Source organism: Nomascus leucogenys, chromosome 5, assembly GCF_006542625.1.
Source record: "Nomascus leucogenys isolate Asia chromosome 5, Asia_NLE_v1, whole genome shotgun sequence".
NCBI lineage: Eukaryota > Metazoa > Chordata > Mammalia > Primates > Hylobatidae > Nomascus > Nomascus leucogenys.
In genome coordinates, this window is record NC_044385.1 from 115,541,825 (window position 1) to 115,613,913 (window position 72,089).

Genomic DNA, 72,089 nt, shown 5'->3' on the forward strand with positions numbered 1-72,089 from the left:
GAGCTCTCACACAAAATAATCCAATATGTCTACTGCTTAGAAAGTCAGAAATTACTGCCAAAAATTCCGTACTTTACAAATGTCCTACTCATTCCCCTTCACACAAAAATAAATAAAGCAAATTACCAGTAAGTTAAATATATCACCTAAGAACATGAGTGTTTCTTTCATTTTAATTTGTTCTAGTTTTATATTTGCAAGCCTTTGCCTCCCAAAAAGCCCAGGAGCCCAAGACTTTCAAATATGTAAGACCTTTGTTAAATGTTACGATTTTCGTTTCTATTTGTCTAACTAATGAATCACCACCTATGTGGGTAGCATTGTTTGTAAACATGCTGTATAATTTGTTAAGATACAAAATAAGAAAACAAAGTAACAAACTATTCTAATAACTGGGTAGATTGTTAAAGGGTATTCAATTATTTAAAATAATTTAAGAATATATAAATAGTGTATCACTAAATATATATTAGGATATTAAAGTTCTTCTAGCTTCCAGACTGAAAACTTCATAGAAATGTAGTTAGAAAATGCAGTAATATTAGTTTAAAATGTGCTATATAAACAATTTTGTCATGCTAGCCTACAAAACTTTCCAATATGTTGATTATCATGATTCTTATTTTACATTGTGAAAATAAATACACATATATACAAATTCCAAAGTTTCAAATAGAAATTAGTAGCACAGCAAACATTTGGATCCAACTCTTTCTAGGTTTAAATTATATGTTCTTTTTATCACACACTCTACCGAAAATGCATATTGAATGCAATTTCAGCTTTGAGTATGTTTGCAGATAAAGTAAAAAAAAGATTAAATTTGTTGCAATTGTGAAATAAAATATTTTACAGCATTCATGAGTAGAAAGTTACTCTAACCAGAATTTGTGAAAACCAACTGTTCTTCAATGTTGAATATATATGAATAACTAATTTATTATTTGTTATACAATATTTTATGAAAAAAGTTTACTATTAACAAATATTATAGAAATGATACTAGGTGGGTATATAAGTAGAAACATTTTATCTACAAGAACTTCAAAAAAATAAACTTAAGACAGGGATTGTATTTACCTATGAGTTACTGAACTTGGCTCTTAACTTGGTGAACCATAAAATAAGCTACTTTGATATTAAAATATAATTACTATTAATAACTCTCAGGAAATCAGCCAGGTGTACCTTCCTTTTCAGGAAGGTATGTAATAAATTAAATACATTTAAGTAATGTCAAGTTTGCAGTAATTTTATCCCAATGAGGAAAATGAACAGTGGACTCTGCTTAAATTTAGAATGTAGAAACATGATTACTCTTGCTAAACTGCTGGTAAATAGCAAATTGAAAGATAATACTTTCCTTGAGTTCTTACTGGTAAGTTTTATATTTTCGTTTATTCCATTTGGCAACCCTTATGTATTGAGATGTATTTTTCATCCATCTCTAGCTACCTGTTGAGGATACAAAAAAATGTTATGATACTCTTTTTTTTCTAGAAACTTAAAGTAACAGAACAGAGAAGGAAAAAAAAGTATTTAAGACTGAATAGTGGGCTGGGTGCCGTGGCTCAAGCCGGTAATCCTAGCACTTTGAGAGGCCGAGGCAGACGGATCACCTGAGGTCAGGAGTTCGAGACCAGCCTGGCCAAGATGCTGAAACACCATCTCTACTTAAAAAATACAAAAATTAGCTGGGCATGGCAGCACATGCCTGTAATCCCAGCTACTTGGGAGGCTCTAGAAGAAGAATTGCTTGAACCCAGGAGGTGGAGGTTGCAGTGAGCCAAAATTGCACCACTGCACTCCAGCCTGGACAACAGAGAGAGACTCCAGCTAAAAAACAAAACAATACAAACAAACGAAAAGCCTGAATAGCCTGTAGGTCCAAAAATAATATCCTCCATAAGGAAAACTGAAAATGATATAAGTATATCTTAAAACTTGTATTTTTCAATGGCCTGAATGGACATGCATCCGAAATTAACATGTTGAAATCCCACTCTCTGTTACGATGGCATCTGGGGCTTTGTGAAGTAATTAGGTCATGAGGTTGGAGCCCTCATGAATGGGATTCGTGCCCGTATACAAAGGACCTTTGCAAAGGCCTCTCTCACTTTCTTTGCACGAGGAGGTGCAGTCATTCTCCCATCCACGTACTAACCAGATCCGACCCTGCTTAGCTTCTGAGATCAGACAAGATCAAGCACATTAGGGTGGTATGGCCATAGATGAGATGTCAGCATTCTGCAACCTGGAAAAGGATCTTTACCAGAATTTGACCATGCTGGCACCCTGATTTCAGCTTTCAGAAATGTGAACAATAAATTTCTGTTGCTTAAGCCTCCCAGTCTATGGTACTTTTGTAAAGCAGCTCACACGACTAAGACATAACAGAAACCATCTCTTAACAATTCTGTTTTAGCTCCAGCTACATTGACCTCTTGCTCTTTCTCAGATACAACTAACAAGATCCTGTCTTTGCCTTGGCTATTCTCTGGAATCTCTTCCTTCAGATATTTAATGACATCTGCAATTTTATTCAAATATCACCTTCTCAGTGAAGTCTACCCTCTCCAAACTGTTTAAAATTTCAACACAATAGTTATATTTCTGATCCCTTTTCTCATTCTTTACTCCACTCTCTTTCACAGCAATTATTTTGCTAATGTATGTAATTTACTTTGCTTATTTCCCTTTGCCTCAGTAGAGTATAAGTTACAAAAATAATGGGATCTTCACCTATTATTTTCACTTTTGTAACAAGTTGTTAGAACAATTATGACCAAATACATGAAGCCATACAATTTTATTCCCACTTGTCAATCCTGTTATGTAAGACACAGAAAGGTAATTTTGCTTAAATATTGATTTAATGACTAGTGTTCTACATAATCTTTGTTGAATCAAACTCACCTATGTTGTGTCATCTAAAATTTGGGGTTGTAATTTTATTGAAGAGAAGCAAAAATGAAAATATTAATATCATCTATAGATAGACATGCACAAAACATACGTGCATATATGGAAAATATATCTCAATAAAGTGTCTGAAATAGTGGGTCTATTATATTGATATCCTAAATGTTTCCTTAGGAAAAGACCTTAACCTCAGAGTATGTTGCTTCCAAGACATGGTTACATATCAAGCACAGGAGAATATGATTTATACAAAGTCAAAATATTCCACTTAAAATGAAAACAGAACAATACATAAATAGTTCTCATATTTTTAGGATTTGGAAATTTGGAAATTATATTCTGTTTATGCAGTGTTATAATAAATATGCTCATGTTCCTTTCATTCCTGAGTGAGAATGTCAATTATATTTATAATAAAACTAAGTATAATTAAATAATATTTAGCTGAACATTCATTCCAATGTTAAAAGCATGTGGCCATCACCTTAGAAAGAACACCTCTAGTTCTTCTCCAACTTAATTATTAACTTAATTTATTAAATTTATGTTTTGGAAGAATCCTTACCAAACTTTCTCTTACTTAAGCCAAACTAATATATTTTATATATATATATATATATGCACTGACAGAAACCTTTAAAATGAATTTTTAAAACCTGCATTGTTCTTTGACATTCCACAATCATTGTATCACAAGGTAAACTTTATAAAAGAGGTTAATTAAATTTTTTGGTTTTTACTTTGTGGATACTTTCCAAGTTAAAGATCTTATATTTTTTATCATGTGTTCATTGTGTGGGATAACAGAAATGTTCTCCTTAGTTTCAACACAAGAATCTGTTTTTCTCTTAAATAAATGATTTTGTCTTGGAATTGTGATGGGTTGAATAATAGCTCCCCAAAATATCTGGATCCTAATCCCCAGAACCTGTAAATGTGTCTTTATATGGCATAGGAAATTTTGCATATGTGATTAAATTCTTTCGAGGTGAGGAGACTTTCCTGTGTTGTCCCAGTGGGCTCTAAATGTAATCATATCTGTCCTTATAAAAGGAAAACAGAACGAAATTTGACCACAGAAGAGAGAAAGTGAGGGTACCACAGAAACAGAGCGATAGAAAAAGAGAGAGATTTGAGGATGCTATGCTGCTGTCTTTGAGGATGAAGAAAGGTGCCATGAGCCTAGGAATGTAACAGCTGTAACTCTAAAAGCTGAAAAGTCAAGGAAATTGATTTTTCCTTACAGCCCTCCAAAGAAAATGCAGTCCTGCTAACACTTTGTTTTTGGACATGTCAAATCCATTTTAAACTTCTGACTTTCAGAACCGTTAGTCAATAGATTTCTGTTATTTTAAACCATTATATTTGTGGTAATTTGTTACAGCAGCAATAGGAAACTAATGGAAATGCTGAATCATTTAACTATTCATGCTAGCTTTTTTTTTTTTTACCTCTATCTTTAACACTGCAGGACCAAATTGCTCCCATAATTTATGTTATTTTATTTTTCAGAAAGGGATCTTGCTCCATTGCTCAGGCTGGAGTACAGTGGTATGATTATGGCTCACTGCAGCCTCAAACTCTTGGGTAGAAGTGATCCTCCTGCCTCAGCCTCTCAAGGAGCTTTAACTACAGGTGCATGCCACCATGCCCAACTTATCACAATTTTAATCAGCACACTTGTTGTTGGTCTGAATAGCAAGCATTTTACCCTAGACACAATTCTCAGTTTCATCTAAGTTTTCCTCCATCATTTATCACTTCTGCTGATTTTCAATCCTATCTGATAGTATTTTGATGTATTGTTTCATTATTGTTAGATCAGCTAAAGGCATCTAACAATTTCATTTGTTATCTTTGATTTCCCATCTTATCATTTTAATCTCAAGCATTTGGAACTTCGTAATGTATTTACTAAAATATGATGGTTCATAGTAAACTTTGTAGTATCACACCATGGGGAGTTTTATCTACAGGTGGCCTAAGGCACTATCTGGTAGTAAGTTAAGGACTTAAGAAGATATTATAAGTCTTACACACTCTACAGTACCATTAATAATAGTGAAGCCATGGTGCACTAAATATACTGTTATATATTCCGGTCAAAACAAGCTTCTCAGCAGGTTTCAGGACCTATGTATTTTATTTTTCTTGCAAAATAGTAATGAAGGAAATGATATGAAAGCAAACACCCACTGATCATGCAGTCCATGTATATTATTATTTTGCTAAAGGAAAAAAAAATTATGCCAAGAATATCTGAAATCATTCATCATTCACAGATTTAAAAACACCTCTGCACTAAATTCCACCAATATGCAAAAGATTTTAATCTCTATTTTTAATTTAACATTAAAGAATTGAAACTTAAATACTAAACGAAACTACTTTCATGCCCATTTGGACGTTTCACCATATTTTTTTCTAATATCTTTATTGTTTTGACTTTCATTTTAGGTTTGTATACACTGTGGGTCCACACTTTTATGTAGGGTAGAGATAAAATAACGACAGTTTTTCTAAAGAGATGCTTTATGAATAGAATCTGAATGAAAATGGAAACAGTCTAATATTAAACAGATCTTGATATTATTATTAATTATGAACCATATTTCAGTCTATATTGATCTGTTAACATTTCTATTGTCTTCTTGATGTGTACCTAGTTATTAGAATTCTCCTTCCCCATCTTTTGAAATGCCTTTGAAGTACCCAAAGGTTTCTGAAAAAGTATTCAATTTTTCAAACTGCTTTCTTGAGACATAACAAAGGCATGCTAATTCAATTTCACTGCAAAAACTATCACACAGGTAAATAACCATTTCTCTTTCTTAAAAAATGAAGTGTTGTTTATCTTCATTACTTCAAGTAAAAAAATGATGTGGATAATTTTACTAGGAAAATAACATGAAATTATTTTGAATGTTTCAGTCTACTATTATCCATTTGGTAAATTTTCTTTTAAAAACATGAATTGCCAATGTGCTCTGTTTTCTCACACTGAGACATCACAATAGAGAAATTAAGTAATTAAAATGAAGAGAAATTTAAGTTAAAATTAAAATATAACTCATGATACGTTAGAAAATTAAATAAATCTTTTGATGGAACTTTAGGAATACCTTTTATGTAGTAGAAATTAAAGTTTATGCTTCATTGACAAGATGAAAAGTATATACTTCCCAAGGTGCAAGAATTTCTGTCTATGTTGTTTTCATTGTATTCTCAGCACCTGGACCATGATGGGCACATTATATGTGCTTGATACACCTGTTAACTAGCGAAGTAAATAAATAAATACAATGATGAATAGACATCTGGCTAAGTGGTTGGATTAATAGACTACACTTTTAACTCTGTAATTTTATTTATTTCCATGTAATTTCTATGCAATTTTCAAAGAGAGGACAGTTTGGAGCAGTCAGTGGATACTTGAGAACAGAATATAATAAAATACTAAGGATCTTAATAAAAGTAAATGGTATTGGCTCTTTGATCAGCAAATAATATGTTATTAATGTAAAAATAAATATATTGACAGTGAAAAATAGAAAACAACAGGAAATATTGTAGAAGGAAAATACATTGCTTTTTAAAAAAACTTATAAGACACACTAATGGTTGCATGACTAGGTTTTGTTGCTAACAAAACATTTTATTATATCACTTACTATCTTGATAAACCTCAGTGATAAGCATACAAACATTTATTGTATTTATATATACTAAAATGAACACAGATATTAAAATTTAAAAAACAATAAAATTAACAATCACTAAAAATATAATAAAATGCTTAGCTGTACATTTAACCAAACCATGGAGGACTTTTGCATGAAAAATACACAACAGTGATGAAAAATATTAGAAAATATTTAATCAATGGAGTGACATAAGGCCTCATAGATTGAAAGATTTAACATAAAATAAAGATGGCAATTTCCCAAAGTTGTATATGGGTTTAACACAATCACAATCAACATCCCAGCAAGATTTACATTAGATATTGATATGATTATTTAAAAATTTGTATAGTAAGACAAAGAAAGTAGACTAGCCTAAATAATTTTTTAAAATAAGGATAATGGGAAGGAGTCACAATACTGAATTTCAAGACTTACTATTCAGCTACAGACTAAGAATGTATGGTATAATTAGGGGAATAGACACATAGATCAATGAAACATAGCAGAGATCCCATAAATAGACCCACGCAAATATGCCCAACCAATTATGATAAATAAACAAAAGCAATTTTGTGCATAAAGGCAGACTTTTTAATGAGTGGTGGCAGAGTAATTGGACATCCGCAGGACAGAATTATAAAACAAAACAAAATTTTTTAAAACTTGACCTACATTTTACATATTTTACAAAAATTAATTCAAAATTATCATGAACTTATACAACAAAGTAAAACTATGAAACCTTTAGAAAAAAGATGAAAACACTTTCAGTATTCAGAAACAGGCAAATATAGCTTAGAGTTTACACCAAAAACATGATGCTTAAAAGGATACATTGATAAATTGGGCTTCATCAAAATGAAAAACTTTGACTTTGTGAAAGACTCTGTTAAGAGAAGCAACTGACAAACAACAGACTAGAAAAAAATAAACATTTTCTTAATTCACATCCCACAAAGAACTGCTGTCTAAAATATATTTTAAAATTCTCAAATCTCAACACTAAAAAGTCAAATAATACAGTTAGAAAATAGGGGAAAAAACATAATGAGACATTTCGATGAAGAGGATCTAAAGATGGCAAGTAAGCATATTAGATGTTCAACATATTAGCCACTAGAGCAATACAAATTAAAACCTCAGAAGATAGCCCTACACACATCAGAATGGATGAAGTAAAAAATATTGACAACACCAAATGCTAGCAAGGACATGCAGAAATGATATTACTCCCACCTTGCTAATTGTAATGTTAAATAGCAAAAATGCTCTGAAAATATTTTGGCAGTTTTTTAAAAAAATAAACATGCAACTACTGTACAAACCAGCATTATACTCCTTGGCATACATCTGAGAGAAATAAATGCATTTTTACACAAAGTCTACACATGAATGCATACAGCATCTTTATTATCAATAGCCCACATCTGGCAACAACCTGGAGGCTCTTCAATGGGTCAATGGTTTAACAATATTTAGTACATTCATTCATCCCGTGGAAGAGTTCTCAGCAGCAATAAGGAAAATCACTGGGACAGATAACACATTCCCAAAGTCCGTGACATGCTTCCGGATATAGCTGATGGTTAAATATTTGTTTAACAAGGCATAAAAGACATTTTACAAAACTCAATCTCCAACATACTGTGTTTCATTCTTCTGCTAACATTTAACATTTTGTATCTGTTTCCTAGGACCGTCATATTAAGGTACCATGAGGTTGATGCCTTAAAACAACAGAAATTTGTTCTCTCACAGTTCTGGAGATCAGAAGTCTGAAATGAAGGTGTTAGTAGGGCCATAGTACCTTCTAAGACTCTAAGGGAGAATCCTTTTTTTCCCCATCTACTTCTGGTGGCCGCTAGTGTTCTGTGGTTTGTGGTAGCACGGCTCCAATCTCTGCCTCCATCTTCACTTGGTCTTGCTTTCTCTTTAAGTCTCATTATATACTCATCTATTCTTACAAGGATACCCTCACTGGATTTAGGATCAAACCCAAATCCAGGATGATTTCGTCATGAGGCCGTTAACTAATTACCTCTTCAAAGACTCTATGTTCCAATAAGGTCGCATTCTGAAGTTTCAGGAGAACATGAATTTTGAAAAGACATTATTCGGCCTACTACAATGTTTTACATTGATATGAATTTAGTTACTATGTAAAAATATTACCTGATCATTAAAAAGACAGAATTTTATTTGGTTTAATACATTCTTTATCATAGCAAAACTAAAAAATCTCAAAGGATGAAATACAAAAGATGACAGTACGATGGATCATCTATTTTCTCTCAAGTTTAAGATGTCAAATATCCTGGATCATTAAAATTACAGGGGCTGGGCATGGTGGCTCACGCTTGTAATCCCAGCAATTTGGGAGGCCAAGGCGGGTGGATCTCTTGAGGTCAGGAGTTCAAGACCAGCCTGGCCAACATGGTGAAACCCCATCTCTACTAAAAATACAAAATAACCAGGCATGGTGGTGCATGCCTGTAATCCCAGCTATTCTGAAGGCTGAGGCAGGAGAATTGCTTCAACCCAGGAGGCGGAGGTTGCAGTGAGCAGAGATGGTGCCACTGCACTCTAGCCTTGGCAACAGATCAAGACTCTGTCTCAAAAAGATATATATTATATAAAGGTATAAAAGTTTTGCAAAATTTTTCTTTTAGATCTTGTAGGTAGACAGAAAAGGAGGTATGTACAGAATATTGGATATACCTTAGAGGTATTTTGAGTTTGTCCCCAGACCACCTCAATATTGTAATAAAGCAAATCACATAAAATTTTTGATTTCCCAGTTCATATAAAAGGGATGTTTACACTATTCTGTGATCTATTCACTGCACAATAGCATTATATTTTGTCTAAACAAAATCATATATGTATCTTGATTAAAAATACTTTATTGCTAAAAAAAATGCTAAAAATCATCTGAGCCTTTAGTAAGTAATAATCTTTTTGTTGATGCTGATGGCTGCTGACTGCTGACTGACCAGAGTGGTGGTGGCTGAAGGTTGAGGTGGCTGTGACAATTTCTTAAAATAAGATGATAATGAAGTTTGCCTCCTTACTTGGTTATTTCTTTCACTAAAGAATTATCTGTAGCATGTGATGCTTTTACCACAGCGATTTACTTGCAATAGAACTTTCAAAATTGGAGTCAATCCTCCCAGACTCTACTACTGATTTATTAACTAAGTTTATGTAATTTTATAAGTTATTTGTTGTCATTTCAACAATGTTCACAGCATTTTTACTGGAAGGTTTCATCTCAAGAAACATTTTCTTTCCTCATCTATAAGAAGCAACTCCCCATTCCACTCAAGTTTGATCATGAGATTGCAGCAATTCAGTCACATCTTCAGGATCCCCTTCTAACTCTAGTTCTCTTGCTGTTTCCACCCCATCTGCAGTTACTTCCTCCACTGAAATCTTGAACTTATCAAAGTCATCAATGAGGGTTTTAATCATCTTCTTCCAAATTCCCGTTAATGTTGATATTTTGACCTCCTCCAATGTATCATGAATGTTCTTAATGGCACCTAGAATGGTGAATCCTTTTCAGAAGGTTTTTAATTTACTTTTCTCATATCAACCAGGGGAATCACTATCTGTGCCAGCTATAACCTTAAGGTATTTATTTATCAAATAAGACTTGAAAGTTAAAATTACTCCCTGATTCATGGGATGCAGAATGTGTATGGTGTTAGCAGTTATGAAAATAATATTAATCTCCATGTACATCTACAACAGAGCTCTTGGGTGAACAGATTCGTTGTCAATGAGCAGTCATATTTTGGAATTAATATTTTTTTATGAGCATTAGGCCTCAACATTGGGCTTAAAATATTTAGTAAACCATGCTGAAAACAGATGTGCTTTAATTCAGGCTTTGTTTCATTTCTAGAGCACAGGCAGATTAGATTTGGCATAATTCTTAAGGACCCTAGGATTTTCAGAATGGTAAATGACTACTGGCTTCAACTTCAGATCACCAGCTGCATGAGCCCCTAACAAGAGAATCAGCCTGTTCTCTGAAGCTTTGAAGCCAGGCATTGCCTTCTTTCCAGCTGTGAAAGTTCTAGATGACACCTATTTCCAATAGAAGGCTGTTTTATCTATATTAAAAATCTATACTTTAGTATAGCCATATTTATCAATTGTCTTATTTAGAGCTTCTGAATAACTTGTTGCATCTTCTCCATCTCCAAAGTGAGCACTTGCTGCCTCACTTTGCACTTTGAAGTTACAGAGGCAGCTTCTTTATTTAAACCTCATGAATCAATCTCTGTTAGTTTCCAACTTTTTTTTCTGCAGCTTCTCCAGCTTTCTCAGCTTTCATAGAATTCAAGAGTTACAGTCCTGCTCTTCGTTAGGCTTTGGCTTAAGGGAATGTTATCCCTGGTTCGATCTATCTAGAGTACTCAAACTTTCTTCATGTCACCAATAAGGCTGTTTTGCTTTCTTGTAATGCATACGTGGAATAACACTTTTAATTTCATTTTATAACTGATTTACATTCAAAGCTTGGTTATCTGATGCAAGAATCCTAGCTTTTGGCCCATCTCATGCCTTCCTCATTAAGCTCAATAATTTCTAGCTTTTGATTTAATGGGAGAGACAGACTGATCTTCCTGTTACTTGAACACTTAGAGGCCATTATAGGGTTATCAATTGGCCTAAGTTCAATATTGTCTCTTAGGGAATAGGGTGGATTGAGCAGAGGGAGGAGAAAAGGAATGGCCTATCAGTGGGACAGTAAGAATGCACACTATGTTACCCTTCCTGTGTCCAAGTGTTCTCATTGTTCAATTCCCCCCTATGAGTGAGAACATGTGGTGTTTGGTTTTTTGTCCTTGCGATAGTTTGCTGAGAATGATGGTTTCCAGCTTCACACTGGGGCCTGTCTTGGAGTGGGGGAAGGGGGGAGGGATAGCATTAGGAGATATACCTAATGTAAATGATGAGTTAATGGGTGCAGCACACCAGCATGGCACATGTATACATATGTAACAAACCTGCACGTTGTGCACATGTACCCTAGAACTTAAAGTATAATAAAAAAAAAAAAAGAATGCACACTATATTTACTGATAAAGTTTGTCATCATATAGTGGCACAGTTTGTGGTTCCTTAAAACAATCACAATGGTAACATCAAAGATCCCTAATCAAATATCACCAACACAGATACAATAATAATGAAAATGTCTGAAATATTAGGAGACTACCAAAATGTGATACCAAGACATGGGTGAGCTTATGCTGTTGGAAAAATGGTGCCGATAGATTTGATAGACATAGGGTCACCATAAAAATTGGTACAACAGACTCTTATGTGTGAAGTATGATAAAGCAAACCACAATCAAACAAGGTATGTCTGTGTCTTCTTTGTCTGCATCAATGACCAGTAATCTTCTTAGAAAACTGATTTATTTCTTTATGTTAAGATGGCCTGTCACACTCAATAAAGTTAAATATTCAATTACGTGTTGTATTAGTCAAGGTTCCCTAGAGGGACAGAACTAATAAGATACACATATATGGGAGTTTATTAAGTAGTATTAACTCACGTGATCACAAGTTCCCACAGTAGGCCATCTGCAAGCTGAGGAGTAAGGAAGCCTGTCTGATTCCCAAAGCTGAAGAAATTGGAGTCTGATGTTCAAGGGCAGGAAACATTCAGCATGGGAGAAAGATGTAGACAAGAAGGCTAAGCCAGTCTAGCAATTTCATGTTGTTCTGTCTGCTTTATATCCTGGCCACACTGGCAGCCGATAAGATGGTGCCCCCCCAGATTAAGCGGGGGGGGGTCTGCCTTTCCCAACCCACTGACTAAAATGTTAATCTCCTTTGGCAACATTCTTACAGATACACCCAGGGTCAATGCTTTGCATCCCTCAATCCAATCAAGTTGACAATATTAACCGCCACAAGTCCACCTGTTGTCTACCTGAACCTATAGACATCTCCTGAGATCATACATAATCTTCAAGTAAAAACAATAATAAGGTCATAATTATGCCTAACATAATACAATTATCCTTTGTACAACGGGAAGTGCACCAATCCCCAACCCAAATGCTATTACATAAAGTTAACAATATTTAAATGCTGATATGAAGTCAATAAATCTTACATCACCATGCTAAAAGAAAAAAATTAAATGAAGATATTCTCATAGTACAACTGTGTACATGCACAAACATGTTTTTAACAAAAGGAGGAAATACTCATGACAATTACCATCCTCATTTCTGTAGCCAGTCACATGGTCACAGCTGATATTGATAACCACTTACTTCTACTACCCATTCTGTATTCCCTTTGTCTTCAGCAAGGACCTTAGCAGGTCATAGTTTTTTTTTTCCTGGTGGAATGACCCAAACCTTCATTCCTGAAGGGTCTGGGCCATTTGTAGTCCTGCCCAGATTGGGCTACTGTAGTTTCCCATTGACCTTAATCACAGGGCATAGTAATACTAAGAGACACCATAATTGATCTCCTGTATTCCATGCATATTCTTCCTTGCCTCCATTCTGGAGTAGTTGAATGATTTCATCTTGATAGTCTGGGTCAATCACCCCAGCCAACACTGTAACTCCTTTCTTAGCCTGTTGACTTAGAGGTAGGAGGAGTCCAAAGTGTCCAGGCAACAATCTTACCTTCCAGTTTAATGGAATCATTGTTGTGAGTCCTGGTGGCAGCGTTCCTCCCTCTGGAACTAACACCTCAAGGCCAGCAGAACATAATGTCATGGGGATAGGAAGCAAAAATTTTGCTAGTGGATCGCTAGGGGTGATGGTGAGTGGTGCCATTTCCACCTCCACCCCTTGATTCCTGGACCCGTGAATCCTGGCTATGGGAGAAAAAGTACCATATGTTGGACGCTGATTCAGAGCATACATGGCCTTCTGGAGGACTTTGCGCCAGCCCTGCTAAATATTGTCACCTAGTAGCTGTGTAATTGTGACTTCAAAAGGCCATTCGACCATTCTATCAATCCAGCTGCTTCAGGATGATAGGGAACATGCTAAGATCAGTGAATTCCATGAGCATGAGCCCACCGCCCCACTTCTTCAGCCATAAAGTGGGCGCCTTGGTGAGAGGCAATGCTCTGTGGAATTCGATGATGGTGGATTAGGCATTCTGTGAGTCCACGGATGTCAGTCTTGGCAGAAGGAATGTGTGGAAGATAGGCAAGCCCATATCTAGAGCAAGTGTTTATTCCAGTGAGGATAAACCTCTGCCCTTTCCATGATAGAAGAGTTCCAATATAATCAACCTGCTACCAGGTAGCTGGCAGATCACCCCGAGGAATGGTGCCTTATTGAGGGCTCAGTGCTGGCAAATTAGGCACTCAGCAGTGGTTGTAGCCAGGTCAGCCTTGGTGAGTGGACATCCATGTTGCTGAGTCCATGTGTAACCTCCATCCCTGCCACCATGGCCACTTTGTTCATGGGCCCATTGGTTGATGACAGGGGTAGCTGAGTAGTGTCTACAGAAAGGGTCATTCTAGCCACTTGATAATTAAAATCCTCCTCTGGTGAGGTCACCTGTTGGTGAGCACTCACATGGGATACAAATATATTCACAGTTTTTGACCACTCAGAGAGGTCCAGCCATATATCTCTTCCCCAAATGTATTTGCCACCAATTTTTCAATCATGCTTCTTCCAAGTCCTTGACCATCCAGCCAAACTATTGGTTACAGCCCATGAATCAGTATTTAATCGCACATCCAGCCATTTCTCCTCCCATGCAAAGTGCACAACCAGGTGCACTGCTCAAAATTCTGCCCACTGGGAAGATTTCTCTTCACCACTGTCCTTCAAGGATGTCCTAGAAAGGGGATGCAGTGCTGTAGCTCTCCACTTTCAGGTGGTGCCTGCATGTCATGCAGAACCATCTGTGAACCAGTCCCTAGTCTCCTCTTCCTCTGTCAACTGATCATAGGAAAGTCCCCATGAGGCCATCGGTGCAGGCTAGGGGAGAGAAGGCAGGGTGGCATGAGTGGAGACCGTGGGCATTTGAAACACTTTCTCATGTAACTTACTTGTGCCTTCAGGACATGCTCAAGCCCGATCACGTATATACCACTTCCATTTTATGATGGAATGCTGCTGTGCACGACCAACTTTATGGCTAGATGGGTCATAAAGCACCCAGTTCATGAGAGGCAGTTCAGGTCACATGGCGACTTGATGACCCGTAGTTGAACTTCCAGGTTCCACCAAAGCCCAGTAACAGGCCAAGAGCTGTCTCTGAAAAGGAGAGTAGTTATCTGCAGAAGATGGCTGGGTCTTTCTCCTAAATCCTAAAGGTCCCCCCTGTTATTCACCCATGGAGACTTGTCAAGGGCTCCAAACAGCATCCCTATCTGTCACTGACACCTCAAGCACCATCAGATCTGCTGGGTCATATGGCCCAAGTGGCAAAGCAGCTTGCACAGCAGCCTGGACCTGTTGCAGAGCCTTTTCCTGTTCTGGACATCATTCACAACTTGCAGCCTTTCAGGTCACTCAATAAATGGGCCACAGTAACACACTCAAATGAGGAATGTGTTGCCTCTAAAATACAAATAGGCCCACTAAGCATTGTGCCTCTTTCTTGGTTGTAGGAGGGTCCAAATGCAGAAACTTATCCTTAACCTTAGAAGGAATATCTTGACAGGCCCCATACCACTGGACCCCTAGAAATTTTACTCTACAAGTTAGAAGGTCCCTGAATTTTAGTCGGATTTATTTCTCATCCTCTGGCACACAAATATCTCACCAACAAACCCAGGGTGTTTGTTATCTCTTGCTCATTGGATCCAATCAGCATAATGTCATCAATGTATTAGACCAGTGTGATATCTTGTGGAAGTGAAAAGTGATCAAAGTCTCTCCTTATAAGATTGTGACACAAGGCCAGAGATATACCCCTGAGGTAGGACAGTAAAGGTATATTGCTGCCGTTGCCTGCTGAAGGTAAATTGCTTCTGGTGGGCCTTATAGACAGAAATGGAAAAAAGGGCATTTGCCAAGTCAATGGCTGCATACCAGGTACCAGGAGATACATTAATTTGTTCAAGCAATGAAACCACATGTGGCACAACAGCTGCAATTGGAGTCAATGTTTGGTTAAGCTTGTGATAATCCACTGTCATCGTTCATGATCCAACTGTCTTCTGCACAAGCCAAATGGGAGAGTTGAAATGGGATGTGGTGGAAATCATCACCCCTGTGTGTTTCAAGTCCTTGATGGTGGCACTAATATCTGTAATTTCTGCAGGGATGAGATATTGTTTTTGATTTACAATTTTTCTAGGTAGAAGCATCTCTGATGGCTTCTATTTGGCCTTTCTAACCATAATAACCTTCACCCTACCAGTCAGGGAACCAATGTGGGGGTTCTGCCAGCTGCTAAGTATGCCTATGCCAATCATGCATTCTGGCACTGGGGAAATGACCAGAGGAGAAGTCTGGGGACCCACTGGACCCACCGTAAGTCGGACCTAAGCTAAAACTCCATTAATTACGTGACCTTCATAAGCCCCTGCCTTAACTGGAGGACCACAATGACGTTTTGGTTCCTCCAGAATCAATGTCAGCTCTAGCCAGTGTCCAGTAGTCCCAAAAATGTCTGATCATTTCCCTTTCTCCAATGCCCAGTTACCCTGGTAAAAGGCCAGAAGTCTTCTTGGGGAAGGATGGGAGAACGATTAACAGCATACATTGTCAGTAGTATGATGGGGTCCTTCCTCAAGGGGATGAGGCCTCCCCTTCATTCAAGAGGTTCTGGTTCTATAAACTGGATCAAGTCTGGAAACTGATTGAGGGGGCATGATTTTCTGTTTTTATAATTCAAATTAGTCTTTTTTCCATTTGACCTGGATGTTTTCTGCTTATATAAATTAAGTAGGAAAGCTTTAGACTTCCTATCAATTTCACTTCTAGGAACACTGTGATTAATTAGCCAATGCCAGAGCTCTGCGTGACTCAGACTACTCTGATCGCTGCCTTGCCTCTGCTATCCATTAAGGTAGCCACACCCACATTGCCGTTGACAGTTGTCTTTGACAGTCACCACTTGGCCCCTGCCACCTCGGGATCCAATTATTCCCATTGTATTTAAATTTTGTAGTTGAGTGACTACAGTTCCACTGTTATATCTGATATACAGAAAAAGGCTATTACAGGGCTCTTCAAAGATGCAGGTGCTACATTCACAAATCTGTTTTGCAAAGCATTAGTCAAGGGTACAGCTTCTGGACCCTCCCAGCTGAAATGACTAAAGTGACTAATCCACTCCACTCTCCCAATATCCCTAAGCCATTGGATCCCTTCTACATTAAACCAAAGGAGATCAGGCATTTCCAGCTTGCTCACACTGGGTCATCTTTTAATCCATATTTCAGCTAACCAAGCAAATAAACTATTAGAATTTTTTTTAACTTCCCAAGCTGCAACATTAAATGCACAGTCCCTACTTAGTGGGCCTAAATCAATCAACTCAGCCTGATCCAACTCGATATTCCTTCCACCATTATTCCACACCCTTAATATCCATTCCCATGCTTGTTCTCCAGATTTCTGTTTACATAAATTAGAAAACTCAAGCAGTTCTTTTTGAGTGTAGCACATCTCCTCACAGGTCACACTCTCAACCTCACCTCTAGGGGCCCCCCGGGACTTTAGTTATAGGTCTAGGAGCCAACAGGGCTACTGGGGGTGGCTCCTGAGCAGAATCAACGTTATCTTCGTTATCTTTCCTGGCAACTGCCTCAAGGGACACCATCACTGTTGCCTCAGGCAGCGCAGGGTTTATCTTCTCAGACAAAGGTGGAAAGGCTGAGGGCAGCATGGATTGGGGAGGGGATATTGCCACTCCTGGGGATGCAGAAGCTGTTTCTTCTGATCAAAAAGTTCATCAGAGTTTATAAGCTCAGTGTCCCCAGCTTCATCAGGGCCCTCCCACACGTCCCCATTCCAAGTAGCAGGGTCCCAATTTTTTTTTCAATCAATGCCCTCACTTTAACAGTAGACACCTAGTGAGGCTGTGCATGCACCTTTCATTGCAGGTCAGCCACTCACATGAGAAGAGCTTGTGTCTGATTTTCCACAATTTCAGCTCTTTCTCTACAGGAGATAAAACTCTCACTCATGGCAATCTTAGCAGATTTGAAGCTCAGTATCTGCTTCTGAAACTGGAGTTATAATTCCTGAGTTCATCATTTTTCTTCATCACTTTCCCCAGTGAACTTAGGAGCAACCAACCAACTTCATTATGTTCATTTGTTCTCCACCTATAGTCAAAGGTATTATGTATAGAGTTACTAAACTCCTTGCTGCTCACAAGCAGTGAGTTGGGAGCGTCAAATGCATTTATTTTGCATAACTCTAAACAGTTGACACCAAGGACAATCAGTGTTCTCCATACTATTAGAAGTATAGTCGTTAGCATTTTGGGGTCTAATCATGTTAAGCAGCCAACTCCAGAAACCCAAAACCAACAAAAAACTTCATCCTTCATATTCTGTTCCTCTAGAACCACTCCTTTTACCAAAATCTGTATTTGTCAGGGTTCTCTAGAGGGACAGAACTAATAGGATATATAAACATCCTGGAGTTTATTAAGTGGTATTAACTTACACATTCACAAATCCCACAATAGGCTGTCTGCAAGCTGAGGAGCAAGGAAGCTAGTCTGAGTCCCAAAGCTGAAGAACCTGAAGTCCAGTGTTTGAGGGCAGGAAGCATCCAGCACAGGAGAAAGATGTAAGCTGGAAGGCTAAGCCAGTCTAGCCTTTTCACGTTTTTTTTCTGCCTGCTTTATATTTTGGCTGTGCTGGCAGCTGATTGGATGGTGTCCACCCAGATTAAGTGCCTTTCCCAGCCCACTGACTCAAATGTTAATCTCCTTTGTCAACACCCTTACAGACACACTCATGATCAATACTTTGCATTCTTCAATCCAGTCAATTGACGCTCAGTATTAACCATCACGTGCTTTGAAGAAACAAAATATAACACTGTAATAAGTTATTAATAATGAGTTGTTGACATTTGAAAACAGAAGAGAGTGTTTACTTTGTGGACACTGAATGTACAGATAAGAATTAGCAGCAGCCTGAATGAACAATGGTGTCTAAATGGAGAATAAAGACAAAACAAAATCAAATCAAACAAAACAAATGAAGAAAACAAACATGCAACAATAACAGAAACAAAACTTGTTTTCCTGACCATAATTAGCCTCTAAGAGTAATAATGCTACTAGAACATGACTCAAATTTTTATATTTTTAGGACATTACAGATGCATGGTTGATCAACTCCTTCAAATAAAAAAAGTATAGAGAATCATTTAAACAGTAAACCGAATATAATATATCTCTACTCCCTTCAAAAACTCAACTGAATTTGTCAGAACAGCACAAACATGAGACAAAACTGTGACGCACTTAGCGAAAGTAAAAAGCATATGAATAACGTTAATCAATCTAACGCAGAAATATCAAGAAGTGAACTGATTGGCAGAACACCATTATCAGAAATTGGGGTAATATCTTGAATGTAAAAGAAAAACTAAGTTGTTTTGTTTGTTTGTTTGTTTTTCCCAAAGAGTTAGGTGAAATTTTAAGAAGCAGTCATTTCTCCAGATCTCATTCCCAATCCTCATAACTGAGTAACTGAGTCTATCTTAACCAGGCAGACGATTAGAGATTAATTGTTCAAAAAGAGTGAATCAGAAGGACTCTGAAAAGGTAGAATCAAACAAAGCCCAGAAAACTTTCTTTCTTTTTTATTTTTTATTATACTGTAAGTTTTAGGGTACATGTGCGCAACGTGCAGTTTAGTTACGTATGTATACATGTGCCATGTTGGTGTGCTGCACCCATTAACTCATCATTTAACATTAGGTATATCTCCATATGCTATCCCTCCCCACCTGCCCCACCCCACAACAGGCCCCAGTGTGTGATGTCCCCCTTCCTGTGTCCAAGTGTTCTGATTGTTCAGTTCCCACCTATGAGTGAGAACATGCGGTGTTTGGTTTTTTTGTCCTTGTGATAGTTTGCTGAGAATGATGGTTTCCAGCGTCATCCATGTCCCTACAAAGGACATGAACTCACCCTTTTTTATGTCTGCATAGTATTCCATGGTGTATATGTGTGACATTTTCTTAATCCAGTCTATCATTGTTGGACATTTGGGTTGGTTCCAAGTCTTTGCTATTTTCTGACGAGGTGAACTGAGTGAAATTCTGGGACTCAAAGTGAAACTCTTTCAGTCCTCTTTGCTGACTCAACTGCTAGAATTCTGAAAACTGTGACTATAATCTTATAACCTTCAATTCATGAAGTCTAAACTCCAAATAATAGGAAACAAAAAAATAAAGATAAGAAAATAATTAAAAAATAATTTTTTAAAAATCTTCAAACTGAAGAATATGAAAAGTAGAAAGGGCATTATTAGAAACATACACAATGAATGAAAACGGTCTTGAACTAGGATACACCATCATGAAATTGATGATTTGGGACACTGACAAATTTCCCAAAATTTGCAGAGAAAGGATTTAAAAAAATTGATACATGCAATACATATAAAGCATTTAAATAGTGCTTGGAAGATGGTAAATACTAAACATATATATGTGTGTTTTTTTGTTTGTTTGTTTTGTTTTTTTAAGACGGAGTCTCACTCTGTTGCCCAGGCTGAAGTGCAGTGGTGCGATTTGAGCTCACTGCAAGCTCCGCCTCCCGAGTTCAGGCCATTCTCCCACCTCAGCCTCCAGAGTAGCTAGGACTACAGGTGCCCGCCACCACGCCCAGCTAATTTTATTTTTATATTTTTAGTAGAGACAATGTGTGTGTTTTTAAAATCGTAGCAATAATATTAGTAATAGTAGTTATTGTAATGTATTTACAATGAAATATTTCTCAATGGACAGCTGAGAAGTTACTTGTTTAGAATATCTGATATTATTTTGAATTGCCTAATACATAAAGGATTACTTGTGTTAAAATATATTTGCAATCATGTTTACTTTATCCATTAAGATTTTGAAATTATTTGCACACTGTGTCATGTAGAGCAGTGTAAGATTCTATTTGTAAATTTATCTTTAAATTGCAGATATGGCTTTGCTAGCTCTTTGTAGAGATGAAATTGTTTCCTGCTAAAATCACCTGAGGATGAAATTAAACATATTTTAACTGGGCTGTACTCGTGGGAGGTCTCTGAAGAGTCTGTTTGTATAAGAAATGTATGAATTACTTTTCTTACCTCCTGAGGTGCTCTGTGATGATGACCTCTATTGAAAAAATATTAAGTGCTTTATAACTCCCTAGAACAGAGAAAGTTAAGAGAAAATACAATGAATAAAACAAAACAAATTTAACCTTCAGAAAGGATTCAAATGAGAAGAGTTTCAGAAATTATTTTTTCAGTTATTTAAGCCACTAACTATTAGTAAGAAAGCATGCTTTTAATAGAAGGGGTTGTCTTTGTGTGCATGTGCATATGTTCATTTAATTGCCTACAAAAAGAAAACCTCTAATTGTACACAGCTATTGACATCTGACATTCTCATTTTTAACATAGTAAATATTAAATTTTGCTACTTGAGTGCTACTTAAGAAAAAAAATTACTTCCATGAATGGAATGACACTTAATTTTGCAAAACTTTAAAAAAATAGACATTCATAAAATACCAAAAAAATTAAGGTAACACTGAATATATTCATTTTGGTTTATAAGTTTATGCTATATTTTCCAAATCACAAACATTAGTACTTTTCTTATATGACTTGAAATCTTAATTTCTGTTAATCTATACAATGTTATATTATGATATTTCTATATTTACAAAATTGTTTCATTGAGAAAAATACATTATAATAGAGTTGTGAAATTTTCTGAATTTCAGAGACATGTCTCTACTTATGTAAAATTTAAATGATCTTATTACATTAATTTCTACTTTATAAAATGATAGCTATGATTTCTCATATTATATATTAATATGCACTACAAACTGAGCAAGAAATATGGATTTCATGTATATATGTTCCTTGCTTTTTATGATTCTTATGTTTTAAATATAGGATAACTATCATTTATTAAAAAGAGTGCAATGAAATTAGCAATAATTTATATTTTAGAAAGTTAATATGGTACTTGCTATGGATTGGCAGTGTCCCCACCCAAATCTCATCTTGAATTGTAGCTCCCAAAATCCCCGTGTTTCATGGGAGTGACTCAGTGAGAAGTAATTGAATCATGGGGGCAGGTTTTTCCTATTCTGTTCTTATGATAGTGAATAAGTATCATGAGATCTGATGGTTTTATAAAGGGCAATTTACCTGCAAATGCTCTCTTGCCTGCTGCCATGTAAGGCATGCTTTTGCTCCTCCTTCACCTTCCACCATGATTGTGAGGTCTCCCCAGTGATGTGAAACTGTGAGCCCATTAAACTTCTTTTTTCTTATAAATTACTCAGTCTCAGGTATATCTTTATTAGCAGTGTGAGGACAGACTAATACAGTATTTTTTCCTTAAAAAAGACACTTTATCAAGGTGAATGTCTTAGAGATCTACTGCACAGCCTAGTGCCTCTAGTTAGGAATACTGTATCATATATTTAACATTTTAATAAATTATACTTCTTATGTAGTGTTCTCATCACAAAACATAATAATAATGAATAAAGAGAGAGAAAACTTTTGGAAGTGAAGGATAGGTTTACAGCATGGATTGTGATAACTTCTCAGGTATAGAATTGTCTCCAAACTCATCAAGTTGTATACATTAAATATGTACAGCATTTTGTATAACAATCACATCTCAATAAAGTCATTTGCACAATGACATAATAATTCTAATTATTTCCGTTTTTCCTCAAATTCAGAATAAGGCTGCTGTTTTATTGTGCTCAATATGTTATCCTTTAAAAACTATTGTACCAATAACATAGCAAGTAAGTATTTGTAAGTCTTACATATCAATGCCTTCCTACAAATGGGATTTTAAGAAATACTGTACAAAATTGTTGTACCATAAAACTTCTGTGAATGAGGCTGAACTAGAAAAAAACTATTTTAAAATTCACATGGAACAAAAAAAAAAAAAAAAGCCCAAATAGCCAAGGCAATCCTAAGCAAAAAGAATGAAGCTAGAGGCATCACGCTACCCAACTTCAAACTATGCTACAGGGCTATGACAGTAACCAAAACACCATGGTACTTGCACAAGGACAGACACATTAAACCAATGGAACAGAATAGGAAACTCAGAAATAAGACTGCACATATACAAACATCTGATCTTCAACAAATCTGACAGAAACAAGCAATGGGAAAAGGTTTTCCTATTCATTAAATGGTTCCCTATTCAATAAATGGTGCTGGGATGACTGGCTAGCCATATGCAAAAAATTGAAACTGGACCTCTTCCTTACACTGTCTACAAAAATTAACTCAAAATGGGTTAAAAACTTAAATGTAAAACCAAAAGCTATAAAAACCCTGGAAGACCACCTAGGCAGTACCATTCAGGACATAGGCATGAGCAAAGGTTTCATGATGAAAACACCAAAAGTAATTGCAACAAAAGCAAAAATTGCCAAATGGGATCTAATTAAACAACTTCTGCACAGCAAAAGAAACTATCAACAGAGTAAACAGACAACCTACAGAATGGAAGAAATTTTTTGCAAACTATCCATCTGACAAAGTCTAATATCTAGCATCTCTAAGGAATTTAAACAAATATACAAGAAAAAATCAACCCCATTAAAAAAGTGGGCAAAGGACATAGACATTTCTCAAAAGAAGACATACATACAACCAGCAATCATATGAAAAAAAGCTAACCATATCTGATCATTAGAGAAAGACAAATGAAAACCACAATGAAATACCATCTCACACCAGCCAGATGAATAGTATTAAAAAGCCAAAAAGTTACAGATGCTGGCATGGTTGTGGAGAAAAATGAACACTTTTTCACTGCTGGTGGGAGTGTAAATCAGTTCAACCATTATGGAAGACAATGTGGCAATTTCTCAATGACATAAAAGCAGAAATACCATTTGACCCAGCAATCCCATTACTGGGGACATAGCCAAAGAAACATAAATTGTTCTGTTATAAAGACACACGCATGTGTATGTTCATTGCAGCACCATTCACAACAGCAAAGACATGGAATCAACCCAAATGCTCATCAGTGATACTCTGGATAAAGAAAATGTGGTACATAAACACCATGGATACTATGCAGTCATAAAAAAGAATGGGAACATGTCCTTTGCAGGGACATGGATGGAGCTGGAGGCATAATCCTTAGCAAAGTAATACAGGAACAGAAAACCAAATACCACATGTTCTTACTTATACCTGGGAGCTAAATGATAAGAAAACATAGACACACAGAGGGTAATAACAGACACTGGGACCTTTCATATGGTAGAGGGTGGCAGAGGGAGATAATTGGAAAAAATAACTAATGGACACTAGGCTTAATACCTGGGCAATGAAATAATTTGTACATCAAACCCCTTTGACACATGTTTACCTATGTAACAAACCTGCACATATACCCCTGAACTTAAAAGTTAAAAAAAATCTGTGAATGAAATATGGCATATGGAATCCTAAAATATAAATTATAGTTAGAAAAATGTAAAATACACATATTTGCACAAGCTCCATTTATATAGAAATTATCTGAAAGCAAACACAAACTGAGGTGTCAGTGAAATATTTGTGATGATGTACAAAATAAAATAAAAAACATAAAGAGTTGTAAAATTCTAGTAGAAAGAAATAAGATCAAATTTAGTAGCCTATACAATGCAGGAAGGGGCAGGAATGAGTTTTCCATGACAGGTAGGACACTTTATCTCGCAGCCCCTAGAAACTTTCAGGAATGGTAGTGACACATGTAAAGAATAATTAGGGTCAGTCATGGTGGCTCACTCCTGTAACCCCAGTACTTTGAGGGGCTTAAGAGGGCAGATAACTTGAAGCCAGGAGTTTGAGACCAGCCTGGCCAACATGGTGAAACCCCATCTCCACTAAAAATACAAAATAAATTAGTTGGGCATAGTGGTGCGTTCCTGCAATCCCAGTTACTCAGGTGGCTGAGGTGGGAGAATCACTTGAACTGGGGAGGCAGAAGTTGCAGTGAGCCAAGATTGTGCCGCAGCACTCCAGCCCGGGTGACAGAGTGAGATTCCATCTCAAAAGAAAAAAAAATGATAAAAATTAAATCATGAGATTACATGCAGAGATTCAAGATAAGGTAATCAAACTAGAAAATACTTGCATTAAGAGTTATTAGTCTGTTTTCATGCTGCTAATAAAGGCATACGCAAGACCGGGTAATTTATCAAGCAAAGAGGTTTAATTGACTCACAGTTCCATATGGCGGGGGAAGCCTCACAATCATGGCAGAAGATGAAAAGAGAGCAAAGGGACTTCTTACATGGTAGTGGGCAAGAGAGAGAGCCTAGCAAAAGGGGAACCCCTTGTAAAAAAACATCAAATCTCATGAGACTTATTCACTACCATGAGAACAGTATGGGGGGAAATCGCTTCCATTATTCAATTGTCTCCTACTGGGTCCCTCCCACAAGACGTGGGAATTATTGGAGGTACAATTCAGGATGAGATTTGGGTAGGGACACATGCAAACCATATCAGAGGTAATTAGGTAAAAAAGCAAAATAAAACAAAACAACAGTAATAAAACTGTAGCTTTGGAGATACAGAATTAGCAGTCAGATAATTAAGAGAATGGCAGAAGCTGAATCTTTGTCAACCATATTATCCAAATTGCATTAATCAAGTGTTAGAAACATGGACATAGATTTGGTAAGACCATGTGATATATTACATAAAACTGACAGACTGACAAAGAGCAGCCTTATTAGAACAGCTAAGGAGGTATCAGTGCACTGTATATAAAGTCTTTTTAATGATCAATAATATTTTATAGTGTCACATCTGAGATTATGTATTAGATTGGAAATACTTAATAGAAAGGCAATCTTTATGCAGATATTAATGATATATAAATAGGGTTTTAAAATCTGGGATATCATGCAGAGCAGGTGATTGGGAAACTTAGTTGAGAATTACACGCACACACACACACACAAACACACACAAACACAGGTACACACGGTGGTAAATGTAATCTGGCTGTTAAGAATGTCCACTGATAATCAACTAATAGCTAGAAGAACTTTGCATTATACGGTGTCCTGCTAAAGGCAAATAACACACATTTAGATATATTTTTATCACTACAAACACCACATAATGTCCATGATGGCAGAAATGTTTGTCTTTGTGTGTGTATGTGTGTGTGTGTGTGTGTGAGGATCTAACTCTGTTACCCAGACTGGAGTACAGTGGCATGATTATAGCTTATTTCAGCCTTGGCTTGCAGAGCTCAAGTGATCCTCCTTCCTCAGCCTCCTGAGTAGCTGTGATTACAGGTGTGAGTCACCGGGCGTGATGGCTCATGCCTGTAATCCCAGCACTTTGGGAGGCCGAGGAGGGCAGATCACGAGGTCAAGAGATTGAGACCAGCCTGGCCAACATGGAGAAAACCCATCTCTACTAAAAATACAAAAATTAGCTGGGCGTGGTGGCGCGCCTGTAGTCACAGCTACTCAGGAGGCTGACGGAGGAGAATCACTTGAACCTGGGAGGCGAAGGTTGCAGTGAGCCGAGATTGCGCCACTGCACTCCAGCCTGGCGACTGAGAAATATTCTGTCTCAAAAAACAAACAAACAGACAACCAAAACAATGTAGAGAAAGGGTCTCGATATTTTGCCCAAGCTGGTCTCAAACTCCTGACCTCAAGCATTTGTCCCACCTTGGACTCCCAAGTTCTGGGATTATATGCATAAGCCACCATGCCTGGCCAGAAATGTTTGTCTTTTTACACTGCTGTACCCCTAGGACCAAGAACAGTACCACAAATGAGGTATGTACTCAAAGTACTATTTCTTGTAAGAATAAATGGCAGAGGCTATAAACATTAGCCATATTAACAAGAAATAGTTTAGACTAACACAGGCATCTGATAATATAAGAATAGAACCAAGTATCTGAAAAGATCTGGGAAGTGAAATAGAAAATATAGAACGAAGACTATGATTGTGAGGGGTATAGACAAGAGGTCATATTAGAACAAGCGGCACAGTTATTTGTGTGTTAATTACACAGATTACTATGCCAGGGACACTTCTAACAATACAACGAAAATGTAAAAGGTTGAATTTGACCCAGACACTCAGTAGTTACACAGGCATTTTAGCAGCAAAGCAATACATGATTTTCAAAGAGATCACGTGTTTTTCTAATAGTTTTCGTCAACTTTGAAGAGGGTCACAGGACAGACACCTTTTGTTGGTTAAGACAAGGGACTTTGATGCGTCTTGATAATATAGTGGTGTTCTTAGGACCTGAGACTCAGAACCCTGGCTGGACTTGTAATGGTAAGAACAAAATTAAATATTAATGAATAGTAGAGAGCTGGAGTTTTCTGAAATAAATGGAAATTGTATTCCAATTAGGTAAAATTATGTGAGAAAACTGAACAGTTTAGGAAACATAAAGTGTAATCAAGACTCAGGATTAAAAGTACCATATTAAAGAAGAAAAATAAGTTATGCTCAACGAATTTAATTCATTCAATGATCTCCCAAGTCCCCAGATTCAGCAAAATTCTATTAAAAACAAATTTGAAGCAGCCTCAAGAAAACAGAAGCCTGGAAAATCCCGCCCCTGGTTTTGCCAATTGTGTAGAACTCTGTTTTCCAAAGCTACTTATTTGAAGTAAGACTTCTGATTTAAAGAAAGTTTAAGAGGGCTTTTGTATGATAAAAAGTAATTTTCTACTGAGTTGAGAAACATGCTATAAATTATGATAATAATTGTTTTTATGGAGTTTGATACATATTTTCTGACCATAATTTAAATTAAATTAGGCTGTTGTGGATAGAAATATTAAAAATGCCCTAGGAGATGTATACATGGGTCTATAATATTCAAAGAGACAAAGACTGATTAATATAGCACGGTTGAGTAAATTTAACTTTCTATGCTCAACGAAAATCTCCCAACATAAAGTGTTTTTTTAATTCTATACTAAATTATAAAATCAAGATAAAAGCATTAAAGTACAAAGTCTAATGCTGAAAATCTATTTTAAAAGCTACAATAGTTTCCTTATGTTTTAGTTATAATAAATAAAATTCATGGCGATTTAGACTTTAGAGACATTCAGAGATTCAGAGAAGTGTAGATTGAAGTAAGTACCACCCACACACCTTCCTAGGGATTTATGTCTATAGGGGAAAAAATGGGAATAATTATCTGTATCAAGTGTTAGCATTTTTAAAGGTCAGAGAGTGAAGATTTTTGGTTCTTTGGTCATGTAGTCTCTGTTACAACTACTTGATACTGCTGTTGCAGTACGAGAGCATCCACAGACAATACATCATTTTAGATGTGGTTGTGTGTCAATACAATGTATTTACAATAATGCAGATTAAGCCAAATCTCACACATGGGCTACAGATCGTCCATTCTCAATGCATAGGAATGGTTCCAAATTGGTTGATTATGCATTAAATGTTTCCCAGTATTTTGTGAAGGAAAACACAACGAGTAATGAGGTTCTACAGGAAGATTTGAATTAGAAGATGTGATTGAGAAAGGCTTTAAAATTAGGAAGAAATGGCTAGGGAAGAAAGAGGAGCAAAGAATATGTCATGAGAAAAATTAGAGCAAAATGTGGTAATAAAAATTAAGCTATATTACCGTATAATTTCATCCAGTTGCCAAAAGAAATTTTTGATGAAGAACAAGAGAAAAAAGAGTTGGTAATGAATATTTCATCCTATTTAAAAAATAAAATGTGCAATCCCTGTTATAATAAATTGCCAGAACTTTTAACAGTAGCACTGCTGTTTTTCTAAGAGTTATTTCTTCTATCTCAATGACATTTTTTACCTAAACTGCAACACCTTGACAGTCAACATTTGCGGTATCTAAATATGAAGACCCACTACCTCAGCCATGGGATAAGATTTAGTGGTTACTCAGAAACTATCACAGTATCAATGATTTCTTTTCTTTTCAGGCCTTAATCTGGAATTCACTTTTTGTAGAAGAAGAAGATAAAAGCCTCCACAGCAGAAGGGGCAGAACACGTTTAGTTCAGCTCAGGAATACGGCGGTAGTTGACCAGAATACAGAGCCTTCAGTTTAGATCAGCACAGAGCAGAGCTACAGCATCACAGTCACAGAGGAGAGAGGTCACATCTACGGTAATCAATAAATGGCAACAGTGTAATTTTGGAAGAAGCAACCTGCTGTAACACCATCTAGAAAACATTCATGCTTATAATAAAGTCCAAGTAACTGCAACAGAGAGGAGAAAATGGGGTTTCAGAAAGCAGTAAGTTCTCTGAAACAAGACACTGGCAGGAGGAAGTCTATTAATCTCTGTTAGGATTCTCATAGAGTACACAGAGAGGATCAGCAGAATAAATGAATGAAGAAAGACAACCACAACTGGGGACAGACCAACAAGACACAGTTTCCTTAATTACACAGGGCTTAGGACTTTCACATGGTTCTGACCAAGATGGCTGTAAGGTTCCCCTCAGCTTGACTCAACTTTAGACTATTTTCTTCTTGACTTGAAGGGACCTGATGTCTCTTTTATTAGATTACTTTGCCTTTTGAATTAAAACACATCAATTATATTTATATTTATGAGTTCATAATGTTATTATACCAAAAACAAATCATGGTTATTAATGTTATTCAAACATCATCGTTGAAGAAAGCTTTGTAGATAAACTCATCATATTAAAAACTCCTCTAAGTAAAGAGATGTGTGTAAACATTTTTCTTGCCTTTTCTATACACACTGAACTTGGTGATAACCAGTTTATGAAGGAAAGTTAATTTTCATAAAACTATTATAGCTACTATCTGAAAATAGAAGAACAGAGTTGGAGTATCACATTTGGGCCATCCCCAGTAATATAATGAATTAAAGCTACAATCATCAATAACTGCTAACATTTCAAAAAGAAAAACAGATATCAGGAAGTATACAACACAACCTAAGAAATGTTTATGCCAAACAATTAAACCTGAATCGAATTAAACATTTAAATGTTATTGATAGGAAATACAGGGGGACAGATGTTAGCAGACAACTCAGGAATGCAATGAGCAAGTCTCATAGCATGGAAAAGTTTAAATGGCAAATAATTAATTTTTTTCCCAATAAAACAACTGAAAGAACAAACATATACAGGAGACAACTAGTATGTTAAAATAGTTTTAAGAACTATTTCAGTGTAATTGCAGCATATGGATTTTGTTTGGATCTTCATTTGAATAAATAAGCATATAAAATGAATTTATAAAAAAATATATTAGGAAATTATTTTTAAATTATGGAATTAGTATGGTTGGTTTGTTAGAGATATGAATGTGGAATTCGACTGTGAATGATGTATTACTTTCAATATTAATTATTGAGTGTGATAATTGTAGTATGGGTAGTAAAAGAATGTCTCTAAGGAGATATTTGCTAAAATAATAATGGTGAAGTATCAGGATATGTACAAATTACTTTCAGGTGGCTTAGAAAGAAAACTTTTAAAATGGCAGTGCTAATTTGGAAAATGGGTAACATGAATGCCCATCAAAGCCTTAGTCTCTAACTAGGCCTTTCAATAGAAAATATAGGGATTCCCGTTTGAGTGAGAGGAAATACAACCACTTCTCTCTACCGCTTCCAAGTAATGCCACAAAAATTACCTGGAAGAATGCATGGAGGTACTGCTGGAGGACTTAGAAGTAAATAGTAATAGGGAGATTAAAGAAAAAGACTAGTTTCAAAGAAACATGAAACTCAATGTGAGTTTGCCTATATTTTTCCTCCAGGGTATCCTACCAGTCCTATGACAGAATAAAATGCAGAATTGGACGTTTGCACAGACAGAGAGAGCTTTAGAAGCAGCAGGAAAGCCAAACACAGAAATAAAAAATACTGCTTGGATTTATTTATGTGTTGAATCCAAAAAAGTCAAATACATGGAAGCAGAGAGTAGAAAAGTGGTTGCCAAGGGCAGGAATGTGAGAGGAAGTAGAGAGATGGTCAACGGGTACAACACTGTGGTTATATAGAGTAAAGAGGTCTAGAGACTGAATGCATAGCATGATGAATACAGTTAATAATACTGTAACATATACTGGAAATTTGCAAAGAGAGTAGACTTCAAATGCTCTCACCAAAAAAATTAACAATAATTATGTGAGGAGGTAGATATGTTTGTTTGCTTCAGTTTAGTAATGATTTCACGGTGTGTGTGTGTGTATGTACATATCAAAACATCATGTTGTACACCTTAAATATATACAAATTTTATTAAATATATAAATATAAAAAAGTAAAAATCAAAAATTATGAGGCAGAAAACCAATAGGGCATTGCATAATGCATAAATTAGTCTAGCATCTCTTAAGCCACTGATCAGTTTTAAATTATGAAATGTGGAGCAATTAGATTGTATGTAACTTATGATGCAATACGAGAAGAAGTACCTCAGTGCTACCTCTAAGTATTTTTCCTTGCACATAAAGTCTAAATGTACCCCAAACTCTAGATCTAACTACTACTTTAAACTGTTAGCATAGACACTTAAACAAAACTATGATGAAGCAAGTGGCCATATTCATAGTGTAGGACACTTTTATATGGCAAATAACCTAATTTATCCAAAAAAAAAATCAATGGCTTCAAAAAGGAGGGCTGGGGTTAAAGCTTAAGCTTAAGACCCTAAATTGAAAAACTGCTAAAAGAAAACATAGGGGAAAAGCCATGACACTTGCATGGGCAATGATTTTTTTTGTATATAATCCCCAAAGCACAAGCAACAAAAGCAAGAGTGGACAAATGGGATTACAACAAACAAATAAAGCTTTTGCAAAGTGAAAGAAACAATAAATTAAAGAGACAATCTACAAAATAAAGAGAAACTATTTTCAAACTATACATCCGTTATGGGGTTATTAATCAAAAAGGAAATATAAAAAACAAAACCAAGAATACCAATAAACTTACTTTTTTTAATGGGCAAAGGATTAGAATTGAAATTTCCCAAAAGAAGACATACAAATAACATACATGTGTTTGTTTTTTACCTAACACCCCTTAGAACAGCTATTATCAAAAAGATGAAAGAAAACAAGTATTGGTTCTCACCAATACTTGTTGTAGTATGTAGAGAAAAGGGAACTCTGGTACACAATTTGTGTGAATGTAAATCAGTACAGCCATTATGGAAAACAGTATGAAGAGTCATCAAAAAATTAAAAATAGAACTACCATACCAGCTAGCTATCCCACTACTGAGTATATATCGGAAGGGAATGAAATCAGTATGTCCAGGAGATCTCTGTATTCCCATTTTGATTGTAGCATTATTCACAATAACTGGGCTGTGGAAACCAATTATATTAATTAAGAAATATAGAATGAGAGGGAGGAATGTAATGAGGGATAAAGGAAAAAGGAAGGAAGGAAGAAAAAATGTAAGAGAGAAAAAGAGACCGAGAAACAGAATAGGAAAAAAATGCATTATTAGGAATACCATGTCTGTCCTTTTTACATTTTTTTCCCACTTCTTTTCTGCCAGGCTAGAAAAGGAATCACTGGAGAAAGGCAATAGAATCAAGTACTGATATGGGCCTGGACCATGATGTTAGTGAGACTTGTGCTGCCACAGGGTAGGAGACTCACTAAAAGACAGTGTGAGGGTATGCTCTGTGGTATGAGCAGAACAGCTTAAGAATGCATCTCCGTTGCTGTGAGTCCCCAATAAACTATGAAAAACAGCCAGACAGTTGTCTGTGTTGTAAACAGTTAGATGAATACACACTGTGAGCTAACTAGGGGATTCCTCCATGCCTAGCTCAGTAGAAATGGTATGGACTAAATGGATCTGAAATCAGAAATTCTCTTCAATCACATAGTGTTTGAGCTTGAGAAAGGATTGCCACCCTGACTGGGACTGCATTTACCATATATATTCTGCAAAAGCCCTGACATGACTGTGCTAAAACTAAGTGAGATTGTGTTTATGCTACTAAACTGTCCAACAAATTCCAGAGATTAAAGTTATATTATCCAGATACCTGTTTCCCAGAGAATGAACTGCTAATACTTAGTATGTGAAATTTGACCTGATAGAGATTTAGGGTGAAAAAGTGTTGGTAAATGCTTAAATTTTTTTTTGAGACGGAGTCTTACTCTGTCTATCTACCACCTGTGGATCCCAAGAAGCTGATTGATTCTTTAGAATGAATGGATTATGGCCGAGTAAATGATATCATGCCAAAGTTGATAGGAGACAGGCCTAACACATACATATACACAAAAGCATTGGCAGAATATGTTGTACAACAAGAAGGAGCAAAGCTAAATGTGGGGATTGTAAGGCCATCTGTTGTTGGTGCCAGTTGGAAAGAACTTTCCAGGATGGATTGATAACTTTAATGGACCAAGTGGTCTCTTTATTGTGGCAGGGAAAGGGATTCTTCGAACAATGCATGTCTCCAATAATGCCCTTGCAGATCTTGTTCCTGTCGATGTAGTTGTCAACAAGAGTCTTGTGGCAGCCTGGCATTCTGGAGTTAATAGACCAAGAAACCTCATGTCATATAATTGTACAACAGATAACACTAATCCTTTCCACTGGGGTGAAGTTGAACACCATGTAATTTCCACTTTCAAGAGGAATCCTCTCGAACAGGCCTTCAGATGGTCCAATGTAAATCTAACCTCCAATCACCTTTTGTATCATTACTGGATTGCTGTAAGCCATAAGGCCTCGGGATTCCTGGATGATATCTACCTCAGAATGACTGGAAGAAGCCCATGGATGATGAAAGCAATAACTCATCTTCACAAAGCTGTGATGTTACTTGAGTATTTCACAAGTAATTCTTGGGTTTGGAATACTGAAAATGTCAATATGTTAATGAATCAACTAAACCTTGAAGATAAAAAGACTTTCAAATATTGATGTACGGCAGTTACATTGGGCAGAATATATAGAGAACTACTGCATGGGAACTAAGAAGTACATATTTAATTAAGAAATGTCTGGCCTCCCTACAGCCAGAAAACATCTGAACAAGTTGCAGAATATACCTTATGATTTTAATACTATCCTTGTGATCCTCATCTGGCACATTTTTATTGCAAGACCACAAATGGCAAGAAACATCTGATACTTTGTGGTTAGTCTGTGTTACAAGTTTCTGTCATAGTTTCAAGCATCCAGCACTATGAGATACTGAAGACAAAGAACTCAGCATTTGAACATCTATGCATATGGTGGTCTAAATGCACAAAACGTAAAATGTACTTAAGTCCTTTCACCTTTTGTCAAGACATTAAACCATCTTAGATTGGAGTGTAAAGTAAATTATGGTACATTTTATGTAACATTTTAATGTTCATGCTCATAAAACCTAGTGAACACACTGTGTTATGCCAGCTCTAATCTACAATAGCTACCAAAACTATGACTTAATATTTTGAGCCCTGGAAGAAAGGGGTGGGATGAAGGCAAGAGTGGGGAAATAGGAACACTGATCAGTTTAACTGCAATTCTGGAACATAATTAAAATATGCCTTAACACATAGTGAATTTCTAATTCTAATGTTCAGTGCAATGGAAGATATTTATTTGGACAGTAATACTAGCTAAGTTGGTAGATATTTGATTCTTCAGTGTTTGATTTTTTTCATTAGTTGAAGTGGGTTTTAATTTTGTTAAAATTATAACCAAACTTTTCACATCGTCCTGTAAGTTAAATGATATCAAACATGAAAGACATATTCTTATTTTTCTTTTCTGATTAAACATCTGATGCATATCATTTTTCTATAAGCAATCAGCTGCTTTTAAAATCAGAATGCTATGTTATTCTAATGACCGTACTGGATCTGAATGGGTTTGAGAATCCACATCAACAACATATGCTACGTGTTTTGTTGATGGAAAGTGAAAACAAATTCAGTGAAACTGTTACTATCAAAAAGAATAGAAATACAGTTTTCTTGCCCACATTATGATCAAATAAAAATCCTGTGAAATTGTGTTTATGTTTTGAAGCAGGAGGATTTCTTAAGACTTTGTTGGAAGTGGGAGCATTCACCATACTTGTGTTCTCCCTCCCTGTATAGATTTTATTCATAGGACTTTAAAAAGGCTTGTGCTATCTTTCTGATGAAAACTGAAAGTGTATTATTATGGAAGAATGTATTTGTAGGTAGTAATAACATTAAGAAAATGTTCTCATGTGTAAACACATACTAATTTTGACCTTGAAAGATGAATTCCTTCAAGAAAAAATAAAATAATGTGTAAGATAATGTTTATGAAATTAAATAAAATACTTTATTTACATACCACCTAAAGTAGCAAATTGTTGAATGAGTTTGAAGATATTTATTTTTTATGCATGTGGTTTTAGGTTTAGAAAGAAATGCATTATAGAAACAAGTAATAGCAAGAACATTGATGTATATTTTGAGGATACATTAAAATTCCCTTTTAATCAAAATAGTTAACTCTGCCTACTGTTTTAACATACATTTGGTTTAACAGTTTGTTCATCATAACACTTCTAATTAAGTTGATCAAGTTGTACTGTATTAAATAATCAGCAATGTATCTGGAGTATGTTTAAAGAGAACAGTTCACAATACAAAAAGTTACATGGAACTTTACATCTTAAATTTCTTGTCAATTTAAATGCAATGTATAAGAAGTCTATTTTGCTATTGTGAAAAAACTAAATGTGGAGGACATCACCTACTTTTATGCAGGTGTATAATCTTGAAAAGGAAAAATGCTTCCATGCTGAAGCAGGACTTTCTGTAGTAAAACTCTTAAATATTATTTTAAAAGAAATATGTATATAAATATCTCTATATTCTTTGGAATGATACTAAAGTCTCTGGCCTTGGACCTACCTTATATAAAGGTATAAGATACCATGGCAATGTCTGAAAATTGAATAAATAATGAGGCCTTTGATTTAAAGTGATCCACATAATATACATCAAGTTCTCCATCTCTCCAAATGTATTTCCATAATGTGTTGAAAACATGCTAACATTTGCATGATTTTTGTATTTCTGCCGAATAGACTTAGAATCAGGTGAATCGTCTTTGTGTCTTGCAAAAGAGTTGGGGACAGCTTGGGCAGGCCTATGAAGTACATAGTGAGTGTATGTCTTCTGAAATGTCTTATTGTTCTTGTAATTTACCTTAAAGAAATGTTAACTGGGAGGGTGCTGAGGCCACTGCATTAATTCTGTGTGTTTAGAATTCTGTTGTCAAAAGTAAACTAATGAATAAATTAGTTTGTCTTTCTGGAATTTAAAGTTCTAAAATTAGTATAAAGAGTATATAGATCATTAATCCCCACCAACTAGACTTTGAACTTAAGTCAAACTTGAACATTTGAGAAATCATTTGTGTCATTTACTAGACATGATTTTTAGTTCTGTTTGATTACGTTTTCTACACAAACTCATTATTTAACAGGATAGCCTACTAAATTAAATGTTTCTTATTTCATTTAACTCATTTGATTAAACTGCATTCTAAAACATTCGGAGTTTTTCCCCCTATTCACCCTTAATCCTGGCATATGCATTTGTAAATTGTGATGTCACTGGGACTATATTTAAATTTGATTTGGCAACATTAACATGTCCTAAGACTCAGTGCAGAGAAGCATGCCAGTATGTCCTTTGACTTAAGGATGGCATAAAATAATCATTTTTGAACCTGTGTAATAAAGCTTGAAAGCAGGGAAAATAATTTCCTTTTCCCCCTTTTTTGTGCTGTCTGTAGGAACTGATTTGGAATTTTTTTATGTTTTTTGTTTGTTTTAAAAGTAAATTGATAATCTTTTATAAGAAGTAAATAGAAATATTATTGGTGTCTTTGATTGTAAAGCAAAAAGTAATAAATGAATCCCGGTATTTCCATTATTTATTGTATTTTTATGTTCTGAAAATTATCCACGAAACGATATGGATAGGATTACAGGAAGCAGTCCTTACTTAAACTTCTTGTCTGTTTTGGGTGTACTTGTTAATTCCTATGTCCTAATTTTATTTAATTCTGTGTTGCTCACACGGCATTTTAGGGGAAGCATACAGGCAGGATGAACACTTTCTGTTAAAGTGTTATTTTTATGTATTACCTGGAATGAGGCAGGTTTTTTTCTGTTTCCTAAAAACAGTAACCAACAGACCTCCAGGGTGTCGTTAGGTTCCAGCTGCTGACCTCCACATTGAATGAAATCCTGTTAATTTATAGGTATATTTGTAGTAATTCATATGTCTATTAAGTAAGTATAAGAGATAATTCTTTAGTAATAGAAATTAACCGAACCCTTTTGGAGCAGGGGAGAGTACCAGGCAGGGGTCAGGTAAGTGTAAACGGCCTTCTGAGCATGCTCTTCCAGGCTGACTGCCAGCCCTGACTTGAAACCATTAGCACTGACTTGCTCTGTTTAGAGAAAATCTTTCCAAACTTTTGCATGATAAACTAGAAAAAGGAATATATGCCACGTAACTGGATTACACAAGGGAGTTAATTAATAGTCTCTCTCATAAAAGATATATGAAATATTTTCTTATTGAATTAATATTTTTGGTCTTGAAGCATTTTCTTGTGGTAGAATGTATTTGTCTTTTTTCCTGGTGTTACCCTCTTAGCATATATCTTTGCTACCCTTAAGATCCTTTTAAACAAATCATCTTTGTCAGTTAAGCATAGTTGTGCAAAAATTGTTAAATAATTCCTTTGATTTGTCTTTATTAAATAAAAAATTTGAGAAAAAATATATTAATCAGGGAAGCATTTATTACAATAATTAATCTAATATAGTTGCTGTTATTTAAATATAGTATTTTAGAGGCCATTTTATTTACAAACTATGCAGAGAGCAAAACATGAAAAAAGGGAGCATTAACATAACATTTTTCAATAAATTTATTACATCTTTGCCCAAGATGTTTTAAAAAAATAACTGGTGAATAATGTTAAGTAATGATATAGAAGTTAAGAAGAAATTATTTAGGCAGATAGGGTAAGGAAGTTCTTGGTAAGGTTTTCCTTTTAATGAAAAGCGGCCCCCAAATCATTTTATTTTCTAAGAGCAGCCAGTAAAATCGAGCTGCAGACACAGACAAGCAAGCTGGAAGTTTGCATGGGCGAATGCCGGCAGTGGTGCCAACAGGAAAAGGCTACCTGGGACGAGGCATATTCAAAATGGTGGCTCCGTCTTCCCTTTTCTTTGCCGGCCACGTGTACAATAAGATGCTGACAACATGGTGCCAGCCAACTGGAAAGTCATTTTGCATAATAAGATTATGCAAGATTATTATGTCACACCTGGTCCAACCAATCTGTGGGCCTTAAGTAAATCAGAATCTGCCTCCTCAAGCATACCTATAAAATCTGGTGCACTCTGCAGTGGGCCAGATTTCCCTTTCGTGGGCCCCTCTGTCTTCTGAGGAAGAGCTGTTCTCCTTTCTCTTTCTTTTGCCTATTAAACCTCCTCTCCTAAACTCACTCCTTGTGTGCGTCCATTTCTTTTATCTTCTTGGCGCGAGATGACAAACTCCAAATATTTACCCTCCATAAAGAGCATCCTCACATGCAAAAATATTTCCTAATTGTATCAAAATAAGGATTAAATCGTCACTTCAGTGCATGCCTGACTACAAAATATATTTTTAAATGCTACATTTGTTTATAATGCAGTCTTTCTCTAACATTTTAAACGTATTCAATAACCTATATTTAATTTTAAGGAAATGCATATTTCTTTAATGTGCAATTCTTATAAAAGGATAAATTAGATACAGAAGGAGCATCAATTTACACTTGTCCTTACATGTATAATTCTTTGAAATAAAGTGTCAAGTCGATTTTAGGTAGCAGGAATGTATAAACTTCAAAATTGTGTTTCACATGCTGGTCTGGTAAATGTAAAATGTATATTAAACACGTGTTTTAGATTATGAAAGACTAGAACATCATGCCATCTACAGACAAGTAAATACTTGTAAATATTTCTAAACTGATGATAGCCTGCTACACAAAATAAGCATCAGTAGAAAGATAATTTTGTGCAACAATGGGCTTCATTGCAGATCTTGAGTTTGCATTTTCAGTTAAAAATATGTTTTGTGACAGTCCTAATTATAATTTCTCTGGAAGTTGTAATGAATTATGATTTAGTAGTCAGAATGTCTTTCAGTGTATGTATGGAGGGTAGTGGAAAGTATATAAATCCAGAAGTAGTATAATTAAAAGGGTAATGCCTACAATGGTAATATATGAATATTTACAGGAATTTTCTTCACTAAATCTGATATGTGAAAAATATATGTAAAATTATTTTTTATTAGCTTTCTTATATTACAAAAAAATACCCAGTAAGTGTTAGTTATTATTTTTAGGGCAACATTTATTTTTAATTGCAACTATTTTCATTACAATCAATAGAAAAATGCACTGATAAAGATGAAGAATACACAAAGAAAAAAATAAATATATGATTCCTTAGAATAATTTTATTTTCTCTTACTGGAGTTGACTCAGTGACAAAAATATTTTATTCCTTTTAACTAGTAGGCATCATCAGAGTTATTTCAATATATTTTCCTTTTTGTGTTGCCAGTAAATATATTTTTGTTGATTTTGTTTGCGAAGCACCAAGAAAATATGTGATAATTTTTCATAAAATATTTTAAATAAACAAGTTATTTCTATAAAGAACACATGCAAAAAGTAAGCTGATAATTTTTGGTTGAATACCAAGATGAGTAAAAATGTACAATATTGTGCATATTCTTTCATTAATTTTCAATTGTTCTGTAAGTATGAAAATATTGTCTAAATTGCCCTATTTGCTCAAGAACTATAGAACTTTTAATTACGTATTTGTCATATGAAAATAAATGTACATGTGAGGAAAAGATCTGAAGAATGTACCAAAATGTATGAGTTGCAGAGAAATACACTGTTGTTTCCATAGTAACAGCACGTTCAGCCAGTTGTAGCACCATGGTAACTACGAGAGGAAAAAATATGGAGGACATTAAAAATATAAATTTACAAAATTAAAAGATTCATTTTGGTAAAGTTGGCACCTGACTATAAAAACCCACATTTTCCTAATTCTGCTTCGGATCAGGACTCTCCTAGGTTTTACTGAGTTTGATTTTCTATTATTTGACATTTTATGAAGACCATTGTCATTTTTGAAATATGCTTGGATGGTCTCTATAAAGTTGTTGTAATGATTAAATAAAATGAGACGATTTATGATAAAGTGTTCTGTAAATTGTAAAGAGCTACACAAATTCATCATTATAATTTTTTCAAATTTTGATAAAACCTTGGCCCTTCTTTTGTTAGTTCCTAATTTATAATAAGTCTTTGCATAAAAATAAGTTATTTAGTTTATTGAATTTTGAACCGGAAGCTGATGTCTTTAAATTTTTTTCTAAATATTTAAATCTAGATTTCCTTTTAACAGTAGAAAAACTAAAAGTTAATACACAGTTTACATGAAGAATGTAATGGAGGCAGGAAAAAAGTGAGGCTGTGTGAGACCAGTCTTCTTAGGATAAAAAAAATGTAACTGAATCTCATGGTCCAATGCCATATGGACAGTTTCTTAGTATTTTCCTGGCAGAGCTGATCTAATGAAGCAGGCTTGAGATTAGCTATTTCTTCACATGATGATTAAATTTAAAGTGAGTAACATTTTAAACATTGCTTTATGTCTTTAGTTTTAGAATTTAAAAAAAAATAGTTGAATCTTCAGTATTTAATTATAATTTCTCTACCACGATTTGAAATGCATTGAAAATTTTATGGGAGTCTTAGAGACATAGTTAAATGCTATTTTTATCTATAGTCATTTTTCTCTGCATGTTGCTGTCAAGACATCTAGGTCAACTTTCTCAACGCAACAGAAAAAAATATGAAAAATTTTTTTTAACTTAATTATTTATAACATGGTAGTATAGAATAGTGGTTAAGCATCTAGTGTCAGACATGCCCTGCCTGGCTTCCAATCATAGCTCAGATATTTACCATTTCTAAGATGGGGTAAATTACTTATGTTTTCTGCCTCATTTTACCATCTGCAATTTTGAAATTATCATTTGTAATTGGAGTAATTATTACCGGTAATTTGAAGACTGAATGAGTACAAGTGTGCAAAATAATTAGAACAATGTCTAGCATAATGAAATACCCAATAAGTGTTAATTATTATTTTAGCACAGCATTTATTTTTAACTGAAAACATTTTCATTATAATCAATAGAAAAATTCACTGCTAAAGATGGAGAATATACACAGAAAAAAACAATTATTCTTTAGAATAATTTAATTTTTTCCTATTACAAGAAAGAAATGATTTACTTCTCAGACTTGTCTATAACATGTCACACAAGTAATATCTATTCCAGCCAATTGTGCACTTTTAATGCTAAAGAAATTTTTGATCACAGATCTTCATTTGATTATCATAGTATTTTTCCATAGTTCATTGTTTATTTTTACCTTATTTTCCTGTACTTTAATGTCTAATATTTCCTCATCAGTAAAGTATATTACAATTCTCAGAATATTGTTATCCAAGGTAAAGAGTATATGTTTTCTTTTTGATTCTTTGAGAGATTACTAATTTTTAAGTAGAAAGTTTGACATTTCCCAGATGCATTATCATGAAACTTTTCTACACTTCAGCTTATTGGCCTTGTGCAAATTATTAATTCAGGTAGTATATAGCAGACACTGGTAACAGTTGAATATAAAGTAAAAACAGAATGATTGTAAATAGTAAATTGTTTTATGTCTCATAAACCTGGGTTCTAATTTTGGCTTCTGTCAATGATTAGTCATATTAATAGGGCCAATCATATGAAAATCTTTATCAATATAACTGTGATTAAATAAACAGAAACTTTAGAATACATGGAAAATAATGGTTTTAAAGTTGATAATATATAAATGATAAAACACATTAATAAATAAGTAGAATTAAAAACAAAATTAATAGTAGATACTTATGATTCTATAGAGCTTTGAATGCCTTTTGCTAAGCAGTTATATCAATTTCTTGAAGCTAAAAAAGTCAACAACCTATTATTAAAACCTCAAAGAGTGCATTAGCATCTTGTAATGGCCAGAAATAAATTAATAATCCAGATTTCAAAAATATGTATTGAGACGTCATCCTCATTTTATGCATGGATGCCATGGTGGTGCGAAAGATTTTATTTTGCAAGCAAACTAACGAGTCACTGAGGCCAGGGAGATGGAATTCTTTGGTTTCTAGGTCCGAGGAATCAGCCTCACTTACTGCTTTTGTTATAATAGAAAGAAATAGCTTAAGGCCCTTCTCCAACCCATTAAAAAATGGGTTTTCTATGGGAAACTGAGGTTCTGCTATCACAAATAGAGAAAGTGATGTTGGTTGATTAAGAAAATATATATCCACTACCTATGGAAAATTTTAGATAAGGTATTAGATCAACTATTTGTTAACTAATTTAAAAAAACATTTTTAAAAATGTTACTTTTTATCTACCATACTTAGGTGCCTGAGTTCATGGTGGCAGGTTAATTGCTCCTTCCATTTGCCTTGAAATTGCCCCAAACAGCTTAAAATTAAAGGAAAAAAGTGTGAATTACTTCTCTTCTACATATTGCATCAGGTTTTAGCACCCAGGCACTTCCCTACCTCACTGTCCTGTTGCTATTGACAATTAATTAAATAGTAATTATAACTACTATTACCTTTGCAGTTGCTCTTAGAAAATTCTAGCTAATGTTCTGATTCATCTATGTATCAGTAGATCAATTGATTGATTGATTAGTTTCCTAATAACAGCCCAATGAGAAAGAAACTGTCATTATTCCCAGGTGAATGAAAGGAGACACGAAGAAAGCAGGCAATATCAGCCTGAAATTGTACAGCTGGTAAGTGTTGGAGACAGGTTTCCACTCACACAGTGTGACTCACAGGCACTGCAGTCTACAACACCAGCCTCCAAGCTATTCTGCCTACTTCAGCTACAGAGGTTGGGAGTTGGGAGGTGAGAACAGTAATTTGTTACAGAATTGGTTTGCCAAGATATTTGGGGAGAAGTATACAATGATAAGTTTCACAAAACATTTTTATCACAATGTGCTCTATTTGTCAAGGCACTACAGAGAGGAGATGAATTCAGAAAAAGAATTCATCACTTTGCAATAAAGAAATGAAAGAATCCAACTTTTTTGAACTTTAAGCGTTGCAGGAGGCATCTTTCTTATTCCCAACTATTTGAAACCAAAACTAAGAAAAACCTTGATCAATAAAAGCAGATTGAAGCCCATCCTTGTGTGGAGAATCAAATTAAAAGGATGATCAATATACTTGCTATCCAAAAGCTTTAAGATGCCTCACAGTGAAAGTCCATCTAAGTGTGTGGAATGAAGTGTATTCTTTCAATGGGACAAAATTGCTCAGTGAAAAGAGGACAAAGTTATGGCTATATAGCAATTTTTGACAAATTTAAAGTACTGTCAACTAATTTTAGAGAGAGCAAAATGATTGGATTAAATTCGCAGTTCTAGGAAGGGGGAGATCCAGCAATCAGACAGGCAGTCTGCTCAACATGCATTCTAGTGAAGTTTCAAAAGTAAAACACATACCAACATTATGCATGCTACCATAAAAAGAATGAAGGTTGTATTACATCTAATTCCACATCAACAACATTATTTGGCAAAAGAGAATAAAATAATAGTTTCAGAATTGTAAGCAAAAGAAATTCTAGATCTAAAATTTGATATTCTATCAAATGTCCACCAAGAGGATAAAAGAAATATTTTCAGATATACTAAGACTCAGAAATTGTACTTCTTTCACAATGTTGCTTAATGAAAAAGTCCAAAGAGAATGCATTCTGGAAGAGAAAAGAAACAAGAAGAAGAAAATATGCCATCCAAAATGTATTCTACTTCAGAGTATAAAGAAGAAAAGCACTATCATAAAAGCTGTGCACCTCTCCTAGAAAATGACTGTTTACATTGAACAAAAGTTCACAAGGTTCTGAGAATAATTTTTCTGTAAATCAGTAAATTTTCTGAAGCCCAGTTAGGAATCTGGATAGTAGTATGAATGAGAGATGAGCAAATTATTCTGTCAACATGAAAAAATAAACACAATTAATAAATCTCATAGGTCTGAGAATCTATAAAAGACAATTCAGATAAAAAAGAAAGTATAGACATTATGTAATTTTGATTTATTCTTATAATTTAGAAAATGTTGTGATTCTGATCATAATGTTTTTAATATTTAACTGCTAACAGCAGACTTTTGGTGATAAATCTTTTTGTATCTTTTTAAATAGGCCTAGTCTTCTAGATATATTTATTTAATTAAGGCTTTGTAAATGGAATTATCAGTTTTCAATTATGTAAACAAATCTTCAAACAAATCATAAGTTACTGTTATATTTACAGAACAGAATTTTCTTATGTAAACCTTAGCAATAGAAAAGGGAAGGGATAGCTTAAAGAAGTTTGAAGGTAAATAAGAAATCAGTCAATTGAGGGTCTTAAGTTGATCTTAAGTCAACAGATCAATAAATACAAGATACATCATTTAAAATTAATAATTAAACAAAGTGTATAGATAATAAAGTCACTATAAATCTGTCAACCAAAAATTCTAAAGCATGAAGGAGATATCAAATGATCTGTATAATATAGTGATCTGATATTTTATAAGAAAATAACTAAAAATAAAAAAAATTAAAGGAGGGTATAGTAGGCAAGTTTGAATTTGGGATAGTGTATTCGTTTTCCAAGACTAGCACCAAAAGTATCACAAATCAGGGTTTTCCATAATCTCCTTCTCAGGTTCAATAGTTCAATAATTTTCTATGACAGTTCATATAACCCAGGAAACACTTTACTCAAGTTTACAAGCTTATTATAAAGGATATTATAAAAGATATGAATGTACAGCCAGATGAAGAGGTACATGGAGCAAAGTCCAGAAGGGTCCTAATAGGGTCACCTTTGTCCCTGTGTACTTGGAGTACGCCACCTTCCTGGCACGTGGATGTGTTCACAAACCCAGAGGCTCTCCGAATCCGATAGATTAGGAATTTGTGTAGAGGCTTCATTCATGTGAGCATGATGCATTTACTCAATCTCTAGTCCCACTCGCTAGAAGATGTGGGGGTAGGACTAAATGTTTTTAGCTTCTGATTATGACTTGGTCTTTCTGGTGACCCGCCCCCATCCTGAAGCTGTCTGGGAGCCCAGCTTCAGGATGAGTTCAGCCCAGCAAGAGTTGCCTCATAAAAATGAAAATGTTCCTGTCACCCAATAAATTTCAAGGAACTTAGAAGATCTGCGTAAGATTCTCTATCAATCCCATCACTCAGGAAATTACAAGAGTTTTAGAAATACTGTATAAACAACCAGGTGCAGGGATCAAATATGCATATCTTATTGTGTCACTTACCTGTAATCTTTCTAGCTGATCTTTCTAGCCCAGCCATATCTTTGATGTTCTTTTCTCAAAATTCTTTGGTATTATTTTGCAATATAAATAGACTGATAATTTTCCAAGTCTTCAAGTTCTGGTTCATTTTTGCCTAACAGTTCTTCAATTTATCTCTCTCCTCACTCAGGTTGCTATAAGCAACAAGGAGAAACCAGTAAACACCATCAATACTTTGTTTAGAAATCTCCTTAGCTAATTATTCTAGTTTACCACTTAAAAGTTCTATTTTGCACAAAACCCTCATACACAACTCAGCCAAGTTCTTTGCCATTTCATAACCGGAATCACTGTTCCCCCACTTCCCAATATCATGTCTTCATTTCTGTGTGAGGCCTCACCACAAGCATCTTTAACATTCATATATGTACTGATATATGCATTCTCTCTGAAAATAGAAGCTTTCAGTTCTTTTTTCTGTGTACTCACCAGAACTGCCTTTCATATCTGTATTTCTACAAAATTTATTCCAGGCAGTGTAGGTTTTTTTTCCTAACATGCACCTCAGTATTCTTCCAGGTTCTGTTACCCAGTTCCAAAGCCACTTCCACATCTTTAGGTATTTGTTACAGGAGTACCTCACTCCTGGTATCAAAACATGTATTTATTTGGTAAGACTGCAATAAGAAAGTACCACAATTCTGGAAGGTAACAGTCTGAGATCAATATATTGGTAGAGTTACTTTCTATTGATGCCTCTCTTTTGGCTTGTAGAGGCTGTGTATCTCCTATGTCTTCACATGGCTATCATGCTGTACCCATCTGCATCCTAATTGTCTTTTCCTATAAAGGCACCAGTCATATTGGATATCAGAACCTACTTTAATGACCTCGTTTTAACTGAAGTATACCGATTTAAATACATTATTTCCAAATACAGTCACATTCTGAGGTTCTGGCTGTTAGGATGTCAACACATAAATTTGGGGAGAACACAATTTAGCCTACAATAGACAGCTACGTCAGAGTTTGGCAATGATTACCAGATATCTGTTCAATATCCATTATTTTCTTAGTAACAGAAACACAATTTTATTACAACAGGCAATGTTCCTAGTTAAAGATTACAGTTTTCATTGTTCAATTCCCACCCATGAGTGAGAACATGCGGTGTTTGGTTTTTTGTCCTTGCGATAGTTTACTGAGAATGATGGTTTCCAGTTTTATCCATGTCCCTACAAAGGACATGAACTCATCATTTTTTTATGGCTGCATAGTATTCCATGGTGTATATGTGCCACATTTTCTTAATCCAGTCTATCATTGTTGGACATTTGGATTGGTTCCAAGTCCTTGCTATTGTGAATAGTGCTGTAATAAACATACGGGGGGAGGGACAGCATCAGGAGATATATCTAATGCTAAATGACAAGTTGATGGGTGCAGCACACCAACATGGCACATGGATACATATGTGACAAACCTGCACATTGTGCACATGTACCCTAAAAATTAAAGTATAATGATAATAATAATAAAAAAGATTACAGTTTTATGGCTCTATTGTAGGTAAGTTTGGCAAAATATATATTAGAAATGTTACCTGCAAATTCCAATTGCCATTTGGGGAATAACTGTTTGCTTGAAGATGGAAGTCAGTTAAATATACTGTGCCTAAAAGATAAAAGTGTCTGAGGTCTCAACAGGTAGCTGTCATACTATCCCTGGAGAACTGATAACTTGAGATAAATTTGGTACAATTATTCTGAATATAGTAACATAAAACAAACATTTATTTCCTGTTCACATGTTGGCTGGTGGACTATACTTTCACTAATCTGAGCTGGGGGTCAGCTGGACTTCAGACTTTCAAGTCTACTCCAGGTGTCTTCATTCCAGGATCCAAGCTAAGGAATTAACAACTTCCTAGTATGTGTTCTTCTGACTGGGGACAGAGGACATGTGTAGAGAGCTGTGGAAAATTTCCAGACTTCTTTAAGACTTTTCTTGGAAGTAGCATAGGAGAAGTTCCACTTATATTTTATTGGTCAAAGCAAGTCATATGGTTAAGTCCAAGTGACGAGGCACTGAAAAGTTAGAAACAAAGGAATGCAAATTTCTATTCCAGGGAGAGAGGAAAACATTTGGAACAAATATCCACAAATAATCCAACATTCTACAGTTGTCTAACACCCTGTTGTTTATAATAGATAAAAGAAAGGTTTATTTTGTTTAAATTCCTATTATTTATTTGTTATTAGTAGCCTGGTACAATTTTAACTTATACCTAGAGCTACGGTCTTTTAAATTTCACTTGTTAACTCCTCTGTGTTAAGAAGTTATTTCGTGCTGTACATTTTAACTTTCGTAATTGTAATATTAATGTAAAAAAAAAGCCTTTTTGAATCCCAAAACAAAATTTGAACTGACTTGTAGATGCCAAAAAAGGGAGGTTCAACCAGACAAGAGTTTAGGAGAGTACGTTGATGGAAAGAAGACAGCAACCATAGGACTCGGTTGTAGACATCCAGAAGATGGTGAAAAACAGTAGCTGCATTTCAGCAGAAGCCCAATGGATGTGGACAACAATGGCATAACAGAGGTAACAGGCTTCCATGAGCTTCGTAAAAACAAATTCATGACACTAACTGACTTATTTAATATGAGAAGAATGAAGATTTTCACACTCAAGTTGAGGACATATGTAAATTAGCCAACCAAATAAATGTATGTAATATAACAATACCCTTTTTGGAAGCCAGGAAAGCAGTATTTTTCACTGGTAGAGATCAAAAAATTCTCCCTGAGTGTTGTATACTTTCTGAATGTGTGAATATATGAATGAGTCAGAGGGCAAGTCTTTTGGAATTTTCTTTGTAACTCTGAGTAAAACAGTAGCGTCAATATTTCCTTGGGTTAATGTAAGCAGATCTGCCATTAATACTAGGCAGAAAAAGGAAATAATTCATGAAATTTCTTACGTTTTATATATTATGGTAAATTATGCTGAATTAATTTTAAAAATTAGTAATTTTGAAACGTAAATTTAATTTACTTAAAATATATCAGGACTGTATTATAGTTTAAAATTCATGAAAAATTATGAGAAGTTTACCTTCATTGACAAAAATTAAAACTATATAACTTTCGAATCAGCAAACTTAATTTCATACTTCAGTGATAATTCTGTGTGAACAGTATTTCCAAAGAGATGAATTAATATAAGTAGCCTATTACAGTTGCCTTGTGAGAGTGAGAAAATTCTATAAATACATAAAGATTATAATTAAACAAAAGTAACCTTGCATAATGTATTGATACTGCATGATTAATAATTGCTTTCTAAGTTTATGATGCTTACTATATATACTTGTATTACATTTCAAATATTAACATAATTTTCTCAACATATATTTAAAAATGTGTTTTCTATAAGATACATGCTAGATAGTATAAGTCTCTATATGAAGCCGACACTGTAGAACCTTCTCCTTTTAGGGAATTTATACTCCAACTTTGGACTGCCTTCTGATGCTAATTTAAACTTATTTCAAATAGAATGCTTAATTAGTAAAATAAATCCAACTTCTACAGCATGTTTGGATGAAAAAGCAATAATGACTACATCCAGAGAAAAAATATCCAATATAGAAAACAACAATTTTATCTATCTTTCTCTACTTATATTCTTACCATTCTGTTTTATAATTACAAGTTGGATCTATTCCTGTACTCAAAAACAGAATAGTATTTGCCATTCTTCAAAGACAGTATGCTTTTTTAGAAATCTGTGTCTTTTTTTAATACGGTTTTCTCTTTCCGTCTTCCACCTATTAAAACATAGATAGCATTCAATACCTTGGTTAAGTGTGATATTTTATGTGAAGTTTCTGTGACCATAAAAGAAAGTTAAGTTTCTTCCTCCTTTGAATTTTATGTATTTGCACATCTCATTTAATTCACACAATAAACCTACCCCCTTTGGTAGGCATAAACACATTCCACTTTATTGATAAGAAAACAAAGTTATAGAAATCATAGACCTTTATCAATGTCATTGAACAACAACAACAAAAATATGTGTTAAAGGTTGCTTTTATTTAAGCCAGTGTCAATTAAAATTCTAGTTCTTTCTACTATCCTAAACTACAATGTTACTTCTCTCTCTCTCTCTCTGGCGGCCCTTATGACAAATGGATTGCCTTCCAGTTCCATGTAAGTGTATCATTTTCAGTAAATTATTGATGTGTTTTCTGTGAGAAGAAAACATATTTTGTAGTATCTTTAGACCCAGCACTCAGCAATTTCCTGACACACAGTAGGTGCCAAATGAATATTTATTAATCTGACTTGGAAAAAGACTCTATTTGTCAAGATGTGTTCCCCTATTTAATCTGTGGAAAAGTGTCTTTTGCATTTTTTGAAGATTTTCCAGGAAATAAATTGCTTTTGAATGCTCACATTATTCCAGTTTGACATACTTGGAAAGATTATGAGATGCCCTGTAACTAATATAATCAAAGTAATATGACTTAAAGGATTCACTGACTTGCAGAGCTTGAGAAAGCATTTGGCAGCCTTAACTTAGCTCACTGATAGGAAATAACGCTTTTAATAGTTCTGTCAGAATGCCTAGGTACTTCTCTGAGAGATGCTACAGGAATTTTTATACATCAACAGTAGTAGATATAAATTATTGTTGTTTCCTTCATGTCTTAAAATGTGTAACTGACACTGATCTTCAGGGATTGTTATCAGTTGTATTTGATGGCCATTACCATGTATTTGGGAAATACAAAGAGAGCATCTTTAAGTACAGTGGAACACCACAGTGCATGGCATATCAAGTCATTTACACTTTTTTGGCAGCTTCCTGGAGTATAGTAATGTCGTTTCCTGCCATTAACAGATGGAGTCTCAATGTGAGAACTGCCACTGTAAAACCTGCAATATGTCAGGTTAAAGATTAAGTGAAATCAATGTTAGAGGTTGCTATCATCTTATATATTAAAATTGTACGTAATGTGCAGATTATAAGCTTCATGAATTTACTTATTTAAAAAATAAGATTTATGGCAAAAACTTCAATATAGATAAGGCACATTACGGAAACAAACTTATGTCCCTGATGTGAGTGACAGATGCTATCAAAGCTGTACAACATCATGCTTCTCTTCTTTTCAAATTAAAGATGTACAAAACAAGAACAATTTTATGGGTTGCTGTTAAGGTTGATGAACCAAGAAGTTGACAGCTTTTAAAATGTTTTAAGTGTGTATAATTGTGTGCATTAACATCAAGAATTTCTCTTCCCGCTTTTTCCAGATAAATGACTTTGTGTCAAACACATTGTTTCAACTTTCAAAATTTTAAAGGGAAAGTGGCTTGAAATATATGGGGCTAAGACACCTATTTTTGTCCTTAAGTTTAAATTCAAATATGTTTATAATTATGAAAATAATTTGACTGCCAAATTAGACTCAGTTCAGAGATTTTGCCCACTATTTTAATGATTCAATAAATAAAGGAGAAACAGGGAGAGGTCAGAGTGATTCCTTCCTTCACATATCAGACATAGGCTCTTTGGCCCTGAGCAATGTATGGGCCTTTAGCAGGGGATACAGATTAGTTACTATATACATGGTAAAACAGCTCTACTTTGTATCCCATACTTTGTAGATTTGGTATAGCTTATGTAATATGCTACCAAAAGTCATACCTCATCAATCCCTATATCCTAGGTTTGCTTTGCCTACGCAATGCTAAACCAAGGGTATCCTGCTAAATGAATTTCCTAAAAATCCCTCTTCATCTAAAATATATTTTGCCTATTTATAGGAGATTGATCATTAGCAGCTTTGTAAAAAAAATTAGGTTGGGTTATCTGCTTTCATTCCTTTCAGGTAGCACATTCCATCAGTTAATCAATAAATAAATAAATTTAAGGCCATGTGTATTACTTTCTTCTCCAACCATTATCAAGTCAGTGATCAGTTCTGTATAAATTCTGTGATCAGGTAAAAAAGGAAGCTACTACCTTTGATAAGGGAACACAAAGGTATGTATTCAGCAAATAGAAGCAAGGAAAGAAAAGTTATATTAAATCAGTTTTAATACCTATGTTTAATTAAATTTAAAAGAAATAAAATGGTTCTAGACCACATTAAGTATTTGAGAAGCTTATCAACATGCATGATATAAACATAGTTATATAGAGTGATGTCACATACTTATAAAATCGTTATGATATTCAAACAACAAAAAAAAACTGCATTTTATAGAGCAATTCTGGCAACTGAGTCAGATAGTCTGAGGAAATGATTCAAGGGAAAAAATTACTAAGTACCAGACAGGCACTTAATTTGTAGAAGCAATTAAAAAGTTAATCAGACCTCATCCTCTCATTCATATTACACAGACCTTGAAAATGTGCAATTTGCATTCCTTATTGAATAATAGTAAAGTGTTTGCATTCACCTTGCCAGTGTACAGAGCTGGCATCGTAGATAAGCAACTGGTGCAGTCACACAAAACCCCAATGTAGAAAGAGTTCAATGCTCTGTGGTTGCCATCTTGAAATTCACAACAATTTTATCTTTGAATGTGTGCTTTGTATGTGAAGTCAGATGAGAAAATGAAGCATATGATGGGGCTTGGAATCTCGGCTCACACATGGCTATTCCACACTGCCTCCCTCCACTCCTGGGTCGGGTTCTCAGCTGCCTATGTCCTGACTTTTGGTGCTCCATGCCCTGCCCAGCTCCCTCCTCCATCAGCAGCCTGTGACTCTGCCACTCTCTGCCCCAGTTGGAGTGTGGGTGTGGGCTTAGGGAAAGTTGGGACCATCTTGGTGGGGAGCAAGGGAGTATCTGGCAGCACCCCATTTGTCAGAAGAATAGGTGGGAGTCTCTTGCCCACACCCACACCAGGCACCAATTGTGTTGTATAACACAATGTAATAATCACAAGAAGCAGTTGCCAAGCTGAAGGCTATCCTTCATAACAACAAGAAAAATAACATTGGCTTCATCAAAACCTGAAAGCTTGCTTAAGAGACTCCAAAATTCTAAGATGTAGGCCTCAGAGGTGTTATCTAGCTGGTAATGATATCTGTGGAGTCCAGAGGAAGGGCTTAATAGAGATGAGATTCAGGTCAGGGCAAGGGCCATTGCTAGGGGGAAGCTTATAGGATTAGCAAGTAAACTGGAAGAAGTAAGTCTTTTTTCCCTTTTTGGCCTTCAAGTCTCCATCTGAAGCCACCAAATAGCAAAATATAATGGGGAATCCTCTGTCAAAGGAGGAAGGTGATGTGAGCATTGGGGTGAACAAAACCTTCATCTCTAAATTATCTGTAGCCTCAGTGATCCTACCCACACTTGCATTGATAGCTGTAATGTTTCATTAACTTTTGCTAGTGGACATAGAATTATTAACAGGTGACCTAGGAATAGATTGCCCCATACCAAAGATATAGGAACAAACTAATTTCTCCATAATAATTAGGACCAGCTGTACTAGCCCATATAGTAACTTCCTTCTTTGCCTTTGGCCAGTGATATAGGAGACTAAAATTAATAAACGTGTCTCTTAACTTCAGGTTCAATGTATATCTTATAATTAGTGACATAAATGAGGCTTAATAATCCATTCCGGGAATGTGAATATATGGCAAACCATTTGAATATCACAAATTTAAGCTCATTGATAAACTCTTTGTTCTGTTAAATAGTATGTAAATATTTGGATCTGAATGTTGTGTTAGTTTTCTTCTGTTTTTTTTGTAAATGGTCTAGATATAAATTTTATCGGCTGATGTCTTAATATTAAAAACATTTTGATTTTTATATTGTTGTGTTATTATAGTAGCTATGTATACCTTTTGACTGTGTATTTCTGTACTAGTCCATTCTTAACACTGCTATAAAGAACTAAGACTGGGTAATTTATAAAAAAAAAAAAAAAGAGGTTTAACTGACTCACAGTTCCACAGGCTTAACAGGAATCATGACTGGGAGGCCTCAGGAAACTTACAATCATGGCAGAAGGGAAAGAAGAAGCAATCAGCTCTTACCATGGCGGAGGAGGAGAGAGAGAATGGGGGGAAAGTGCCACACACTTTTAAACCATAAGATCTCGTGAGAATTCACTCACTATCATGAGAACTCACTCACTATCATGAAAAGAGCAAAGGGGAAATCTGCCCCCACGATCCAGTCACCTCTCACCTGGCCCCTCCTCCAATTCAACATGAGATTTTGGCAGGGAAACAAATCCAAACCATATAAATTTCTTTCTCACTTTTAAAAGTGTTGCATTTTTCTGGACCAGAAATAATGAGTATATGGGCTGAAGTTAAAGGTTTTGATAACCTTCTGTAGCTCTCACTTCATAGGTGCCTTTTTTGATTATGTTCTTAATTTTACATTAAAATTTTACTTTCTGTAGAATCCTTAATTTCTGCTACATGCTTCTATTTTTCCCCTTTCTTCCTAGTTCCACTGGACATCTTCTCCTTCCAAATTGTATCACTTCCAAATGTAAAAGATTGTTACTTCTGAGTCTAGTGTTTTTGGTGTTTTTGTCCTGCATTGTTCCATACGTATGATATTTTGAGGAAATGTTAAGAGATTTGAAATTAGGCAACTGTCGTAATTCTCTAGGAACCCAAGCATTTTGGGTATTTTGAATCACACAAGACAGCATTATTTTTACTAGTATTACTTAAATTTTTGTCTTCAGTTAGCATTCACTAAGAGTTTTGCACATAATTGCCTGTTTGGGGATCGTAAGTTTCTTCAAAATTTTCATATTTCTATTTGGAATGCTTTATTTTCTACCTGAAGTAACAGCATTAGTATGATTATTGCAGGTCTATAGATGACGAATTTATATTTATTTGTCCAAAAGTGTCTTGAAATGTCACTTTGAGGAATATCTCTATTCAATTTAGATTTCTGGGTTGGAAGATATTTTTTCATCCTTTGAGATAACAATTTCAGGGTCTCCTGAGCTCCATTGTTTCATTTGGAAAATTATTTCTTAAATTTAGCATCATTCCTTTAAAATAATATTTCTGTCTAGTCTACATTTAGAATTTTATCTTTTTTTAATGTTTACATACTTTGGTATGACATACTTAGATGTGGTTTCCTTTTTATTTATTATGACTCAGATTTGTAAAGATTGCTATCTCAGGACTGACATTCTTTAATAGTTTGAGAAAATTTCAAACACAAGTTTTGTATTCTCTCAATTCTTATCTTCTAGAACTACGTTAGCTTGCAATACATCAGATTTTTTGATGTTTTTCATGTGTTCTTTATGTTTCTGACATTTTACTGTCTGAATATTTTCTATTGATATCATTTTCAGTTAACAAATCTGTAATAACTAATCTGTTAAATTTTTTATGGATTTTTAAAAAGAGTTATATTATACAACACTCACGTTTAAATTTAATATTTAATGGAATACAATTCCTGGTGAAATTCTCTTTTTATTTACTTCTTAAAAATATTAATCACTGTTATTTAAATATCACATTAATAAAACTTTAATACCTACTGATATGGTTTGAATCTGTGTCCCCACTCAAATATCATGTTCAATTGTAACTCCAATGTTGGAGGTGGGGCTTGGTGGGAGGTTGTTGGATCATGGTGGTGGATGTTTTATGAATGGTTAAGCACCATCCCTTTGGTGCTGTTTTCATAATGGACTTGTCATGAGACCTGGTTGTTTAAAAGTGTGTGGCACTTTCACCTTCTCTCGGTCCTGCTCCTGCCGTGTAAGATGCCTGCTCCCACTTTGCCTTCTGTCATGAGTGAAAGCTCCCTGAGAACTTGCCAGAAGCTGATGCTGCTATGCTTCCTGTAGAGCCTGCAGAACCATAAGCCAATTAAATCTTTTGTCTTTCTTTATAAATTAGCCAGTCTCAAGCAGTCTCAGGTGTGTCTTTATAACAGTGTGAGAACAGACTAATACACCTACATTATTTCTCATTATTTTTCATTTATTTTCCCTAATGACATCTATTTTTTAACAAAAATTGACAATGCATAATTTTGTTATTCCGATATCTATGGTTTTAATATTTTAATTAAATATTTTAATGTATATTTTGATATTGACAAAACAAATATAATTTTAAATTATAAGCTACTGCCAGTACTTGTAGATAAAACTAAAGATCTCTCAAGAATTTAGAAGTCAGGACAGAAATTTACTTTCCAAGTGAGGTCTCTAATATCAGCAAAATAATGTATTTGTATGATTGCTGGGCCACAGTGTAGTATTAAATACTAATGATTAAGTAACTCTTTTATATGAACTTCAGAGCACAGAATTCAAATTCAAAACTCTTCAGATTCCACATTCTACACATCTACTTCGGCTCACTCAAGATTGGCAAAATTTGGGTTTGTTATAGGTAATGTAGTAGCAATGAAACACAAATAGCTTTATCTAATTTTCCTTAATCTCATTAACTAATAAAAAAGAACACTGCTCATAAAAATCTTAATGAATGAAAGGGAAGTATTTTTGTAGTACATTTGGTAAATAATGATCTGTTAAATATAAATAACTCTGCTCAAGTCTTCCTAAATCTCTTGCTACTGGTTTCATGACAAAATGCTTTTATTTTCATTGAGTGAATTTGTTGGGTTATCATATTATCTCTGTTGAGTTAAAATCTTTGGTTATTCAATTTTTAAAAGATAAACTATCCAAAGAATTAAGCACCTGTCCCCTAAAAAGTCACAACAATAGGACGGAGAGTTCATACATATCCAAACCCAGTTTGGACTATTATTCACATCTTACATTAGTATGGTACATTTGCCATAATTACTGAACAAATATTAATATATTATTTAACTAACATTCATATTTTGTTCAGATTTCATTAGTTTTTCCCTGCTGTTATTTTTCTTATTCAGGACCTCATCCAGAATATCATATTATTTTTATTTATTATGCTCCTCTCGGCTGTGATAGTTTCTCAGACTTTTCTTGTTTCTGATGACCTTGACAGTTTTGAGTATTACCAGTTGAACTGCTTTAGAGAATGTCCCTCCATTGAAAATGGTCTGATGTTTTTCTCATGATTAGACTGGGGTTATGGGTTTGGGTGAGGAAAACCATACAAATAAAGTACAATTTCATGGTATCATATAAAGGAAACATACTTTCAATGTGGATTAGCACTTTTGTTCTTAACCTTCATTAACTGGCTAAAGTAGTGTTTTTCAGATTTCTTTAGTATAAAGTTACTCTTTCTCCCCACTTTCCATACTAGACTATTTGAAACAGTCATTATGTGCAGTTCATACTTAAGAGTACAGTGTAGGCCTGCTATAATTGCATATTTCCAATCTTTCTTTTCTGTCTCTTGTGACATTTCATTTATTTGTATGTAAAAAATCATTTAGCTCATTACTATTGTTAATTTAAAGTTATCTTTTAGATCACCTAGGAATAAGTTAACATAAAATAATGTTATCTTTATTTAATTCTTCTCTGATACTCTTTGTAATCCTTCTCTGATGTTGATTCTTGCTTCAGAGCCAAGTTTCTAAACTGTATTATTTTATTTCTTCATAAATTCTTTAACCAATTTTGTAGTGCACATCTGCTTATGATGAATTACCTCAACTTTCAATTGTGAAGGTCTTTATTCTTTTGAAACTTCGAAGGATAATTTTGCTGGATATAGAATTTCAGGTTGGTGTTTTTATTCATTATTTTATTTCTGGCAAAACTTTGAAATTTGACTCCACTTTCCTTTCTCTTGCGTGGTTTCTGACAAGAAGTATGCTGTAACTCTTATTCTTCCTCTTCGATAAATAAGGTAGTTTCCCATTCACTACCCCTAGCCTCTTTTGAGATTTTCTCTTTGCCTTTGGTTTTCTGAAGTCATGTCTTATTAATAGCTATGTTTCTTTTGGTTTTTATTTTGCTGGCTGTTCTCTAAGCTTCCTGGATCTGTGATTTTATGTCTGTCATTAATTTTGAAAAGTTTTCATTCATTGTTACTTCAAATATGTCTTCATCTCATTTCTCTCTTTCTTTCTACATTTTCCTCCCTCTCTTTCTCTCTTTTATTTTTTTTCTCATCTGGTATTCTAATTGCAGGTAGGCTACTGCTTTCGATATCATTTCTTTGATATTGTTTATTATTATTATATTATTATTATTATTGTTTTTCATGTGGGAGTGTTTCTATTTACGTATCTTCTGGCTCACTAATTCTTTCTTCAGACATGTCATGTCTACTGATGAGATCATCAAAGTTTTTCTCATTTTTGCTACTGTTTTTGAGTTCCAGGATTTTTTTTTTTTTTGAGACAGAGTTTCACTCTGTCACCCAGGCTGGGGTGCAGTGGCATATTCTTGGCTCACTGCAACCTCCACCTCCCAGGTTCAAGTGAGTCTCCTGCCTCAGCCTCCCAGTAGCTGGGACTACAGGTGTGTGCCACCACGTCCAGCTATTTTTTATATTTTTAGTAGAGGTGGGGTTTCACAATGTTGACCAGGCTGGTCTTGAACTCCTGACCTCAGATGATCCACCCATCTCAGCCTCCCAAAGTGCTAAGATTACAGGCATGATCCACTGTGCCTGGCCGAGTTCTAGGACTTTATTTATTTATTTATTAGAATTTCTATCTCTCTGCTCACATCATCCATCTCTTTTCTCTCATTACTTTTTTTCCCATTATTTCTTTTAACATGGTAATTATAGTTATTCTAAATTATCCCTTTTATAATTTCAACATCTGTTTATTATCTGAGTCTGGTTGTCAGGGTTGCTTTTCTCTTCAGATTTTATTTTTTCTTGTCTTTTACCATGCTTTGCAATTTTTTTCTAAAAGCTGGACATGATGTATTGGGTAATGGGAACTGACATAAACAGGCATTTAGCATGAAATTTTATGCTAATCTGGGTAGGAGCTGTGTTGGGTTAAAAGTCTTTTTTTGTAGCTGTAGGTGCTAAAATCTACAAATTTCTCTAGTGTCCTTTTAGTTGTCTCCCTCTTGACTTTGGGTTTTCTAATCATTTTTCTCAGACAGAGTCTGTGTCTTCTTTCTCTTTTACCTATAATCCACTGTTATTATACTGGTGTCTTACTCTAGTCGGCTGTAAGGTGTGTAAGGGGAGGATGCTCTATAATCATAAGAATAAATCTCAGTATTTTGACGAGCCTTCACAAGTGTTTCTCTGGAGATATAATTTCCTGCCTTATCCCTGGTGCCTCTTTCATTTTCTGGCTGCAATGTTCCCAATTTATTTCATTTAAGTTCTCCCCCATTGTGACATTTTTTCCCCAGTGTCTTTCAAAAATGTATGCAAAATGCTATTTACTTAACAGAAAATAATACAAAATAATGAAGAGACCCAGAACCACAATATAAATGGTAATTCCTGTTAAAGAGCTGCTTCAATTTTTGATAAATGATTTTCACCATCCTTAAGAATTCCAAGCCAAGGGAGCACAATAGAAATAATGTCTCTGAAAGCCCCAGTTCTGTTCTGTCAATTAGCAGATTTGTATGAACTATTAAACATTATTGCACATTGCTATGGGTATTTTTCTAACAATAAGTCATATTTCAATGGATGTACCACATTCTTAAATTATTTTTCTTACCATTACACAGAAACCTGCACTCAAGCAGGGCTTTCAAATGAACAACCAGATCCAATGCCGCAATTTCTTATTTCACTGGATTAAAATTATCAGGCACTTTTAAGATACCTATGTTTTGTAATATTTATAATGTGACTAAATTTCAAATATCAAATAAAAATGTAACAATTCTAAAGGAGGACAAAATATCATGACTATTTTATTCATAATTAGATTATCTCCAACATTTTTCAATTATTGATACATCAGTAAATTAGCCAAAAACATATGATTTAAGAATACATTTTAAATTGCAGTGCAAAGAACCTATAATACAGATACGCAAGGGAGTGAGATCAATAATACCACAAGGAGTAAGTTCTACATGAGAAGGATATTGAGATTTTATATGCCTTATTTAAAAGAAGGGGAATCGTTTTGGAAAAAGGTACTTGGATCTTCCAAAGTCAATTCAGAAAGATAACATCACCCCATAACATTCTTAACCACTTCTAGTTGATACAGTGGTTAACATATCAAACAGAGTGCTATATCATTTTCATCCCATTTGGAAATTTATCTTTTGTATAGATTGTCAGGATATCTGGGGTTTTATCAAATCTAAACGTTTATCCATAACCCACTCATAAAATAACTAGGTTTTATTTCTGGGCTGGGGTTTTAAGGCAAGCAATCTGTTTTTTGATTTTATTTTATTTTCTATTCAGTCTCTCAAATAGCCTGTCTTCAGCTGTCACTTCAGGATATTTTTTAGTCTTATTTTATAAGTGGTCAATCATGGTGGTCCAATTCAGCGACCACTCTTAATGTAGGGATAAACCAGCATGAAGTGTCCAATGTAGGGTTAAACCAGCAGCAGATGCGACATCAGTAGATTTTGATGCAGTTTTGTCAGAAGCTGATGTCACTCTTTAATCACAGAGCTTGGAAGGCTGTGCAGTACTTCCCTGTGAGATGGTAGGTTTTTGTCATTTCATTGCAACCACTTTGAAAATCAGGCTGCTGCTATATAGCCTTGCGTGACTTTGCTGATTAGACTGTGTCAGCTCACCTGTTTTCAACTTTTCTTCTGCATTTTTCTGAGAGGCTAACAGCATGAGTAAAAGCAAAACCAGTAGTTCCATTCTCTTTCATTCCAGCCAAGTATAAGGCCTCTGGGCTCCTCTGTTTGGCAAGTTTTCCCTGTAGCCTCCATAAAAGGCATTTGACCAAATGAGTCACACCAGTAGTGATATCACGCTCACCAACCCAGGAACAGCAGTATTTCTGGTCAAGTCCATTACAGGTACAATGAGGGGAAAAGGTATTTTTTTCTGTTGGCAAGAAGTTTAACCTCACACAAACCTTCATTTGCCCCCAACAAGAAAGAGATTTATCCCCTGTCTAGTGCCATAGGGTTTTGCCAACAGACTATAATTTGTTTGGCCCCTTCATCCAAGCATCAAGATCTTCATTTTACAGTCTAGTTAAAATTTACCAATTAAGGGTCATAATTTAGTGCAAGGACAAACGTGTCTGAAAAGGTGTTACTGACCCTTTATGTTTACAGTGCAGTCCTATAAACCTTGATTACACTATTTAACATAGAAAAGAGACAAATTGATTCATCTGCGACCACTAGGACTTGAACTATCTAGTGGGTATTAATGTCTCTTGTATCCCCTAACCAATTAGATTTTTCTTTTGGCTAATTAATTTTTATAGGGCCCATAAAACCTTCTTACTCTGGGGATTGTAGACAAGTTTATATCAAAAGACATTAAAACACAGGGGATAAAATCAAGGCATGTTGACTTGAGCTTATATATCCCCAGTTATTTCTTATTCACAGTGTATTCATTTACGTAATTGGATAAAATATATATGGTTAAAATATTTCCGTACCAAGGTAAAATTTCCCTTACATTGACCATAACCACTCCTATCTGGGGTACTCATTAATTAATCGATTTGGCTGAAGGATGCATACTTTCCCATTCTGAGGATCCTGGAATGTTCTTTCTTATAAGCTGAACATCTGATGTTTTCATCTAGTGGAAGGTCAACTTGCAACTTGCTTGATGAAGTAAATGTTGTATAGGACATCAAAACAATCCCAAACATCATTATAAAATAGGTTTCTTTGACAAAAAATAATAAGTAAACTAAACAAAAACAATATGTTGAAGAGAACCATAGCATATCTGAGGGTTCTCGTTAAAGAACAATTTTTCTTATCTCTCTAGTAAAGACATTTCAACTTCCCTAAGTATTGTAAACAGACTTAATGTAGGGGAGTAAATACACCTAAATGTCTCAGCTGGGTTCCTTCTATTGGCTGTAGTCTCTGCACTATTAGAAATTATATCACATTGTTATGAGGATTTGTATAATAATAATTCAGGGTTAAACAGGTAAGTTGAGTTCTTATTCTTTTTTTTTTTACCATTACACAGCTATGCATCCGCACTGCAGCTGTATGGCCTCAGAAGACTAACGTGGGTATTATTTCTCAACAATTGTTATATGGCCAAGGTCTTGTTGCTGTGACATCCCAAATGAGGGCTAGGTGAGGGATAGGTAAAGGATGCTCCCTAGGCAGCTGGCTTATGCAGCAAATGGAGAGTGTTGCCATTCCCTGAGATAAGACACCTAACCTTAGTATAATTGGAGATGAAAATGACATGGCAACTTTTGTATATGTAGATTTTGAAGTGAAATTAGCAAATTGTTTGTTTGAAACAGATTTCACTCTTGTTGCCCATGCTGGAGTGCAATGGCTCCATCTCGTCCCACTGCAACCTCTGCCTCCCAGGTTCAAGTGATTCTCCTGCCTCAGCCTCCCTAGTATCTGGGACTACAGGCACCCGCCACAACATCCAGCTATTTTTTTTGTATTTTTAGTAGAGACTGGGTTTCACCATGTTGGCCAGGCTGGTCTCGAACTCCTGACCTCAGAAGATCCACCCGCCTCGGTCTTCCAAAACGCTGAGATTACAGGCGTGAGCCACTGCGCCCTGCCTCTATGTATATTTTAAACCCCACAGTACATTTTTTTGTCTCAAACATGCAAAAGTCTTTTAAATAAATTAGGAGAACAAATGGTATTTTATATTTGTGCATATTTACTGTCACTGGTGTCCTTTAATATTTACCCTACATTCAAATGTCCATCAGGTTCCATTTCCTTCATCTTAAAAACCTCCCTAGAGCCTTTGTTTTAGTGAGGGTCAATTGGCTTCAAATCCTCACAGATGTGATCTGTCTGAAAATGCCTTTATTTACTTGCATTTTCTAAGGATATTTTCATTAAATATACGATCCTGAGTTTGTTCTCTCATTGTTCAGCACTTTGTGCTTTTTCATTAACCTCTTAGACGTAAACCATTATTCATTTAGTTGCTTTCCTATGTATAATATGTCTTTTTTAGCCCTCTTCAGGCATTTTCAAAAATTATCTTATTATTTTATGTTCAGCATTCAATTTTAACGTGTCTAGGTATGGCATTATTTGTATTTAAAATGCTTACAGTTAATCAATCTTGGAATTAGAGCTTTGATGTTTTAATTTTAAATTTTGGAAATTTTGACGTCACTTCATTAAATATTTTTCTCCCTTTGCCTCTGTCTCTGTCCCTCTCTCTTTGTTCCCCCAACTGCCTTTCTTTCCTTACAGAGTATCACTGATGCTCTGTTTCTTTATTTTGACTATTTTCTCTCATTCCTGCCAATCAGACAATTCCTACCAATATATCTTGAAGTTTATTGACTCTTATTTCTGTTATCTCCAATCTGCTGTTATGTTTATGCAGTAAATTTTAAATATCAGATATTATATGTATGTTCCATCTGGTTCTTTTATATCTTATTAATTAATGTTTTAATTTTGTCTAAAACAAAGTTACTGGTAGACCTTTTTGACCCTTTCAGTGTGATTTTAATTTTTGTTGGAACTTGCTTATTTTTGTTATGTCTTTAGTCAATTTTCTTATCCAAGGGTGTAAGTCCTTACTGCTAAGGCATGACCTTTCTGAGGTTTCTGCTGAATGTGCAATGTACACAGTGAGGTCTCTCTAACCAGGCTGGGACAGGATCCCTGTACCTCCCAGGCCTGCATGATCTCTGACACCTCTGCTTGGCTCCCAGTCCCTCAGAAATAACTCATCCAAAAGCCCCATGAGCATTCACCCTGCCTGCGTGCAGCTAATTCCTCAGCCAAGAACAAATGGTAACCCCTGCTTACCCTCTGGGGCTTCAGCACTGTGTAGTCATGTTCTCTCTCATATCCTGCCCATACATTCTAGCTTCAGTAGCACCAAAGTCCTGCCTTTTCAGTTCAGCAAAACTGCATACTACATTGAAGCACAACACCCCAGCTAACAGAGACTGTGTGTGTCTTTTTCTTCTTTTAAGGATCACAGTCCTGATCTGGATGCAATCTAGTGTCTGAAAATAGTTTTGTCATTTTTTTCTAGATTTACGGTTGATCCGATAGGATGGAAAATTTGGGTAAGTTATTCCAGTGTGGTTGTACATTCACATCTCTTGTAAAAAATTGTTTTCCTAGATGGATTTCATAATTTGAATCTTTGAGCTGCAGTCTTTGATGAAGATTGGGAAATTCTTAGTTAGTATTGTAACCACATACAAGTCCCAGTGCTCACTGCCTGAGAAGCCTATTAAAAGGTAAAGTTTAGTGAAGGGAAAGCAGCTTTGTTAATCAAATAGCAGTTTGGAAATGGCTGGGCTCATGGCTCTAAAACACAATTTCAGATGAGTTTAAGAAGGGAAACTAAGCATGAGAAGCACACGAGAATTATCCAGGATATGGGGTCTACATGTCTTGCTCCAATAACCATCTTGAGTTAGTGTCCATCTGAAGTACAGGCTGACACCATCTCAACGATGACTGGGTTGTAGAGTAATTGACTTGAAGTGATCTCTAAATGGGAGGGAACTCCTCAGCTGAGTATCCAGGCCTGGTTCATTTCAAGATTAACTCCAGGAAACTTTAAGCAAGCAAATAATTAGATAACCAAGTGCAGTGCCAGCAAGGGAGGGGAAGAATTTCAAAGCACATCTCAAAGCTAAGACTAGAGAAGCGGAAAAAGGTTTAAAAATGCATTTTGGATCTAAACTGCCTGGTTACATTATGTCATCAAATATTATTTCTGTGCCAGATTTTTATGCTCTCTCAGAATATGGTTATATTAGATTTGTCTCACTATCTACTGTTTCTTACTTTGTCTTCTGAAGTTTTCACTGGTTTGCTCTTGTTGCATTATTTGTGTTGAATTAAGAACAATCTTTTAGTTTGTTAATTTTCAAATTTATATTGGAGGCTATTTTCACTACAAATCTATAATTACTTTTTTTCAAATCTGTTATATATTCTTTGTATTTTCCAGTTTTGAGCTAAAATTGTGAATATTCTTTTACCTTCTTAAAGTTAAAGTGAAACAGAATTATATTTATATTAATGTCTGTATCTTAGCATTCCAATATCAGAAAGCAACTTTTGTTTCCCTAGACAGGGAGGCTGTCAGAGCCCTCTGCAAACTCTCAATTGTCTTTCAGATTAGGCAAAGGGCTCCACAATAAAGGCGGCTCCAAATACTAAGTTCCATTTTGTGTGTGTTTCTGTGTTCTATCATTGATTGTTGGTTCAATATATAGGTAAGATTTTTTCCAGGCATCTTTATGTAGTGCCTCATATACATTTTATTTATTAATACAGCTATTATGTTTACTATATTTTAAATATTTATTTAATGGACAAATGATTTGAACTGATGTCATGCAGGAATATATAGAAAAACAATGGCACAAAAGTCCATGAAAATATACTCAATACAATTAGAAGTAAGAAAAATACAAAATAAAACTACAATGAAATACCACTGCACACCCCCTGAATTAATTTAAAAACATTACAGAAGACCAGTAAGCATGTGAAGAAGCTACAGGAACTCTTCTGCATTATTTGTTGTTGTTTAAAATCCTAGGGCTGGGAGCAGTGGCTCATGCCTGTAAGCCTAGCACTTTGGGAGGCTGAGGCAGGCGGATCACAAGGTCAGGAGATCAAGACCATCCTGGCTAACGCTGTGAAATCCTGTCTCTACTAAAAATACAAAAAAAAAAAAGAATTAGCCGGGTGTGGTGGTGCACACCTGTAGTCCCAGCTACTCAGGAGCCCAAGGCAGGAGAATTGCTTGAACCTGGGAGGCAGAGGTTGCAGTGAGACGAGATCGCGCCACTGCACTCCAGCCTGGGTGACAAAGTGAGACTCTGTCTCAAAAAAAATGTTTTTTTAAATTATGTGTGTTTGATTTTTAATGATATTGAAAATATATTTTTTACATTTATTTTCTAGTTGTTTGGTGTTAATATATAAATATTCAATTGATTTTCGAATGTTGAATGAAATGAACATTAATTCTAAATGTTTAGATTCTTATTTTGTGCATATATAATCATGTACCTGCTAATATTAGTTTTGTTTTTTTTTCTCTCTGAGGTTAATATATTTATTTCTGAGATTTATACATTTTATTTTAATTGCAGTAGTTCCTAATTAAGAATACTAATATACTGTTGGTATTCTTACTATATCAACAATAGAATTGTTGAGATGGACAACTTTATCTTGTTTTTGCACTAGTATGGAAAGACAGAGACAATATAATATTTTTATTTAATTTTCTTGCCATTAAGAAAAATATGATTAACAAATGTTGAATATTGTCAAGTAATATTTTCTGTACCTATTAAAATAAACCAAGTTCTTCCTTTTATTTTAACATAATAATACATTTAAACACATTAGTGCATTTGATATTAACACACTAATATGTGATAATAAGGTAAATCATGATTTAATTTCAAATGTTGAAACCTTATGTTTCTAAACCAAGCTCCACTTCTCTATTATGTATTATTTCTTCTGCATATTGTTACATTTGTTTTGCAAGAATCTTCTGTTTATGATATTTTACAACATTGTTTGTGTCTGTGTTCATGAAGGATATTAACCTTTAATTTTTCTGTGCGTTAATATCCTTATCTGATTTTGCTATCATTTTTTTGCTATTTCATAAAATTAATCAGAAAGTTTTCCCTCTTTTCTATTACCTGGAACACTTATATAAGATCAGTATTATTTTTGAAAACTGTTTAGATAGTCCCTAGTGAACATATTTGGACCTAGAGTTTTCTTTGTGAAATTTAAAAACTGATAAGTAACTATTTATATTTTTAATTTATTTTTGACTGGGTGTGTATTTTTAAAAAAATTTGTCCATTTCATGTAATTAGAAAACATGTTGTAATAAAAGTAGAAACAATCCAAATATTGCTCAACTGGTGAATTGAGAAACTGAAGTATATTCATACAGTGGAAACAACTCAGAAATTTAAAAAGGCTAAATCATTGATATTTGCAACAACGTGGGAGAATCTGAACTGCTCGAAGGCAAGCGAAAGAAGCCATCCTTCAAGCCCACATATGGTATGATTTTATTTATATGACATTCCGGAAAAGGTAAAACTGTAACGAAAGTGTTTTGAGTGACTGAGATTGGGAGGAGGGGGCATGCAAGAATTTTGGAGCCTGTTGGAATTGTTCTTTGTATTGGTTTTGGTCATGATTACATGACTAAATACTTTTTTTAACCTTCGAATATTATATACTATAAAAGAGTGTATTTTTCTTTATGTAAACTATATTTTTTAATATATAAAAGTGCAGTGAAACAAAAACTTGATGCTTTGAAGTTATGCTTAACATCTTGTGAACTGCAATATCTGCCATGGTACTTCCTTTTCTCCATCTTTTATCAGTCTCTATGACACCTCTCTTCTTATTATAATTTGGGTTAAGTAATATATGTGACACTTGAACATTATGAGGCCAAAGATGATTATAAAAACTGTGAAGTTGCCTGGCTTTATTTGCTTGCTTTGGAAACCTTAAGAAAAGGAAATGACAGGTTTAGGTCAGCCAACTCTCAAGCCATAACATGCTCTAAAAACCAGAGGAGTTCTTAGTAGCATTTAAGGAGGCATAAAACTCTTACAGCCTCAGGCCTGACTGTGGTGAAAATCAGGCCAGGAATCAAATGTAAGGATAGGAAAGCTAATAGGAGACTGAATGCTAAGCCATGATATATATCCTAGGTCAAAAATAGTGTCATGATTGGTATGAGTACATACCCTTATTCTGGTATGTGAAAATTTGGACAGCAGTCTCTGAGAATTTTGAATGCACAGGTTTTCTTGAAGCTTCTGTGTAAGTAGCTACTTTATTTCTTTGTGAACAACAGCAGGTTCCCCTTATCTGAAAACCTTTCAAAGATCACATTTGAAGCAGTTGCTTTACCAAATGACATTTGTCCTCTTCCTTTTTCCAATTTACTAAAGAGAATAATTCGCATTGTTCTTAGACCAACTGTTCTGTGCAGGAGACGCATGAGGGGAGAAGAAAAGGCACACACAATACTTTTAAGGGTAAACAGCTTTTATCCCAAGTATATGGCAATACGGATATAATAAGCAAATTATATAATAAGCAAATTGATACGGGAAGGGGAGAAGGGAAAAGATATGTATATATTTACACTCACCGTACCATGGAGGAAGCATCACCAGACCGAGAAGCAACAGCTTGGGCTCCAGAGTCAGACACTACACTCACCAGACTATGAAGGATTCATCACCAGACCAGGAAGCATCAGCCTGGGCTCCAGTCGGCCACTCGTCCGTGCACAGACAGGAGAGGTCTCATGAAGCTTTGGCGCAGTCTGGGACCCTAGTTCTTTTTGTAACGAGTTGTTTGGCATGAGGCCCAGTCACAAGGGTCCTTCCCTACGGGGTTCAAGGAACACTAAAAGGTCAACTTGTTTTTGTGATTGTCTGTTGTTCTTCAATAACTAACATACAGGAATAGATTGAAATAGAGATTTCTCAGAAACAGTGCTGGATGAATGCCTCAAGGGGCTCATACAGCCTGTTCCAGAACTTGGTGACCATTGTTTGTGACCACGTTTAATTGAGTCCAGATTTAATATTTAACTTTTCCTCCACACCAACCTCCATGGAGAGAGTCTGTATCAAGTAAGAAGTAACTTAAACTCCAGATGAAGTCTAGGGCATTGCTATCATGTATTGAGATGAAATTTATGAAAATATAGAGAATTTTCAAAAGATATTTTTTAGATGTGGCAGAATGTAAAGTTGGATGGCAAAAAAAAAAATACTAAACTTACTTATATTCTCCCATCATATAGGATTTAATTTTTTAGCCAGGATATTGGAGCTGTGCTAACATGTTGCCGGAATGATTTATCGAAGCTTGGATATGATAGTGACCTAGATGGACTTGACAAAAATGCCTTTCTATAGTATTAGAAAGAGTTGAGAAGCTATGGGGGTTGACATATTCGAACCAACTTCTATGTGAGACCAGAGTCATCAACTGACTGACATCAACCGCAGACAGTCGCAAAAACAAGTTACTCAGGAGGGATCAGAGAACCTGCCTTCGAAAAGCCTATGTGTCTTAGCATAGGGTCACCTCAAAAGCAGCAGCCATGGTTAGTTCATTCATGAGACTTTTGCGGCAGCACTTAAATGGTTAAAGAGGGAGGCTGGCTAACATTTAAGCTAGCCAGGCATCCTATTCACTTGGCTGTCATGTGCCTCTTTTTAGTGGATGATCTCTGGTCGGCAGAAAGATTGCATATTTAGAACTCAGAGACACAGTCTACATGCATCACCATTCTCAACATTTTCTTTTCTCTGTTCATTTGTTTTTCCTCCTAGTACTCGATCAACCAGGCAACCTATTTACTATTTACTATCTGGGACTCCATCTTCACCTGTACCTTGGGGTGCTTCTCCCTGAATTCAAAGAGAACGTCTATACCCTTACCACTCTCAAATTTGTTCATATCCTTTTATCATCATATTATAGGCCTAGTCCCTGACTAGGTCTACTGCTACCATCAATGTATTATATCAATCCGTTGATGAGCCAGACCCAATTAGTTCCTTCTTTGGCGATTGTCCTAGGAGAGCCATCACGTGTCCATAAGCGCAAGCTGAGGAAGAGGCACCAATTCAACAGCTAGATGCTATGGGATCTAAGACACCTATTTATATAATTTATACTTATTTATTTATTTGAGACGGAGTCTCGCTCTGTCGCCCAGGCTGGAGTGCAGTGGCGCGATCTCGGCTCACTGCAAGCTCCGCCTCCCGGTTTCACGCCGTTCTCCTGCCTCAGTCTCTCGATTAGCTGGGACTACAGGCGCCTGCCACCACTCCCGGCTAATTTTTTGTGTTTTTTAGTAGAAACAGGGTTTCACTGTGTTAGCCAGGATGGTCTCCATCTCCTGACCTCGTGATCCACCCGCCTCGGCCTCCCAGAGTGCCGGGATTACAGGCGTGAGCCACAGCGCCCGGCCTATATAATTTATTTTTAACTTCTGGATTTGTTTGGGCCTAATTCTGGACATGCATCTTCAACGCACAATAGATTATAGCTGTTCCCATTCAAACGAATGACTCAGTGAATCTGTGGCATCTCAGCTCATTACGCGAAACACCACTTGTTACTTAATGCACGGTAAGTAGAAACTGCTGCTTTCAACAGTGATTGACTCTGCCATGGAGAGCATTATATTGCCTCACAATCCTAGAGCTCTTTCTAACAGTCTTTTTTTTTTTTTAATGAGGATGCTAAGTGGCCTGAGACACCACTTAGCATCCCCATTCTCTTTAGATCTTCTGCATCATATGGCCCAAGTTGCAGAGCAGATTTCACAGCAACCCGAACCTCCTCCAGTAGCCTTTCTCCTTTGAGATCTACTAAAACACATCTAAATCCAAGGTCTGTCTCATATTAATTGTGAGACACTAAAAAAATTACCAAGGCTCTGATTTCTGAATCATAAACACGATGAAGAAGAATGTCCTATCTTCTAAACTTATTGGGAAGAAAACTATATGCACAATATTTTAAAATGACATTTTCCTGCTAACATAATCTATAACAGTTTAAATTAAGCTATGAAACAAATTAAGACTTGTCTCATTGGAGTCTAATTACTAAATCCGATTGATATTTTTCAGGACATATTTATTTTAGTTCACCTTTCAATAATTTCTTACTTCTTATCTTACCATGGATCCTTCTTCATTTTTTAACTCTCTTTCCTTTAAAGTGACCTAAAGCATCTTTGTTTTCTGGTTTTCCTTCTTCTCAGGAAAGTTATTTATAAGATAGTGATAAGATTGTAATTGTTGGTCTTATTCTTTTTTGGTAGCCCTTCTTTCTCACACACATAGAAAGAAGATATCTCTAAGGTTTCTGGGTTTCTGTCTGTGGCCATTTTCAAGTCTCAATCTACATTCTTTAACTTTGGATGATTTAATATATTCCCAACATCTTACTTTTTACCTATATGTTGATGACCTCCAAATTTATATCTCTATTCCAAATGTCTCTTCCCACCTATGTCATTCAAGATCTTGCAACATTTTCTTCCATACTTCTCACAGTTTTACACACAATTAGCAAAATTATTTCCACTATGTTTCACCTTTATCAGATTATATAGAAACATGCATTATTTTTATCTTTCTAATTTAAATAATCTTTCTTATCTGTGGTATCAAAAATTAAAACTCAGCCCTTCTGAGGACTCTCCCTCTCCAGGGCCTGATAAAGTTCAGAGGAAGTAAATTTTCCAGAACCCTGTGGCTCAGTCCTGTAATCTCAGCTTACACTGTGCCCTGCAGGAACATTTATTGTCTGAGGCCTGAGGTTTGTACGCAGGTGGCTGCCTTGGCTGTTTCCGTGTTATATCTGGATACAAGGAGCTTTGCAGAATTTGGCAGTACCCAGTCGAGCCAGCCTTCCTGGACCACAACCTGCCACCATCCCCCTCCAAGATCCTCGATGTTTTACATCCACACATTCAAAATCACAATCTACTTCCTATTTTGGCTCTTGAGGGTTCTCTTTTCACCCTCATTGGCAGTTCTGCCTCTTTCTGCCAATCACTTTCTTTCACAGCGTCCAGCCCTGCAATATTCTGCATACTCTTCCCATCCCGCCTTAATTATTTGGGGTGGGAGTAGTTGAATAAGAATTGAAATGTTATCTTTTTTATTTTCCTTATAACACATTCTGTTTCATGGGTATATAAGGCTGCTATTAACTTAATCAGCCAAATGTGAGACCTTAAGAATCATTTCATGTTTTTCCTTCTCAGTTCATCATCATTTCTTAATGTTTCTACTCTAAATGTCTCTCAAATCCGTCCTCTGCTCGCTGTCTTTACTGCCATGAACTTAGCAAAAGGCCCCATTATTATGCCCTTACTCATCTCCCTGCCTCCAGCCTTAATTCCCTTTAATCAATGTTCTAAGCTCTTGATGGAGCAATATTTCTGAAATACAAATCTCATCTTGCTACCACCTACACCACACCCACCTGCTTTAAACCACTTATTAGATTTTTTTTTAATTCCCTTTGCCTAGAATTTAACTAATTACCTGATTAATGATAGTTGCTATGTACTGAAGAGTCCGTCAGTGCAGAGCATGAGTACAAGCTGTATATTCTCGATCTCTTATGGTCTACTATATCCTCGTGATATATATTACCCCATTCTAAGATGATGAAACTGAGAATTGGAAAGCTTGATTAATTAGCCCAAGTAATCTACCTTGCTACTGATGGAGACAAGACTCCTATCCAGATCTCTCATAATCACTTATCATTCACATATAAATCTTCCCTATTGATCCACCTCTTTGCCAGTTTCTGTCACACCAGGTGTGTTCTAGTCAAACCAAAGTACTATTTTTTATCCATTTGTTTGTTTCCCCAAGAGCCTGTCATAATTTTATCCCTTTAAATGTGTACTTCACTCTGTTTGTAACACTGATCATGGGTTCCTTTCTTAGCCCAGTACAAATTGAACTTAGGGCAACAAAGTGTCAGCGATGCTGGGAAAATGACACAGACAAGCAATGTTCATGTTAAGCGCCTCTCTTATGCACCTAGAAAGTCCTATGCACACCACCATCATTTACTCCCTGCTGTTGCCATTTTTTTTTCTTGAGTATTTTCACAGTAGGAAGGGATCTTCTTGAGAGTGAGACCTGTCTTTTTCACTTTTATA

The 72,089-nt window shown here is 35.2% G+C and overlaps 1 pseudogene; it reads left to right on the plus strand.

Annotated features, from left to right (window-relative positions):
• Window positions 1–32,924: 32,924 nt before the first annotated feature.
• LOC100590812 lies at window positions 32,925–34,009 on the plus strand (annotated as a pseudogene).
• The last annotated feature ends 38,080 nt before the right edge of the window (window positions 34,010–72,089 follow it).